This window comes from Vigna umbellata, chromosome 2 (genome assembly GCF_029865625.1).
Source record: "Vigna umbellata cultivar VRB3 chromosome 2, Vumbellata_1.0, whole genome shotgun sequence".
NCBI lineage: Eukaryota > Viridiplantae > Streptophyta > Magnoliopsida > Fabales > Fabaceae > Vigna > Vigna umbellata.
Genome location: NC_142166.1, coordinates 32,946,933 through 33,018,564, shown reverse-complemented (window position 1 = coordinate 33,018,564; position 71,632 = coordinate 32,946,933). Strand labels below are relative to the sequence as shown.

Sequence of the window (71,632 nt, the reverse complement as noted above, 5' to 3'; positions counted from 1 at the left end):
AGGTAAATGAAGAGGAGAAAGAAAGTCAAGAGAAGATTCAAGAGAAGATAGTTCACCAAGACTTGAAGTGTGCAGATGAAGAATTCAAACTTGGCAAATCAGTCAAATTTAAGAACAAGTTATGGGTTGTGAAGGAGATCAAAGAGAATGAAGTTATTGAGATTGAAGCTCCATATTCTAGAGGAGTCAAGAAGGTAGACAGGAAGTTGGTAAAGACAAGTTGGTGTGATGAAAGCAAAAGAATACCAACATGAAAGCTTCAAATTTAACATTATGGTGTCAGGCTCGTGACGTTAAACAAGCGCTTGCTGAGAGGCAACCTAGTGTTTTTGAAAATTTTTATGTTTATTTTGTTTGATATGATTTAGTTTTAGGGAGGTTTTTGAAGATTTTTGGATTGATGTGCATCATGAGTTTAATTATTTTAAGTGTGAGATGTTATGCTTGAGTTGGAAAGCCTTGAAAGAGCAAAGATTTGAAAAATTAAGGGTTGAAACTGAGAGATCATACCTAAAAACACTTAGCAAAAGCAAGAAAAGAGGGGAGAAGAAGTAACGCGTCGCGTTGAACGCCCCTCAGAAGGGCGCTGAGCCCCAACGACGTTGTTAGGTTTTATGGGCTTTTTAAGCTCAGCATCATTAGGCCCATTGCACTCTTTTAACCCTAATAGGTGCGATTTCTCGTTCACTTCACATTCCTCCACTTTCCAGCCACCAAAAGCCTTAATTAGGGGTCCTTATTACTTTCCCCTTTCATCTTTTCTCCAAAAATCACCATCTCCACTACTCTTTGCTTCATTCCATTCACCAAGTTTGGGGTTTTCGTGGTTGCTAAAGCTATTGTGCAGAGAATCCCTAAGTTTTCACTTGCTCTTGTGCAAATTTTTGAAAGATTTTGAACTTCACTCAAGTAAGCATCTTGCATTTTCAATTTTTAACTCTTGATAGTTTTGATTTTTGAAGTTTATGCATGATATGTGTTAGATCTGTTGAATAAATTGTTGCTTGATGGATTATTGATGATTATTGCACTGAGGAAAGTGTGTGTGTGGTGCATTTGGCCAGCTAGGGCCGTGAGCATTTTTCTGGTATGGCACTGAGGGCCACTAAGGGGTGCTTAGCGTCGGTGCAGCTGTTTTATGGTGTGTGTTTGTGTATTCTGGTGATTATGGTCATGTGCAGGTACCGCTGAGGGCCCTCTGATCTGCCCTCAGCGTTGGAGAAAAAGGTTTTTTATGTTTATAGGTGTTTAGATGCTAGGATGGTTATGTTTGACTAGTGAGGATGTGTTGAAATGCATAAATATTATGGACTACTCATTACCAAAGTGTATTGTGTTTGATTGTGGTGCAGGTATGGCCTCCCCATTTGGAAAGCGCATCAAGCACACTTCTGATAAAGGACAAAAGAGAAAGGAACAGTTCTACTCCAACAAGTTCCTATCACCTATGCATGAAAGGAACTTTCAAACTGTACAAAATAGGAGGTTTTTGATGGAGATGAAGGTGGGACTGATACCCACCATGGCTCCTGAGTTTGAAAGAGAGCTGGGGAGGAGACAATGGGAGAATGTAGCCTCTTACCCTTAACCGGCCAACATAGCCGTGGTGAAGGAATTTTATACCAAGGTAAGGAACTTTGGTGGGGCTACTCATGAGATGTGCTCCAGCTATGTGAGAGGGAAGAGAATCCCCTATGATGTGGACACCATCAACAGTTTCCTTAGGTCTGAATGGACTGGAGAGAAATGTCAATTTGCTCTTGCTATGGAGGAGGACATAAACTAAGTTGATGTTGAGCAAAAATTATGCATGCCAGGTGGTAGGTTTCAGAGGAACAGAAGTGATGCACCTATCCACATCAGGAGGGCCTATTTGACTCCTCTGGCTAAGTATTGGATGACATGTACACATGCCAACATCCAACCTTGTTCTCATGTGTCTGATATCACTACAAACAGGGTAGTATTCCTCTTTTGTGTTCTCAGAGGGCTGAATATTAATTTGGAGCAAGTCATAGCTAATGAAATAAAGCATCGTGCCCACTCTGTCAGCAATAAAGCACCTTTAGGGTACCTTTCTCTTATCACCCATTTGTGCGAGTTAGCAGGGGTGAATGTCTCACATCCTCCATTTGAAAGACCTTGGAAGGAAATTGATGTGTCATATTATACCCAGTACTACATGCTGGATGAAGCTGGAATACCTATGCCAGCACTTGAGCCTCCAAGGGTTCACAGGAGAGTGCCATAGCCGGATCAGTAGGGGCAAGCTTAGGGTGCTGCTCAGGATGTTGCACCATTCCAGATGAGAGACATGTACATTTCTCTAATGGAGTCTAGGATGGAGGCGCTGTATAGAGGCAAACAGGCTATAATGATGAATCTGACTTCCGCCTTTCCTGAGAGGAAGTTCATGACTCAGGAAGAATTCCAGGCTTATGTTGCTTGGCCTGCAAATCCAACTCAGGATGGTGAAGGAGCTAGAGCCTCTGGTACTGTGGCTATGGAGGAAGATGAAGAAGAAGATAAGGAAGAGGAAGATGAAGAGAAAGATGATGAAGATGAGGAGGATGACTCAGATGATAGTCGAGGTTGATCTGTGGAGAGCATCTACTGATGGATGCTAGATTTGTTGAGAAGCATCTACTAATGGATGCTGGATAGCATTTACTGATGAATTCTATCTTAACAGGAGTTTTCTTTTTTTACTTTAATTTGTGGAACTGTGACTTTGAAATATGTACTCAGCTTGATGATATGTTTGAATGGTTTGGCTATAATATGTGTGATGAGTAATTGCTATCTTGTTCTGCTTTATTGTGTGATTAATGTTGAGATGATGCATGGTCAAGTCTTATAATGCAGGTGGATTCTCATGATTGTTAGAAACTGATGCATGATGTTAATTGTGATTAATTTGTTGGGCAGGATGTTTATCAAATTGTGGAACTTGAGTTAACCTGTGAGAGGTTGGGCTCAAAAGTTTTTTATTGATTGAATGTTATTGCTTTAGGAAGCATGATTGATTTTGCCTATGTTTCTATGATTAAACCACTTCCTTGCTTGTTACAAATTATCAAGGTCATGTTTTCTTCTCCCTTAGAGCCAATACCAATAGGTGAATGATAACGGTTGAAAAACCGTTATTTTTATGCTTAAAATTGATACCAAAAGCAACCTTTAAGACTTAGAAACTAGCTTGAACTCATATTTTTGCTTTAGTTTTGTGAATAAGAGAGTTAAAAGTGAATTTAATGGTTTTGTGCAAGATTCCCTTGATTTTGTAGGCTAATTGAATGATTTGAAAGAAGAATTGAAGTACCCAATGATTGGAGTGCTGAAAAGTCAACCAGAAACCAGAAAAGTCAACCAGTCAACTAGAAAAGTCAACCAGTCAACCAGAATACGGAAAAAGTCAACCAGACGAGTTTGGGCCAGTTTTCTGCGATTTTATGATCTGTTTGGGCCTGGACCCGTTTTCTATTATTTTTATGTCCTATTTAAAGACCTAGATGTCTTAGGGTTTTGTATCTTTGGCTGGGAGGAAGCAAAAACACACTTTTTCACCCCTTGGGGGTAGATTGAGAGATGGTGATGGCTCTCCTCTTCTCTTTCTAGGTTTTTCTATCTCTTTTATTCTTTCATTATTGTTCATCTAGTTTCACCATGAATATGGTGAACTAAACCTTGTATTGTTGTTGGGGAATCAATGTAGTCTTGTGAAACTCTCATATATGGAATTTGATTTAATGTCTTATATTAAGATATATGCTTTCTTTCATCTTTAGCTAGGGTTTTTCCTCTTTGCTTATTGCTTGCTTTGTTTAACTCATTCATTGTCATGATTATTGATTTTGTCGATACGGGAACGTACGGGGAAGTCTAGATGTGGGGAATTTCTCCCAATAGCATATTGGTTGCCTTTAAGCTCCTGCACTTCAGAACTAATTAATAGGAATGCTAGGAATTGTATGAACTCGTAATTAAGGATAGGCCTTCTTGCAAGGTGATTTAGAGAGTGGCATTAGCATTGATGATAAGAATGATGAATTCCTAAAAGTATATGAGAGTGGATAAGATGAAATTGATAACCCCAACAACATACTCATCCATCTAATTCATTGAAGTGTTTGTTTTCCTCTTTTCCATTGATCAACATTCATGCATACATATTTAATTACTATCTTTTGCATTTAAACCCTACAATCAATTGTTTACAAGTCTCAAATAATCAACAAATCATATAACTAACTAGGCCGTGAGTCCTTTGGGAGAATGATACTTGGTCTTACCGAGTTTTATTATTTGATACGATTCGGTCACACTTGCCGATTGTTAAACAAGTTTGTGGCGCCATTTTTCGGTGTTCATAAATTTGTCATCAGTGAACCCAAGAAAGATCAATGTTTTCTCTAACCTTTGCACCCTGAGCCTAAATTTGGAAGTTGAAAAACCCTTTTTGAAATCCTTACCTTGAGTTGAGTAGAGTATGTGTATGTGGTAATGGAGAATGGTTCAAGTTTGAGGTGGTGAGAAACCAAAAAGAACTTTGTGAAATTCATGAAAGAGCATTGAGCAAAAGTAAAAATAAAAGAAGAAAGAATGAGCTCAATGAAAGTGAAGTTGGGAATAAATTGGAAATTTGGTTTCTCACATAAAAAGTAAAAGAGAGATGAATTGTTAATGTGAATGAATGAATTATGCACTCTTTTAACTCAAGGAACTTTGTTGTCCAGAAAAACCAATTTTTCTTCTTAGCTCAGCCACGTTACAAGCCTTGAAAATTCCTTGTGATGATAACTTGCTTGTGAGTGTGTTTGATTGTGGTTAAATGAAAGGCAAAGTTGATTCATGTGACATGGTGATAGTAGAGTTCAAGAGTGTTTCCTCGCTATACACTTTCGAGTGCTTGAGTGAACACTTTTTGAGTGAAACAATGTCTTTGGAGAGGATTAGTTCCATGCATTATAAGATAACATTCTTGCTTGGCCGTTGATCATTCATGAGTTGCATCTGCTATATGTGGGATAATATGAGCATCATAGTGAATTTGATTGACCAATGCATCAATATATCTTGACTGAGATTTGTATGATAAGCAGTTGTAGGTGATTACTTGTCTTGGAAGAAAGTGTTTGTGATATGCTGAATCATTGAAGTGTTGTTTAGGCTAAGTTACATTTTTGTTTTGCTTGAGGACAAGCAAAGTTTCAAGTTTGGGGTTGTGATAACGGTTGATTTCACTGTTATTTGAGAGTAAATTTCGATATCAAATGAACCTTTTTTGATCTAGACTCTTGCTTGTTCTCTTGATTTTGGTTTATTTTAGTAAATAAGAGAGTTGAGGTTACACTTGAATATTTTATCCCTAGATTCCCTTGATTTTGTAGGAAATTGGGATGAATTGGAAGAGGAGTTAAGTTGTCGAGAAGTTGGAACTTAGAAAGGACAGAAAGAGCACTGGAAGAGAAGGTTGTAGAAGGTCGCGTCACGCTTAGCCGCCCTTTTCATGACCCTCAGCGGTGGAAGCTCGCAGTCACGCCTGGGCGCCCTTTTTGGGGCGCTAAGTGCCATCTTCCCTATAACATTTCACGCTTGAGCACCCTCCATTGGACGTTGAGCGCCACTCCTTCGCAGTCACGCCTGGGCACCCTAAGTAGGGGCGCTAAGCGCCACAAACGTTGGCCCATGGCCCAATTTAGCCCTATTTAAGGATTAGCTCGACCTAGATAGGGTATCTTTTGATAGAATTAACACAAATTCAGATTTTCTTCAATTCTCTGGAGGCAGAAGTGGATGCGGAAGCTCTCCTCTTCAGTTTTTACGGTTTTTCTATCTTTTTGATTCCATTGTTCATATAGCTTCTCCATGTCGATGGGGAACTAAACATTCTTTGTTGTTGGGGGATGATGTAACCTTGTGAACTCTCATGTATTTAAATTGATTCTTATTTATTTATGCTTCTTTCATTAATTGTTAGAGTTATTCTTCTTCGCTTTATGCATTATTATGTTTAACTCATTCATGGCATGATTATTTCTTTTCGTGATATGGACACATACGGGGAAACCTAGATTTGGAGAATTGCTCCCAAAAGCAGTATTGCCTAGACATAGAGATATGAGTTTTGGTTATCTTAAGCTTCTGTGCGTATGTAATGTAGAATTAATTGCTAGGGAGACAAGACATCAGGTTTTAAGTACTTTAGAAAATGATATTAATATTAATGAAGAAGATGAATTCATATATGCATGAGAGGAAACTTGGTGAAATCTAAACCCTAACAACATATTTGTCTCATATTTTCAACATCATCCATTCACCTTTGTGTTTTTCTTTCAATCGGTCAAAATTGCATTCATAACATTTGCATTTAAAATCACTAAATTCTTCTTCAAAAGTCTTAATTAGTTGGATAATCACATAACTGTTTAGTGTCATGAGTCCTTTGGGAAACGATACTTGGTCTTACCATTTATTATTACTTTATACGATTCGGTACACTTGCCGATATCTTAACATTACATCTTCCCCAACAACAAATGAATTTAGTTCTCCATTGTCATGGAGAAACTTGGTGTACAATGATGGAAGAATGAGATAAAAACCCTATAAAGAGAAGAAGATAGCTCTTGCATGCCAAATCTGCCTTCAAAGGGTCGAAAAATGTGTTTTTGAGCTTCAGCCGTCAAAAGATATGAACCCTGAGGCGTGCAAGTCCTTAAATAGATCCAAAATTGGCCCATAAGCCCAAGTCACTGGCGCTCAGCTCCCCTACTTAGGGCAACCAGGCGCAACTGCGAAGTGACTGGCCCTCAGCGCCTTGGTTGAGGGCAACCAAGCGTCATGCGGTGTAGCTGGCTGGCGCTCAACGCCCCAGGATGGAGCGCCCAAGTGTACTTACGAGATGAGTAGCACTCAGCGCCCCAAATGGGGGCAAGCAGGCGCCCTTCAGAGACTTCCCACGCTGAGGGCCCCTAAAGGGGACAACTAGGCGTAGTTGCGTGACAACCAGCGCCTAAGGCCTAAGAAAAGGGCAACCAGGCGCCCTACGCCTTCTTCAGCCTTCTTTCCCGGTGCTTTTGTTGTCCCTCCTAGGTTCCAACTCCTTAATACTTTTGCTCCTCTTCCAAAACATATTAATAACCTACAAAATTGAGGGAATTAGTGATAAAAATCATTAAGTATAACCTCTATTCAGTTATTCACCAAATTCAACTAAAACAAGAGTTTAAACAAGTTTCAAAGTCAAAAAAGGTTGATTTAGTATAAAATTTGCATCACAAAATTGTTCTCTTGATTTTGGTTTATTTTAGTAAATAAGAGAGTTGAGGTTACACTTGAATATTTTATCCCTAGATTCCCTTGATTTTGTAGGAAATTGGGATGAATTGGAAGAGGAGTTAAGTTGTCGAGAAGTTGGAACTTAGAAAGGACAGAAAGAGCACTGGAAGAGAAGGTTGTAGAAGGTCGCGTCACGCTTAGCCGCCCTTTTCATGACCCTCAGCGGTGGAAGCTCGCAGTCACGCCTGGGCGCCCTTTTTGGGGCGCTAAGTGCCATCTTCCCTATAACATTTCACGCTTGAGCACCCTCCATTGGACGTTGAGCGCCACTCCTTCGCAGTCACGCCTGGGCACCCTAAGTAGGGGCGCTAAGCGCCACAAACGTTGGCCCATGGCCCAATTTAGCCCTATTTAAGGATTAGCTCGACCTAGATAGGGTATCTTTTGATAGAATTAACACAAATTCAGATTTTCTTCAATTCTCTGGAGGCAGAAGTGGATGCGGAAGCTCTCCTCTTCAGTTTTTACGGTTTTTCTATCTTTTTGATTCCATTGTTCATATAGCTTCTCCATGTCGATGGGGAACTAAACATTCTTTGTTGTTGGGGGATGATGTAACCTTGTGAACTCTCATGTATTTAAATTGATTCTTATTTATTTATGCTTCTTTCATTAATTGTTAGAGTTATTCTTCTTCGCTTTATGCATTATTATGTTTAACTCATTCATGGCATGATTATTTCTTTTCGTGATATGGACACATACGGGGAAACCTAGATTTGGAGAATTGCTCCCAAAAGCAGTATTGCCTAGACATAGAGATATGAGTTTTGGTTATCTTAAGCTTCTGTGCGTATGTAATGTAGAATTAATTGCTAGGGAGACAAGACATCAGGTTTTAAGTACTTTAGAAAATGATATTAATATTAATGAAGAAGATGAATTCATATATGCATGAGAGGAAACTTGGTGAAATCTAAACCCTAACAACATATTTGTCTCATATTTTCAACATCATCCATTCACCTTTGTGTTTTTCTTTCAATCGGTCAAAATTGCATTCATAACATTTGCATTTAAAATCACTAAATTCTTCTTCAAAAGTCTTAATTAGTTGGATAATCACATAACTGTTTAGTGTCATGAGTCCTTTGGGAAACGATACTTGGTCTTACCATTTATTATTACTTTATACGATTCGGTACACTTGCCGATATCTTAACATTACATCTTCCCCAACAACAAATGAATTTAGTTCTCCATTGTCATGGAGAAACTTGGTGTACAATGATGGAAGAATGAGATAAAAACCCTATAAAGAGAAGAAGATAGCTCTTGCATGCCAAATCTGCCTTCAAAGGGTCGAAAAATGTGTTTTTGAGCTTCAGCCGTCAAAAGATATGAACCCTGAGGCGTGCAAGTCCTTAAATAGATCCAAAATTGGCCCATAAGCCCAAGTCACTGGCGCTCAGCTCCCCTACTTAGGGCAACCAGGCGCAACTGCGAAGTGACTGGCCCTCAGCGCCTTGGTTGAGGGCAACCAAGCGTCATGCGGTGTAGCTGGCTGGCGCTCAACGCCCCAGGATGGAGCGCCCAAGTGTACTTACGAGATGAGTAGCACTCAGCGCCCCAAATGGGGGCAAGCAGGCGCCCTTCAGAGACTTCCCACGCTGAGGGCCCCTAAAGGGGACAACTAGGCGTAGTTGCGTGACAACCAGCGCCTAAGGCCTAAGAAAAGGGCAACCAGGCGCCCTACGCCTTCTTCAGCCTTCTTTCCCGGTGCTTTTGTTGTCCCTCCTAGGTTCCAACTCCTTAATACTTTTGCTCCTCTTCCAAAACATATTAATAACCTACAAAATTGAGGGAATTAGTGATAAAAATCATTAAGTATAACCTCTATTCAGTTATTCACCAAATTCAACTAAAACAAGAGTTTAAACAAGTTTCAAAGTCAAAAAAGGTTGATTTAGTATAAAATTTGCATCACAAAATTGTTCTCTTGATTTTGGTTTATTTTAGTAAATAAGAGAGTTGAGGTTACACTTGAATATTTTATCCCTAGATTCCCTTGATTTTGTAGGAAATTGGGATGAATTGGAAGAGGAGTTAAGTTGTCGAGAAGTTGGAACTTAGAAAGGACAGAAAGAGCACTGGAAGAGAAGGTTGTAGAAGGTCGCGTCACGCTTAGCCGCCCTTTTCATGACCCTCAGCGGTGGAAGCTCGCAGTCACGCCTGGGCGCCCTTTTTGGGGCGCTAAGTGCCATCTTCCCTATAACATTTCACGCTTGAGCACCCTCCATTGGACGTTGAGCGCCACTCCTTCGCAGTCACGCCTGGGCACCCTAAGTAGGGGCGCTAAGCGCCACAAACGTTGGCCCATGGCCCAATTTAGCCCTATTTAAGGATTAGCTCGACCTAGATAGGGTATCTTTTGATAGAATTAACACAAATTCAGATTTTCTTCAATTCTCTGGAGGCAGAAGTGGATGCGGAAGCTCTCCTCTTCAGTTTTTACGGTTTTTCTATCTTTTTGATTCCATTGTTCATATAGCTTCTCCATGTCGATGGGGAACTAAACATTCTTTGTTGTTGGGGGATGATGTAACCTTGTGAACTCTCATGTATTTAAATTGATTCTTATTTATTTATGCTTCTTTCATTAATTGTTAGAGTTATTCTTCTTCGCTTTATGCATTATTATGTTTAACTCATTCATGGCATGATTATTTCTTTTCGTGATATGGACACATACGGGGAAACCTAGATTTGGAGAATTGCTCCCAAAAGCAGTATTGCCTAGACATAGAGATATGAGTTTTGGTTATCTTAAGCTTCTGTGCGTATGTAATGTAGAATTAATTGCTAGGGAGACAAGACATCAGGTTTTAAGTACTTTAGAAAATGATATTAATATTAATGAAGAAGATGAATTCATATATGCATGAGAGGAAACTTGGTGAAATCTAAACCCTAACAACATATTTGTCTCATATTTTCAACATCATCCATTCACCTTTGTGTTTTTCTTTCAATCGGTCAAAATTGCATTCATAACATTTGCATTTAAAATCACTAAATTCTTCTTCAAAAGTCTTAATTAGTTGGATAATCACATAACTGTTTAGTGTCATGAGTCCTTTGGGAAACGATACTTGGTCTTACCATTTATTATTACTTTATACGATTCGGTACACTTGCCGATATCTTAACATTACATCTTCCCCAACAACAAATGAATTTAGTTCTCCATTGTCATGGAGAAACTTGGTGTACAATGATGGAAGAATGAGATAAAAACCCTATAAAGAGAAGAAGATAGCTCTTGCATGCCAAATCTGCCTTCAAAGGGTCGAAAAATGTGTTTTTGAGCTTCAGCCGTCAAAAGATATGAACCCTGAGGCGTGCAAGTCCTTAAATAGATCCAAAATTGGCCCATAAGCCCAAGTCACTGGCGCTCAGCTCCCCTACTTAGGGCAACCAGGCGCAACTGCGAAGTGACTGGCCCTCAGCGCCTTGGTTGAGGGCAACCAAGCGTCATGCGGTGTAGCTGGCTGGCGCTCAACGCCCCAGGATGGAGCGCCCAAGTGTACTTACGAGATGAGTAGCACTCAGCGCCCCAAATGGGGGCAAGCAGGCGCCCTTCAGAGACTTCCCACGCTGAGGGCCCCTAAAGGGGACAACTAGGCGTAGTTGCGTGACAACCAGCGCCTAAGGCCTAAGAAAAGGGCAACCAGGCGCCCTACGCCTTCTTCAGCCTTCTTTCCCGGTGCTTTTGTTGTCCCTCCTAGGTTCCAACTCCTTAATACTTTTGCTCCTCTTCCAAAACATATTAATAACCTACAAAATTGAGGGAATTAGTGATAAAAATCATTAAGTATAACCTCTATTCAGTTATTCACCAAATTCAACTAAAACAAGAGTTTAAACAAGTTTCAAAGTCAAAAAAGGTTGATTTAGTATAAAATTTGCATCACAAAATTGTTCTCTTGATTTTGGTTTATTTTAGTAAATAAGAGAGTTGAGGTTACACTTGAATATTTTATCCCTAGATTCCCTTGATTTTGTAGGAAATTGGGATGAATTGGAAGAGGAGTTAAGTTGTCGAGAAGTTGGAACTTAGAAAGGACAGAAAGAGCACTGGAAGAGAAGGTTGTAGAAGGTCGCGTCACGCTTAGCCGCCCTTTTCATGACCCTCAGCGGTGGAAGCTCGCAGTCACGCCTGGGCGCCCTTTTTGGGGCGCTAAGTGCCATCTTCCCTATAACATTTCACGCTTGAGCACCCTCCATTGGACGTTGAGCGCCACTCCTTCGCAGTCACGCCTGGGCACCCTAAGTAGGGGCGCTAAGCGCCACAAACGTTGGCCCATGGCCCAATTTAGCCCTATTTAAGGATTAGCTCGACCTAGATAGGGTATCTTTTGATAGAATTAACACAAATTCAGATTTTCTTCAATTCTCTGGAGGCAGAAGTGGATGCGGAAGCTCTCCTCTTCAGTTTTTACGGTTTTTCTATCTTTTTGATTCCATTGTTCATATAGCTTCTCCATGTCGATGGGGAACTAAACATTCTTTGTTGTTGGGGGATGATGTAACCTTGTGAACTCTCATGTATTTAAATTGATTCTTATTTATTTATGCTTCTTTCATTAATTGTTAGAGTTATTCTTCTTCGCTTTATGCATTATTATGTTTAACTCATTCATGGCATGATTATTTCTTTTCGTGATATGGACACATACGGGGAAACCTAGATTTGGAGAATTGCTCCCAAAAGCAGTATTGCCTAGACATAGAGATATGAGTTTTGGTTATCTTAAGCTTCTGTGCGTATGTAATGTAGAATTAATTGCTAGGGAGACAAGACATCAGGTTTTAAGTACTTTAGAAAATGATATTAATATTAATGAAGAAGATGAATTCATATATGCATGAGAGGAAACTTGGTGAAATCTAAACCCTAACAACATATTTGTCTCATATTTTCAACATCATCCATTCACCTTTGTGTTTTTCTTTCAATCGGTCAAAATTGCATTCATAACATTTGCATTTAAAATCACTAAATTCTTCTTCAAAAGTCTTAATTAGTTGGATAATCACATAACTGTTTAGTGTCATGAGTCCTTTGGGAAACGATACTTGGTCTTACCATTTATTATTACTTTATACGATTCGGTACACTTGCCGATATCTTAACATTACATCTTCCCCAACAACAAATGAATTTAGTTCTCCATTGTCATGGAGAAACTTGGTGTACAATGATGGAAGAATGAGATAAAAACCCTATAAAGAGAAGAAGATAGCTCTTGCATGCCAAATCTGCCTTCAAAGGGTCGAAAAATGTGTTTTTGAGCTTCAGCCGTCAAAAGATATGAACCCTGAGGCGTGCAAGTCCTTAAATAGATCCAAAATTGGCCCATAAGCCCAAGTCACTGGCGCTCAGCTCCCCTACTTAGGGCAACCAGGCGCAACTGCGAAGTGACTGGCCCTCAGCGCCTTGGTTGAGGGCAACCAAGCGTCATGCGGTGTAGCTGGCTGGCGCTCAACGCCCCAGGATGGAGCGCCCAAGTGTACTTACGAGATGAGTAGCACTCAGCGCCCCAAATGGGGGCAAGCAGGCGCCCTTCAGAGACTTCCCACGCTGAGGGCCCCTAAAGGGGACAACTAGGCGTAGTTGCGTGACAACCAGCGCCTAAGGCCTAAGAAAAGGGCAACCAGGCGCCCTACGCCTTCTTCAGCCTTCTTTCCCGGTGCTTTTGTTGTCCCTCCTAGGTTCCAACTCCTTAATACTTTTGCTCCTCTTCCAAAACATATTAATAACCTACAAAATTGAGGGAATTAGTGATAAAAATCATTAAGTATAACCTCTATTCAGTTATTCACCAAATTCAACTAAAACAAGAGTTTAAACAAGTTTCAAAGTCAAAAAAGGTTGATTTAGTATAAAATTTGCATCACAAAATTGTTCTCTTGATTTTGGTTTATTTTAGTAAATAAGAGAGTTGAGGTTACACTTGAATATTTTATCCCTAGATTCCCTTGATTTTGTAGGAAATTGGGATGAATTGGAAGAGGAGTTAAGTTGTCGAGAAGTTGGAACTTAGAAAGGACAGAAAGAGCACTGGAAGAGAAGGTTGTAGAAGGTCGCGTCACGCTTAGCCGCCCTTTTCATGACCCTCAGCGGTGGAAGCTCGCAGTCACGCCTGGGCGCCCTTTTTGGGGCGCTAAGTGCCATCTTCCCTATAACATTTCACGCTTGAGCACCCTCCATTGGACGTTGAGCGCCACTCCTTCGCAGTCACGCCTGGGCACCCTAAGTAGGGGCGCTAAGCGCCACAAACGTTGGCCCATGGCCCAATTTAGCCCTATTTAAGGATTAGCTCGACCTAGATAGGGTATCTTTTGATAGAATTAACACAAATTCAGATTTTCTTCAATTCTCTGGAGGCAGAAGTGGATGCGGAAGCTCTCCTCTTCAGTTTTTACGGTTTTTCTATCTTTTTGATTCCATTGTTCATATAGCTTCTCCATGTCGATGGGGAACTAAACATTCTTTGTTGTTGGGGGATGATGTAACCTTGTGAACTCTCATGTATTTAAATTGATTCTTATTTATTTATGCTTCTTTCATTAATTGTTAGAGTTATTCTTCTTCGCTTTATGCATTATTATGTTTAACTCATTCATGGCATGATTATTTCTTTTCGTGATATGGACACATACGGGGAAACCTAGATTTGGAGAATTGCTCCCAAAAGCAGTATTGCCTAGACATAGAGATATGAGTTTTGGTTATCTTAAGCTTCTGTGCGTATGTAATGTAGAATTAATTGCTAGGGAGACAAGACATCAGGTTTTAAGTACTTTAGAAAATGATATTAATATTAATGAAGAAGATGAATTCATATATGCATGAGAGGAAACTTGGTGAAATCTAAACCCTAACAACATATTTGTCTCATATTTTCAACATCATCCATTCACCTTTGTGTTTTTCTTTCAATCGGTCAAAATTGCATTCATAACATTTGCATTTAAAATCACTAAATTCTTCTTCAAAAGTCTTAATTAGTTGGATAATCACATAACTGTTTAGTGTCATGAGTCCTTTGGGAAACGATACTTGGTCTTACCATTTATTATTACTTTATACGATTCGGTACACTTGCCGATATCTTAACATTACATCTTCCCCAACAACAAATGAATTTAGTTCTCCATTGTCATGGAGAAACTTGGTGTACAATGATGGAAGAATGAGATAAAAACCCTATAAAGAGAAGAAGATAGCTCTTGCATGCCAAATCTGCCTTCAAAGGGTCGAAAAATGTGTTTTTGAGCTTCAGCCGTCAAAAGATATGAACCCTGAGGCGTGCAAGTCCTTAAATAGATCCAAAATTGGCCCATAAGCCCAAGTCACTGGCGCTCAGCTCCCCTACTTAGGGCAACCAGGCGCAACTGCGAAGTGACTGGCCCTCAGCGCCTTGGTTGAGGGCAACCAAGCGTCATGCGGTGTAGCTGGCTGGCGCTCAACGCCCCAGGATGGAGCGCCCAAGTGTACTTACGAGATGAGTAGCACTCAGCGCCCCAAATGGGGGCAAGCAGGCGCCCTTCAGAGACTTCCCACGCTGAGGGCCCCTAAAGGGGACAACTAGGCGTAGTTGCGTGACAACCAGCGCCTAAGGCCTAAGAAAAGGGCAACCAGGCGCCCTACGCCTTCTTCAGCCTTCTTTCCCGGTGCTTTTGTTGTCCCTCCTAGGTTCCAACTCCTTAATACTTTTGCTCCTCTTCCAAAACATATTAATAACCTACAAAATTGAGGGAATTAGTGATAAAAATCATTAAGTATAACCTCTATTCAGTTATTCACCAAATTCAACTAAAACAAGAGTTTAAACAAGTTTCAAAGTCAAAAAAGGTTGATTTAGTATAAAATTTGCATCACAAAATTGTTCTCTTGATTTTGGTTTATTTTAGTAAATAAGAGAGTTGAGGTTACACTTGAATATTTTATCCCTAGATTCCCTTGATTTTGTAGGAAATTGGGATGAATTGGAAGAGGAGTTAAGTTGTCGAGAAGTTGGAACTTAGAAAGGACAGAAAGAGCACTGGAAGAGAAGGTTGTAGAAGGTCGCGTCACGCTTAGCCGCCCTTTTCATGACCCTCAGCGGTGGAAGCTCGCAGTCACGCCTGGGCGCCCTTTTTGGGGCGCTAAGTGCCATCTTCCCTATAACATTTCACGCTTGAGCACCCTCCATTGGACGTTGAGCGCCACTCCTTCGCAGTCACGCCTGGGCACCCTAAGTAGGGGCGCTAAGCGCCACAAACGTTGGCCCATGGCCCAATTTAGCCCTATTTAAGGATTAGCTCGACCTAGATAGGGTATCTTTTGATAGAATTAACACAAATTCAGATTTTCTTCAATTCTCTGGAGGCAGAAGTGGATGCGGAAGCTCTCCTCTTCAGTTTTTACGGTTTTTCTATCTTTTTGATTCCATTGTTCATATAGCTTCTCCATGTCGATGGGGAACTAAACATTCTTTGTTGTTGGGGGATGATGTAACCTTGTGAACTCTCATGTATTTAAATTGATTCTTATTTATTTATGCTTCTTTCATTAATTGTTAGAGTTATTCTTCTTCGCTTTATGCATTATTATGTTTAACTCATTCATGGCATGATTATTTCTTTTCGTGATATGGACACATACGGGGAAACCTAGATTTGGAGAATTGCTCCCAAAAGCAGTATTGCCTAGACATAGAGATATGAGTTTTGGTTATCTTAAGCTTCTGTGCGTATGTAATGTAGAATTAATTGCTAGGGAGACAAGACATCAGGTTTTAAGTACTTTAGAAAATGATATTAATATTAATGAAGAAGATGAATTCATATATGCATGAGAGGAAACTTGGTGAAATCTAAACCCTAACAACATATTTGTCTCATATTTTCAACATCATCCATTCACCTTTGTGTTTTTCTTTCAATCGGTCAAAATTGCATTCATAACATTTGCATTTAAAATCACTAAATTCTTCTTCAAAAGTCTTAATTAGTTGGATAATCACATAACTGTTTAGTGTCATGAGTCCTTTGGGAAACGATACTTGGTCTTACCATTTATTATTACTTTATACGATTCGGTACACTTGCCGATATCTTAACATTACATCTTCCCCAACAACAAATGAATTTAGTTCTCCATTGTCATGGAGAAACTTGGTGTACAATGATGGAAGAATGAGATAAAAACCCTATAAAGAGAAGAAGATAGCTCTTGCATGCCAAATCTGCCTTCAAAGGGTCGAAAAATGTGTTTTTGAGCTTCAGCCGTCAAAAGATATGAACCCTGAGGCGTGCAAGTCCTTAAATAGATCCAAAATTGGCCCATAAGCCCAAGTCACTGGCGCTCAGCTCCCCTACTTAGGGCAACCAGGCGCAACTGCGAAGTGACTGGCCCTCAGCGCCTTGGTTGAGGGCAACCAAGCGTCATGCGGTGTAGCTGGCTGGCGCTCAACGCCCCAGGATGGAGCGCCCAAGTGTACTTACGAGATGAGTAGCACTCAGCGCCCCAAATGGGGGCAAGCAGGCGCCCTTCAGAGACTTCCCACGCTGAGGGCCCCTAAAGGGGACAACTAGGCGTAGTTGCGTGACAACCAGCGCCTAAGGCCTAAGAAAAGGGCAACCAGGCGCCCTACGCCTTCTTCAGCCTTCTTTCCCGGTGCTTTTGTTGTCCCTCCTAGGTTCCAACTCCTTAATACTTTTGCTCCTCTTCCAAAACATATTAATAACCTACAAAATTGAGGGAATTAGTGATAAAAATCATTAAGTATAACCTCTATTCAGTTATTCACCAAATTCAACTAAAACAAGAGTTTAAACAAGTTTCAAAGTCAAAAAAGGTTGATTTAGTATAAAATTTGCATCACAAAATTGTTCTCTTGATTTTGGTTTATTTTAGTAAATAAGAGAGTTGAGGTTACACTTGAATATTTTATCCCTAGATTCCCTTGATTTTGTAGGAAATTGGGATGAATTGGAAGAGGAGTTAAGTTGTCGAGAAGTTGGAACTTAGAAAGGACAGAAAGAGCACTGGAAGAGAAGGTTGTAGAAGGTCGCGTCACGCTTAGCCGCCCTTTTCATGACCCTCAGCGGTGGAAGCTCGCAGTCACGCCTGGGCGCCCTTTTTGGGGCGCTAAGTGCCATCTTCCCTATAACATTTCACGCTTGAGCACCCTCCATTGGACGTTGAGCGCCACTCCTTCGCAGTCACGCCTGGGCACCCTAAGTAGGGGCGCTAAGCGCCACAAACGTTGGCCCATGGCCCAATTTAGCCCTATTTAAGGATTAGCTCGACCTAGATAGGGTATCTTTTGATAGAATTAACACAAATTCAGATTTTCTTCAATTCTCTGGAGGCAGAAGTGGATGCGGAAGCTCTCCTCTTCAGTTTTTACGGTTTTTCTATCTTTTTGATTCCATTGTTCATATAGCTTCTCCATGTCGATGGGGAACTAAACATTCTTTGTTGTTGGGGGATGATGTAACCTTGTGAACTCTCATGTATTTAAATTGATTCTTATTTATTTATGCTTCTTTCATTAATTGTTAGAGTTATTCTTCTTCGCTTTATGCATTATTATGTTTAACTCATTCATGGCATGATTATTTCTTTTCGTGATATGGACACATACGGGGAAACCTAGATTTGGAGAATTGCTCCCAAAAGCAGTATTGCCTAGACATAGAGATATGAGTTTTGGTTATCTTAAGCTTCTGTGCGTATGTAATGTAGAATTAATTGCTAGGGAGACAAGACATCAGGTTTTAAGTACTTTAGAAAATGATATTAATATTAATGAAGAAGATGAATTCATATATGCATGAGAGGAAACTTGGTGAAATCTAAACCCTAACAACATATTTGTCTCATATTTTCAACATCATCCATTCACCTTTGTGTTTTTCTTTCAATCGGTCAAAATTGCATTCATAACATTTGCATTTAAAATCACTAAATTCTTCTTCAAAAGTCTTAATTAGTTGGATAATCACATAACTGTTTAGTGTCATGAGTCCTTTGGGAAACGATACTTGGTCTTACCATTTATTATTACTTTATACGATTCGGTACACTTGCCGATATCTTAACATTACATCTTCCCCAACAACAAATGAATTTAGTTCTCCATTGTCATGGAGAAACTTGGTGTACAATGATGGAAGAATGAGATAAAAACCCTATAAAGAGAAGAAGATAGCTCTTGCATGCCAAATCTGCCTTCAAAGGGTCGAAAAATGTGTTTTTGAGCTTCAGCCGTCAAAAGATATGAACCCTGAGGCGTGCAAGTCCTTAAATAGATCCAAAATTGGCCCATAAGCCCAAGTCACTGGCGCTCAGCTCCCCTACTTAGGGCAACCAGGCGCAACTGCGAAGTGACTGGCCCTCAGCGCCTTGGTTGAGGGCAACCAAGCGTCATGCGGTGTAGCTGGCTGGCGCTCAACGCCCCAGGATGGAGCGCCCAAGTGTACTTACGAGATGAGTAGCACTCAGCGCCCCAAATGGGGGCAAGCAGGCGCCCTTCAGAGACTTCCCACGCTGAGGGCCCCTAAAGGGGACAACTAGGCGTAGTTGCGTGACAACCAGCGCCTAAGGCCTAAGAAAAGGGCAACCAGGCGCCCTACGCCTTCTTCAGCCTTCTTTCCCGGTGCTTTTGTTGTCCCTCCTAGGTTCCAACTCCTTAATACTTTTGCTCCTCTTCCAAAACATATTAATAACCTACAAAATTGAGGGAATTAGTGATAAAAATCATTAAGTATAACCTCTATTCAGTTATTCACCAAATTCAACTAAAACAAGAGTTTAAACAAGTTTCAAAGTCAAAAAAGGTTGATTTAGTATAAAATTTGCATCACAAAATTGTTCTCTTGATTTTGGTTTATTTTAGTAAATAAGAGAGTTGAGGTTACACTTGAATATTTTATCCCTAGATTCCCTTGATTTTGTAGGAAATTGGGATGAATTGGAAGAGGAGTTAAGTTGTCGAGAAGTTGGAACTTAGAAAGGACAGAAAGAGCACTGGAAGAGAAGGTTGTAGAAGGTCGCGTCACGCTTAGCCGCCCTTTTCATGACCCTCAGCGGTGGAAGCTCGCAGTCACGCCTGGGCGCCCTTTTTGGGGCGCTAAGTGCCATCTTCCCTATAACATTTCACGCTTGAGCACCCTCCATTGGACGTTGAGCGCCACTCCTTCGCAGTCACGCCTGGGCACCCTAAGTAGGGGCGCTAAGCGCCACAAACGTTGGCCCATGGCCCAATTTAGCCCTATTTAAGGATTAGCTCGACCTAGATAGGGTATCTTTTGATAGAATTAACACAAATTCAGATTTTCTTCAATTCTCTGGAGGCAGAAGTGGATGCGGAAGCTCTCCTCTTCAGTTTTTACGGTTTTTCTATCTTTTTGATTCCATTGTTCATATAGCTTCTCCATGTCGATGGGGAACTAAACATTCTTTGTTGTTGGGGGATGATGTAACCTTGTGAACTCTCATGTATTTAAATTGATTCTTATTTATTTATGCTTCTTTCATTAATTGTTAGAGTTATTCTTCTTCGCTTTATGCATTATTATGTTTAACTCATTCATGGCATGATTATTTCTTTTCGTGATATGGACACATACGGGGAAACCTAGATTTGGAGAATTGCTCCCAAAAGCAGTATTGCCTAGACATAGAGATATGAGTTTTGGTTATCTTAAGCTTCTGTGCGTATGTAATGTAGAATTAATTGCTAGGGAGACAAGACATCAGGTTTTAAGTACTTTAGAAAATGATATTAATATTAATGAAGAAGATGAATTCATATATGCATGAGAGGAAACTTGGTGAAATCTAAACCCTAACAACATATTTGTCTCATATTTTCAACATCATCCATTCACCTTTGTGTTTTTCTTTCAATCGGTCAAAATTGCATTCATAACATTTGCATTTAAAATCACTAAATTCTTCTTCAAAAGTCTTAATTAGTTGGATAATCACATAACTGTTTAGTGTCATGAGTCCTTTGGGAAACGATACTTGGTCTTACCATTTATTATTACTTTATACGATTCGGTACACTTGCCGATATCTTAACATTACATCTTCCCCAACAACAAATGAATTTAGTTCTCCATTGTCATGGAGAAACTTGGTGTACAATGATGGAAGAATGAGATAAAAACCCTATAAAGAGAAGAAGATAGCTCTTGCATGCCAAATCTGCCTTCAAAGGGTCGAAAAATGTGTTTTTGAGCTTCAGCCGTCAAAAGATATGAACCCTGAGGCGTGCAAGTCCTTAAATAGATCCAAAATTGGCCCATAAGCCCAAGTCACTGGCGCTCAGCTCCCCTACTTAGGGCAACCAGGCGCAACTGCGAAGTGACTGGCCCTCAGCGCCTTGGTTGAGGGCAACCAAGCGTCATGCGGTGTAGCTGGCTGGCGCTCAACGCCCCAGGATGGAGCGCCCAAGTGTACTTACGAGATGAGTAGCACTCAGCGCCCCAAATGGGGGCAAGCAGGCGCCCTTCAGAGACTTCCCACGCTGAGGGCCCCTAAAGGGGACAACTAGGCGTAGTTGCGTGACAACCAGCGCCTAAGGCCTAAGAAAAGGGCAACCAGGCGCCCTACGCCTTCTTCAGCCTTCTTTCCCGGTGCTTTTGTTGTCCCTCCTAGGTTCCAACTCCTTAATACTTTTGCTCCTCTTCCAAAACATATTAATAACCTACAAAATTGAGGGAATTAGTGATAAAAATCATTAAGTATAACCTCTATTCAGTTATTCACCAAATTCAACTAAAACAAGAGTTTAAACAAGTTTCAAAGTCAAAAAAGGTTGATTTAGTATAAAATTTGCATCACAAAATTGTTCTCTTGATTTTGGTTTATTTTAGTAAATAAGAGAGTTGAGGTTACACTTGAATATTTTATCCCTAGATTCCCTTGATTTTGTAGGAAATTGGGATGAATTGGAAGAGGAGTTAAGTTGTCGAGAAGTTGGAACTTAGAAAGGACAGAAAGAGCACTGGAAGAGAAGGTTGTAGAAGGTCGCGTCACGCTTAGCCGCCCTTTTCATGACCCTCAGCGGTGGAAGCTCGCAGTCACGCCTGGGCGCCCTTTTTGGGGCGCTAAGTGCCATCTTCCCTATAACATTTCACGCTTGAGCACCCTCCATTGGACGTTGAGCGCCACTCCTTCGCAGTCACGCCTGGGCACCCTAAGTAGGGGCGCTAAGCGCCACAAACGTTGGCCCATGGCCCAATTTAGCCCTATTTAAGGATTAGCTCGACCTAGATAGGGTATCTTTTGATAGAATTAACACAAATTCAGATTTTCTTCAATTCTCTGGAGGCAGAAGTGGATGCGGAAGCTCTCCTCTTCAGTTTTTACGGTTTTTCTATCTTTTTGATTCCATTGTTCATATAGCTTCTCCATGTCGATGGGGAACTAAACATTCTTTGTTGTTGGGGGATGATGTAACCTTGTGAACTCTCATGTATTTAAATTGATTCTTATTTATTTATGCTTCTTTCATTAATTGTTAGAGTTATTCTTCTTCGCTTTATGCATTATTATGTTTAACTCATTCATGGCATGATTATTTCTTTTCGTGATATGGACACATACGGGGAAACCTAGATTTGGAGAATTGCTCCCAAAAGCAGTATTGCCTAGACATAGAGATATGAGTTTTGGTTATCTTAAGCTTCTGTGCGTATGTAATGTAGAATTAATTGCTAGGGAGACAAGACATCAGGTTTTAAGTACTTTAGAAAATGATATTAATATTAATGAAGAAGATGAATTCATATATGCATGAGAGGAAACTTGGTGAAATCTAAACCCTAACAACATATTTGTCTCATATTTTCAACATCATCCATTCACCTTTGTGTTTTTCTTTCAATCGGTCAAAATTGCATTCATAACATTTGCATTTAAAATCACTAAATTCTTCTTCAAAAGTCTTAATTAGTTGGATAATCACATAACTGTTTAGTGTCATGAGTCCTTTGGGAAACGATACTTGGTCTTACCATTTATTATTACTTTATACGATTCGGTACACTTGCCGATATCTTAACATTACATCTTCCCCAACAACAAATGAATTTAGTTCTCCATTGTCATGGAGAAACTTGGTGTACAATGATGGAAGAATGAGATAAAAACCCTATAAAGAGAAGAAGATAGCTCTTGCATGCCAAATCTGCCTTCAAAGGGTCGAAAAATGTGTTTTTGAGCTTCAGCCGTCAAAAGATATGAACCCTGAGGCGTGCAAGTCCTTAAATAGATCCAAAATTGGCCCATAAGCCCAAGTCACTGGCGCTCAGCTCCCCTACTTAGGGCAACCAGGCGCAACTGCGAAGTGACTGGCCCTCAGCGCCTTGGTTGAGGGCAACCAAGCGTCATGCGGTGTAGCTGGCTGGCGCTCAACGCCCCAGGATGGAGCGCCCAAGTGTACTTACGAGATGAGTAGCACTCAGCGCCCCAAATGGGGGCAAGCAGGCGCCCTTCAGAGACTTCCCACGCTGAGGGCCCCTAAAGGGGACAACTAGGCGTAGTTGCGTGACAACCAGCGCCTAAGGCCTAAGAAAAGGGCAACCAGGCGCCCTACGCCTTCTTCAGCCTTCTTTCCCGGTGCTTTTGTTGTCCCTCCTAGGTTCCAACTCCTTAATACTTTTGCTCCTCTTCCAAAACATATTAATAACCTACAAAATTGAGGGAATTAGTGATAAAAATCATTAAGTATAACCTCTATTCAGTTATTCACCAAATTCAACTAAAACAAGAGTTTAAACAAGTTTCAAAGTCAAAAAAGGTTGATTTAGTATAAAATTTGCATCACAAAATTGTTCTCTTGATTTTGGTTTATTTTAGTAAATAAGAGAGTTGAGGTTACACTTGAATATTTTATCCCTAGATTCCCTTGATTTTGTAGGAAATTGGGATGAATTGGAAGAGGAGTTAAGTTGTCGAGAAGTTGGAACTTAGAAAGGACAGAAAGAGCACTGGAAGAGAAGGTTGTAGAAGGTCGCGTCACGCTTAGCCGCCCTTTTCATGACCCTCAGCGGTGGAAGCTCGCAGTCACGCCTGGGCGCCCTTTTTGGGGCGCTAAGTGCCATCTTCCCTATAACATTTCACGCTTGAGCACCCTCCATTGGACGTTGAGCGCCACTCCTTCGCAGTCACGCCTGGGCACCCTAAGTAGGGGCGCTAAGCGCCACAAACGTTGGCCCATGGCCCAATTTAGCCCTATTTAAGGATTAGCTCGACCTAGATAGGGTATCTTTTGATAGAATTAACACAAATTCAGATTTTCTTCAATTCTCTGGAGGCAGAAGTGGATGCGGAAGCTCTCCTCTTCAGTTTTTACGGTTTTTCTATCTTTTTGATTCCATTGTTCATATAGCTTCTCCATGTCGATGGGGAACTAAACATTCTTTGTTGTTGGGGGATGATGTAACCTTGTGAACTCTCATGTATTTAAATTGATTCTTATTTATTTATGCTTCTTTCATTAATTGTTAGAGTTATTCTTCTTCGCTTTATGCATTATTATGTTTAACTCATTCATGGCATGATTATTTCTTTTCGTGATATGGACACATACGGGGAAACCTAGATTTGGAGAATTGCTCCCAAAAGCAGTATTGCCTAGACATAGAGATATGAGTTTTGGTTATCTTAAGCTTCTGTGCGTATGTAATGTAGAATTAATTGCTAGGGAGACAAGACATCAGGTTTTAAGTACTTTAGAAAATGATATTAATATTAATGAAGAAGATGAATTCATATATGCATGAGAGGAAACTTGGTGAAATCTAAACCCTAACAACATATTTGTCTCATATTTTCAACATCATCCATTCACCTTTGTGTTTTTCTTTCAATCGGTCAAAATTGCATTCATAACATTTGCATTTAAAATCACTAAATTCTTCTTCAAAAGTCTTAATTAGTTGGATAATCACATAACTGTTTAGTGTCATGAGTCCTTTGGGAAACGATACTTGGTCTTACCATTTATTATTACTTTATACGATTCGGTACACTTGCCGATATCTTAACATTACATCTTCCCCAACAACAAATGAATTTAGTTCTCCATTGTCATGGAGAAACTTGGTGTACAATGATGGAAGAATGAGATAAAAACCCTATAAAGAGAAGAAGATAGCTCTTGCATGCCAAATCTGCCTTCAAAGGGTCGAAAAATGTGTTTTTGAGCTTCAGCCGTCAAAAGATATGAACCCTGAGGCGTGCAAGTCCTTAAATAGATCCAAAATTGGCCCATAAGCCCAAGTCACTGGCGCTCAGCTCCCCTACTTAGGGCAACCAGGCGCAACTGCGAAGTGACTGGCCCTCAGCGCCTTGGTTGAGGGCAACCAAGCGTCATGCGGTGTAGCTGGCTGGCGCTCAACGCCCCAGGATGGAGCGCCCAAGTGTACTTACGAGATGAGTAGCACTCAGCGCCCCAAATGGGGGCAAGCAGGCGCCCTTCAGAGACTTCCCACGCTGAGGGCCCCTAAAGGGGACAACTAGGCGTAGTTGCGTGACAACCAGCGCCTAAGGCCTAAGAAAAGGGCAACCAGGCGCCCTACGCCTTCTTCAGCCTTCTTTCCCGGTGCTTTTGTTGTCCCTCCTAGGTTCCAACTCCTTAATACTTTTGCTCCTCTTCCAAAACATATTAATAACCTACAAAATTGAGGGAATTAGTGATAAAAATCATTAAGTATAACCTCTATTCAGTTATTCACCAAATTCAACTAAAACAAGAGTTTAAACAAGTTTCAAAGTCAAAAAAGGTTGATTTAGTATAAAATTTGCATCACAAAATTGTTCTCTTGATTTTGGTTTATTTTAGTAAATAAGAGAGTTGAGGTTACACTTGAATATTTTATCCCTAGATTCCCTTGATTTTGTAGGAAATTGGGATGAATTGGAAGAGGAGTTAAGTTGTCGAGAAGTTGGAACTTAGAAAGGACAGAAAGAGCACTGGAAGAGAAGGTTGTAGAAGGTCGCGTCACGCTTAGCCGCCCTTTTCATGACCCTCAGCGGTGGAAGCTCGCAGTCACGCCTGGGCGCCCTTTTTGGGGCGCTAAGTGCCATCTTCCCTATAACATTTCACGCTTGAGCACCCTCCATTGGACGTTGAGCGCCACTCCTTCGCAGTCACGCCTGGGCACCCTAAGTAGGGGCGCTAAGCGCCACAAACGTTGGCCCATGGCCCAATTTAGCCCTATTTAAGGATTAGCTCGACCTAGATAGGGTATCTTTTGATAGAATTAACACAAATTCAGATTTTCTTCAATTCTCTGGAGGCAGAAGTGGATGCGGAAGCTCTCCTCTTCAGTTTTTACGGTTTTTCTATCTTTTTGATTCCATTGTTCATATAGCTTCTCCATGTCGATGGGGAACTAAACATTCTTTGTTGTTGGGGGATGATGTAACCTTGTGAACTCTCATGTATTTAAATTGATTCTTATTTATTTATGCTTCTTTCATTAATTGTTAGAGTTATTCTTCTTCGCTTTATGCATTATTATGTTTAACTCATTCATGGCATGATTATTTCTTTTCGTGATATGGACACATACGGGGAAACCTAGATTTGGAGAATTGCTCCCAAAAGCAGTATTGCCTAGACATAGAGATATGAGTTTTGGTTATCTTAAGCTTCTGTGCGTATGTAATGTAGAATTAATTGCTAGGGAGACAAGACATCAGGTTTTAAGTACTTTAGAAAATGATATTAATATTAATGAAGAAGATGAATTCATATATGCATGAGAGGAAACTTGGTGAAATCTAAACCCTAACAACATATTTGTCTCATATTTTCAACATCATCCATTCACCTTTGTGTTTTTCTTTCAATCGGTCAAAATTGCATTCATAACATTTGCATTTAAAATCACTAAATTCTTCTTCAAAAGTCTTAATTAGTTGGATAATCACATAACTGTTTAGTGTCATGAGTCCTTTGGGAAACGATACTTGGTCTTACCATTTATTATTACTTTATACGATTCGGTACACTTGCCGATATCTTAACATTACATCTTCCCCAACAACAAATGAATTTAGTTCTCCATTGTCATGGAGAAACTTGGTGTACAATGATGGAAGAATGAGATAAAAACCCTATAAAGAGAAGAAGATAGCTCTTGCATGCCAAATCTGCCTTCAAAGGGTCGAAAAATGTGTTTTTGAGCTTCAGCCGTCAAAAGATATGAACCCTGAGGCGTGCAAGTCCTTAAATAGATCCAAAATTGGCCCATAAGCCCAAGTCACTGGCGCTCAGCTCCCCTACTTAGGGCAACCAGGCGCAACTGCGAAGTGACTGGCCCTCAGCGCCTTGGTTGAGGGCAACCAAGCGTCATGCGGTGTAGCTGGCTGGCGCTCAACGCCCCAGGATGGAGCGCCCAAGTGTACTTACGAGATGAGTAGCACTCAGCGCCCCAAATGGGGGCAAGCAGGCGCCCTTCAGAGACTTCCCACGCTGAGGGCCCCTAAAGGGGACAACTAGGCGTAGTTGCGTGACAACCAGCGCCTAAGGCCTAAGAAAAGGGCAACCAGGCGCCCTACGCCTTCTTCAGCCTTCTTTCCCGGTGCTTTTGTTGTCCCTCCTAGGTTCCAACTCCTTAATACTTTTGCTCCTCTTCCAAAACATATTAATAACCTACAAAATTGAGGGAATTAGTGATAAAAATCATTAAGTATAACCTCTATTCAGTTATTCACCAAATTCAACTAAAACAAGAGTTTAAACAAGTTTCAAAGTCAAAAAAGGTTGATTTAGTATAAAATTTGCATCACAAAATTGTTCTCTTGATTTTGGTTTATTTTAGTAAATAAGAGAGTTGAGGTTACACTTGAATATTTTATCCCTAGATTCCCTTGATTTTGTAGGAAATTGGGATGAATTGGAAGAGGAGTTAAGTTGTCGAGAAGTTGGAACTTAGAAAGGACAGAAAGAGCACTGGAAGAGAAGGTTGTAGAAGGTCGCGTCACGCTTAGCCGCCCTTTTCATGACCCTCAGCGGTGGAAGCTCGCAGTCACGCCTGGGCGCCCTTTTTGGGGCGCTAAGTGCCATCTTCCCTATAACATTTCACGCTTGAGCACCCTCCATTGGACGTTGAGCGCCACTCCTTCGCAGTCACGCCTGGGCACCCTAAGTAGGGGCGCTAAGCGCCACAAACGTTGGCCCATGGCCCAATTTAGCCCTATTTAAGGATTAGCTCGACCTAGATAGGGTATCTTTTGATAGAATTAACACAAATTCAGATTTTCTTCAATTCTCTGGAGGCAGAAGTGGATGCGGAAGCTCTCCTCTTCAGTTTTTACGGTTTTTCTATCTTTTTGATTCCATTGTTCATATAGCTTCTCCATGTCGATGGGGAACTAAACATTCTTTGTTGTTGGGGGATGATGTAACCTTGTGAACTCTCATGTATTTAAATTGATTCTTATTTATTTATGCTTCTTTCATTAATTGTTAGAGTTATTCTTCTTCGCTTTATGCATTATTATGTTTAACTCATTCATGGCATGATTATTTCTTTTCGTGATATGGACACATACGGGGAAACCTAGATTTGGAGAATTGCTCCCAAAAGCAGTATTGCCTAGACATAGAGATATGAGTTTTGGTTATCTTAAGCTTCTGTGCGTATGTAATGTAGAATTAATTGCTAGGGAGACAAGACATCAGGTTTTAAGTACTTTAGAAAATGATATTAATATTAATGAAGAAGATGAATTCATATATGCATGAGAGGAAACTTGGTGAAATCTAAACCCTAACAACATATTTGTCTCATATTTTCAACATCATCCATTCACCTTTGTGTTTTTCTTTCAATCGGTCAAAATTGCATTCATAACATTTGCATTTAAAATCACTAAATTCTTCTTCAAAAGTCTTAATTAGTTGGATAATCACATAACTGTTTAGTGTCATGAGTCCTTTGGGAAACGATACTTGGTCTTACCATTTATTATTACTTTATACGATTCGGTACACTTGCCGATATCTTAACATTACATCTTCCCCAACAACAAATGAATTTAGTTCTCCATTGTCATGGAGAAACTTGGTGTACAATGATGGAAGAATGAGATAAAAACCCTATAAAGAGAAGAAGATAGCTCTTGCATGCCAAATCTGCCTTCAAAGGGTCGAAAAATGTGTTTTTGAGCTTCAGCCGTCAAAAGATATGAACCCTGAGGCGTGCAAGTCCTTAAATAGATCCAAAATTGGCCCATAAGCCCAAGTCACTGGCGCTCAGCTCCCCTACTTAGGGCAACCAGGCGCAACTGCGAAGTGACTGGCCCTCAGCGCCTTGGTTGAGGGCAACCAAGCGTCATGCGGTGTAGCTGGCTGGCGCTCAACGCCCCAGGATGGAGCGCCCAAGTGTACTTACGAGATGAGTAGCACTCAGCGCCCCAAATGGGGGCAAGCAGGCGCCCTTCAGAGACTTCCCACGCTGAGGGCCCCTAAAGGGGACAACTAGGCGTAGTTGCGTGACAACCAGCGCCTAAGGCCTAAGAAAAGGGCAACCAGGCGCCCTACGCCTTCTTCAGCCTTCTTTCCCGGTGCTTTTGTTGTCCCTCCTAGGTTCCAACTCCTTAATACTTTTGCTCCTCTTCCAAAACATATTAATAACCTACAAAATTGAGGGAATTAGTGATAAAAATCATTAAGTATAACCTCTATTCAGTTATTCACCAAATTCAACTAAAACAAGAGTTTAAACAAGTTTCAAAGTCAAAAAAGGTTGATTTAGTATAAAATTTGCATCACAAAATTGTTCTCTTGATTTTGGTTTATTTTAGTAAATAAGAGAGTTGAGGTTACACTTGAATATTTTATCCCTAGATTCCCTTGATTTTGTAGGAAATTGGGATGAATTGGAAGAGGAGTTAAGTTGTCGAGAAGTTGGAACTTAGAAAGGACAGAAAGAGCACTGGAAGAGAAGGTTGTAGAAGGTCGCGTCACGCTTAGCCGCCCTTTTCATGACCCTCAGCGGTGGAAGCTCGCAGTCACGCCTGGGCGCCCTTTTTGGGGCGCTAAGTGCCATCTTCCCTATAACATTTCACGCTTGAGCACCCTCCATTGGACGTTGAGCGCCACTCCTTCGCAGTCACGCCTGGGCACCCTAAGTAGGGGCGCTAAGCGCCACAAACGTTGGCCCATGGCCCAATTTAGCCCTATTTAAGGATTAGCTCGACCTAGATAGGGTATCTTTTGATAGAATTAACACAAATTCAGATTTTCTTCAATTCTCTGGAGGCAGAAGTGGATGCGGAAGCTCTCCTCTTCAGTTTTTACGGTTTTTCTATCTTTTTGATTCCATTGTTCATATAGCTTCTCCATGTCGATGGGGAACTAAACATTCTTTGTTGTTGGGGGATGATGTAACCTTGTGAACTCTCATGTATTTAAATTGATTCTTATTTATTTATGCTTCTTTCATTAATTGTTAGAGTTATTCTTCTTCGCTTTATGCATTATTATGTTTAACTCATTCATGGCATGATTATTTCTTTTCGTGATATGGACACATACGGGGAAACCTAGATTTGGAGAATTGCTCCCAAAAGCAGTATTGCCTAGACATAGAGATATGAGTTTTGGTTATCTTAAGCTTCTGTGCGTATGTAATGTAGAATTAATTGCTAGGGAGACAAGACATCAGGTTTTAAGTACTTTAGAAAATGATATTAATATTAATGAAGAAGATGAATTCATATATGCATGAGAGGAAACTTGGTGAAATCTAAACCCTAACAACATATTTGTCTCATATTTTCAACATCATCCATTCACCTTTGTGTTTTTCTTTCAATCGGTCAAAATTGCATTCATAACATTTGCATTTAAAATCACTAAATTCTTCTTCAAAAGTCTTAATTAGTTGGATAATCACATAACTGTTTAGTGTCATGAGTCCTTTGGGAAACGATACTTGGTCTTACCATTTATTATTACTTTATACGATTCGGTACACTTGCCGATATCTTAACATTACATCTTCCCCAACAACAAATGAATTTAGTTCTCCATTGTCATGGAGAAACTTGGTGTACAATGATGGAAGAATGAGATAAAAACCCTATAAAGAGAAGAAGATAGCTCTTGCATGCCAAATCTGCCTTCAAAGGGTCGAAAAATGTGTTTTTGAGCTTCAGCCGTCAAAAGATATGAACCCTGAGGCGTGCAAGTCCTTAAATAGATCCAAAATTGGCCCATAAGCCCAAGTCACTGGCGCTCAGCTCCCCTACTTAGGGCAACCAGGCGCAACTGCGAAGTGACTGGCCCTCAGCGCCTTGGTTGAGGGCAACCAAGCGTCATGCGGTGTAGCTGGCTGGCGCTCAACGCCCCAGGATGGAGCGCCCAAGTGTACTTACGAGATGAGTAGCACTCAGCGCCCCAAATGGGGGCAAGCAGGCGCCCTTCAGAGACTTCCCACGCTGAGGGCCCCTAAAGGGGACAACTAGGCGTAGTTGCGTGACAACCAGCGCCTAAGGCCTAAGAAAAGGGCAACCAGGCGCCCTACGCCTTCTTCAGCCTTCTTTCCCGGTGCTTTTGTTGTCCCTCCTAGGTTCCAACTCCTTAATACTTTTGCTCCTCTTCCAAAACATATTAATAACCTACAAAATTGAGGGAATTAGTGATAAAAATCATTAAGTATAACCTCTATTCAGTTATTCACCAAATTCAACTAAAACAAGAGTTTAAACAAGTTTCAAAGTCAAAAAAGGTTGATTTAGTATAAAATTTGCATCACAAATAACGGTAAATTCAACCGTTATCAAGTGTGAGTCAGAGTTTTCTTCCAAATCACTAATGGTCTTTTGAAGTACAAAATCATGTTGTACTTCCCTTACTATCTCTTGAAAATCTTGCCACAAAGGTCTAGAAATGCTCTTTAATTCTAATTTTGTAGTTTCTGGTTCCTCCAATTTTTGTGACAATTCATCAGTCACCTTGTTAGTGACATCAGATTTGTATTCAATCTTAGCCCAAAATCTTGGCTAACCAGTTTTGTTGATTTGTATCCAATCTTTCTTCTTAATCAAGGAGTAAATTTCTTGATTGAATAATTCTCAACTTAATGGTATAGGTGCCAATTGTACTTACGGAGCAAAATGTACCCTATGAAGATGATCTTTATGGACTTCCTCAATTCTCTATACATCAAGTAGGTTTCCTTCGGTCCTCTTCTCGATGCTCGTCCTCCATGGATGAACAATGATGTGTTTTCCAAAAACACCCAAATGCCCAAATTAATAAAGTGTATCAGATAGTAGTTGATGCGTAAAAATGAACATAAACTATTTACCTCGATAGATATACTATTTATAAATTATGAATTTGTGAACTCTAACCATATGAAATTGGGTGAATCATGATTCATTTACTTTATGAGTTAATTATCTGATTCAAAATATATTAATTTAAATTATAATACATCATTAAAGTATATAAGTCTAAATTAAAATCCAATAGAATTTGATTAGCTTGTAACTAAACAACATAATATCGTGATTAATAAGACAAAGTGTTAATGTTGACAAAAACATAATAAAACTCATCAATATCTATACAATATATCGATTATAGTATAAATATGTTTTTTTTAAAAAACAAAAAATATTAAAGTCATATATATATATATATAATATAGAGACTATTTAAAAAGTTGGATAGTAACTGTATTACCATTTTAAAAGTAGTATAACCATATAAATATAATATATTGATTTATGTGTCATCGTAGATATTAAATATATATATATATATATATATATATATATATATATATATATATATATATATATATATATATATATAAGTAAGAAGTATTTTACATTATTAATAAATATATTATTTACTTGACTGACAAAGCAATGCATACAAAACAATGCATCTCCACTTGTGCAAATTAGTTCCAGTGTATATTAGCTATTTGTTAAAATATGACTGAAAATAATTAACATAAAATTATGAAGAAAATTAAGAATTTTTGTCAAAAATAATTTTAAGGCGTAATTTTTTTATTTGATTAAATTATAATTTTTTGTTGCAAAAGAAAACATCATATCACAAAAAGAAAACTACTAATATAAACTCCTATCATAGTATTCATCACTCTTTTATGCAATAAGTTTCATAATTACTATCCTAATTCTAAAGATAATAAATTACTAGAAGTTATATATATATATATATATATATATATATATATATAATTTTGTATGTATCAAATAAATTACTAGCTAATTTTCTCAAACATTTTTAATTTAATTATTTAACTTGTAAGTCTTGAGGTAGTTTATAAGTTAATTTTACAAAACAAATCAATTACATCTAAACCAGTCAACATGTAACCACTTTATTAAATGTTTAAATATTACACATTTTTTTACTTAATCTCCATTTTATTCTTAAATAAATAAATCATAATAAAATAAAGTAAGAGATCCATGCTATCTAACAGAACAAACAAGAAGACAAAAAATGTATTAGTAAAAGAAGATTAACCAAAAAGTATAAGATAACATTACTTTTTATAAAAAGACATAAAAGTTATAATTGTAAAATAAATAATTTAAAATACACCGACTTGTAATTTAGACTTTCGTCTTCTTTCAGTTAGCATGTGACCATTACATATTGCATGTAATTTCACAATCTTTGGACTGTTTTTTTTCCTCAAATTTTGAATTTTATTATCTTTTATACATGACATATTTTTAAATTTTATCACATGAACCCTTTTCATGTTTTTAGATTTCAAACATTCATACATATTAACTAATTTGAAATTGTATAAAAATATATCACTATGAAAATTTTTCCTGTTTTAATACTTGAACAGTATGAGATAAATCAATATCAACTTCAAGATCAAAAATATTTTATATTATAATATAAACGAGTTGAGTCTTAGGGAAATATTGCCAATGGAAAAAACAAAATTAGAAAAAGAAATTGTAATTAATTTTTAGCAATAAGTGTCATGTATTCTCATTGAAATAATAGAAAATAAAGTTTGATTGTAAATTATTTGGTCAAAGAGAAGAAAAATGTAATATTTATAATGGCTCAATCAATTTTACATTACATTAATGAAAACACATACTATGTATTTAATTTTTTTATTATAAATAATTAATTTAGTTTTAGAAAATAATTAAATTTAAATAAATAATTACATAAAAGAATAAAATAAAAATTTTAATTTAAAAAGGTTTAAATTGTTTACTTAAAGATAAAAAGAATAAGATAATTATTTTAATTTTAAAAACAATTACTTAAGAAAGTAAAATTAAAAAAAAAACTGTGTACACCAGATAAGTATATTAACCAGACTTCTTTTTACATAATCTTATTTCAGTTTAAAAGTATTAGAATGAAAATAAATATTCTCATGTGTTTTTTGAAATATATTTCCAGATATATGTATTACCAGAAAAAAGAAGTACATTAATAAATAAGGAGTGAATTTCCTATCTTATATTTCAAGAACATTGTCTATGACAATAACTTATTTTAATTGCTTTTACTTTTAATTAGTTAAGTTTTATATATTTTAAGAAATCAGTAAAATACTTATCCAACAATTGAAAGTATTATTTCAAAATATAATACTGAGAAAGCAAAATTATACCTAATTTTATTTTGCTGAAATGTAACTAGTTAATTGTAGTGTGCCCGGAAGTCTGTAGTAATTTCTTAACAACTTAGTACATGAATTACTCTCAAACATAATGTTTTTTTGGAGAGTTGACATGATATTCTGACGGACTTTAAGTATTTATTAAAATCAACAAACTAAATAAATATAATAAATAAATATAAGTTAAGTATATTTTTAATTTTTAAATTAATAAAAAATTAAAATTTATTTTATTTTAAATTTTAATATAATTTAAGTTTTAAATTTTAAAAATGAATGAATATAAATCTTTTAATTTAACTGCTTAAAAAAATTATATATTAATATTTAAACTGTTTATATTATTTAGCATAATTTATGCCAATAAAAAATACAATTTAATACATTAAAAAATTTAACGTTTTTAAATTAAGAAAACTATATCTATCATTAAATTTTAAAAAAAGATATATCAAAATTTAAAATAAAAAATAATTCTAATTTCATGTATAAATTAAAAAAATTAAAAACATATTTAATTCATAAATAAATAATAAAAATTTCTTGAAAAAATAGTTAACAACTGTTCTAGAATAAAAACAGTTTTTCTTACAATTATTTATAATTTAAATTTAAATTTAATTTTGCAAGAGCTTAAAGTTGGTGAGTTGTGACATCGAAAGGTAGTATAAAAAGAGGAGAGTGGCGTGTCTTAGGTGGTAAGACTTAAAGTCTCTCACACAAAGCACTTTGTTTATTTATTTATTTATTTGTTTTCAATTTTTACGGGGTCTTCCTTTCTTTGCTGGTTTCCCTTTATCTGACTCAGAGCCGCATAGAGAAAGAGAGAGTGTTGGCAATGTCGAAGTCTCAGGCGGGCAGTGGCGGGGGCGCACCGAAGACTGCGTGGGTGCTGCCGTACCGAACAGAGAACCTGAGGGAGGTGTACACACTGGGGCGGAAGCTGGGTCAGGGGCAATTCGGCACGACCTTTCTCTGCACGCACAACGCCACTGGTCGCACCTTCGCCTGCAAGTCAATCCCCAAGCGGAAGCTTCTGTGCAAGGAGGACTACGACGACGTTTGGAGGGAGATTCAGATAATGCACCATCTCTCCGAACACCCTAACGTGGTGAGGATCCACGGCACCTACGAGGACACCTCCTCCGTCCACCTCGTCATGGAGCTCTGCGAGGGAGGCGAGCTCTTCGACAGGATCGTTCAGAAGGGCCACTACAGTGAGCGCCAGGCCGCCAACCTCATCAAGACCATTCTTGAGGTTGTCGAGGCTTGTCACTCCCTTGGAGTCATGCACAGGGACCTCAAGCCCGAGAACTTTCTCTTCGACACTGTTGAGGAAGATGCCAAGCTTAAAACCACCGATTTTGGCCTCTCTGTCTTTTATAAGCCAGGTTTGCTTCCGATCTATTTCATTCATCATTCTCCTGTCGTCCTCACTGCGATCTGACTATAGTTCTGAATGCGATCGATTCGAGGTTAGTTATTGCTGGTGGGGTCCTGTTTAAGGATGAATGTGAATGCGTTCATTTTGATCAGGTACTGAAATCGTTTTGCGCGTTAACAGTAGCTCCGCTTCTAACCTCAATCAGCACTTTAACAAAAATTCTTGCTTCTGGTTTTCATTATTTTTTCTTATCTTTCCCTTGATTGATGCTTAGTCATTGTTTGTTTAATTTGGATAGATCGATCTATTTCCGCCGGCTTGTTGCTGCTTCGAAGCAGAAATACAGAATCATATTTTAGAATGCTTCATAGTAGCTGATTCTGGCTTGGTGTTTTCTTAGTGCTTTTATATGAAAAATATGCTATGAAGTCGAGCCTCTTGGCCTAGTGGTTGCTGAGATTTTCATTTAATGGTTTTATAAGCCTATTTTTTGTTACTCCTTTTCTGTAAAAGCAGCAGTTGTTGGTTTGAGCAGCAATTAATGAAGTTTCACTAATTTTACAAATCTGATTCCAAGTGGATGAGTTGACAAATTCACGTCATCTTAGATACAGATATAGTTTAATACCAAAATACAAAATGTGATGAATTCTATTTTTGTCTCGTAGATTGAATTGAAATCACGATCTTCATGTTTCGGGACATATATAAAAAAGTGATTTTTATTTTTATGGTTTTTATTGGGTTCAACGGAGATGAAGCCAGAAAGGCAATAGGGTGTATATAACGAACCAGCAATCCATAAATGGTTTAGTTATTAGTTGATACATATGACTGATGTATGATTTAATACGGTATCTATAACACAATCACTACCAGATAATCTGGAATCCCTTCCATATTGTGGATGGTTAACACAATGATGTACTTTTCAGGTGAGACCTTCTGTGACGTTGTTGGAAGCCCGTACTATGTTGCCCCAGAGGTGCTGCGTAAGCATTATGGACCTGAATCAGATGTTTGGAGTGCTGGTGTTATTTTGTACATCTTATTAAGTGGGGTGCCACCATTTTGGGCTGGTAGTTACATGTCACCTTCACCTTAAATTATCAATTGTTTTCATCGTTACTGATACTTCTCTGCCATTTTTGTCATTTTCAGAAACTGAGCAGGGGATTTTCCGACAGATTTTACTAGGAAGACTTGATTTCCAGTCCGAGCCATGGCCCAGCATTTCAGACAGTGCCAAGGATCTTATTCGAAAAATGCTTGATCGGAATCCAAAAACAAGGCTTACAGCTCACAAAGTACTCTGTGAGTCTATTCAACATCTTTTATATTGAGGAAGCAACCAGCATGATTTTTATGAATATTTGCACAATTTTGGGAAAGGAGTTCAAACTTGTAACACTTGTTGTGTGGTTTCTGTGTCAGGTCACCCATGGATTGTTGATGACAACCTTGCACCAGATAAACCTCTTGATTCTGCTGTTTTATCACGCCTAAAGCAGTTCTCTGCAATGAACAAACTTAAAAAGATGGCTTTACGTGTAAGGCTGTAAACCATTTTAGTTGGGCGTAATGATTTCTGTGTGCTGAGTGCTGACCATTTAAAAACAATTTAATCTCTTATGAATACCCTGTTTTGTCTTCTTTTAGAATGGATTGTTAATTATATCAATTTTTGGTAGAAATTAGGTTAATTATAATTTCTTTTAACTTTTAATTTTAAAAAATCACTCGTTTAAGTTTTTAATTTACTACTTAAAATTCATAATATCATGACTCCTTGATCGTGGGAATGGATATTTTCATTTGCAATGTGAAGTATAATGAGATCTTGGCAGTGGACCATTTTATCATTGTTATGATTGAAGATGAATTTTACTAACGTATATTTCTAAATTGATTATATCAGTACTATGAGATTATAATATTATGAATAGTTAAAGATAGTGTAATACTTTTGGAGTTACTATAGTGTAATTTGATCATTTTCTACACGTGTAGATATATTTAGTAAGAGTGGTATTTTAATAAGAGTGAAAGAAATAAGTAAAGAGAAAAATACAATTTAATGTTATGTGATTACTTAGAAAAATGCTATGATTATTTTTATAATAAATAATTCTCATATGTTTTTTAATTTTGATAGTTTATAATATAACAATCAATAGTTATTTTTCGTTTTGTAATTTGAACTTCATTTTTTTATTCTTTTTGGTTCTGGGCTTTTGGTACAATAAGAGATATCTTATGCAAAGTAATGTAGTGCAGCCAGTGTCATAATAAGAACTTATTATTGTCTGTACATTATTTATCTTAATTTTTTTTTTGCACTTTATATTGTATGAGTTGTTATTATTTTATTTTTCGGTACAACATTGGTATAATAAATCTCTTTAATTTATACTTCTTTTTTATTTAGTCGGCTTGTTCGTCGAATGGAAAGAAGAATTCGATAGAAAAACATTTATAATATAAACATTTATAAACACTGGTATGAGTGTGTTTTTGCCTGCAGGAATGCCACCTGTTTCGATAGGCATTAGATTCTCTCAAAGAATCACTGGACATCTGTTTGAACCAAAAGTTTTTGAATCTTTATCCCCATAGGGAACATTACAAATTTTGAATTTGAAGAATTTTTTACAGTGAATAATATGATAAATGGCTTTTTATATGTCCACGTTGTACTGTTGTTAAAAACACATTAAATAAAGATTAACTCTTGCTCAGGCTCTTAACCAACCTTATAACCAAAGCAAGAACAAGGGCTTATACATACATTAGAACCAGGAACCGATATACTGGGTGGAGGCCATTGTCTTTTATCAGCAGCTGTCATCAGTTAGATGAATTTCATTGATATGAAGTCTGATTTTTTCTTTTATTTTCTGTTAGTTTTGGTTCTCTGTTATGAACTCCATTATCCTATACGTGTGTTCGATATAACCAAAGACATTCTCAACTTGACAGTTGTATTGTTTTTCATGCATTAACCTTAAAATTGGAAGATGTGGCTTGCAGGGTTTCAGTTCTGAAGGAACGTGACCTTGTTTTACATTTGGCATGATTATTATCCAAAACTGTTTCTTTACGTCCGTTTTTTTCTGATCTTTTTTTATCAATGTCAATATTTTATGTTGTGCTTTAGTTGAATTGTCATAAATAAACACAAATGAATTGCTGTCACTTTCTTCCCAGCCTTGGGCCATAGTTGTGTTGCTTAGTTTGAGTATTAAATCTTTTTCAAGTTTTTCAGCTTTGACTTAATGGCTTGATTTTCTAATTCTATCAGAAACTCTTCTTGAATGGGGAGTTGAAATCCATTTCCTAGTATTCCATGTCAAATCCTAATACCGTGATATTTACAATTTTGTATGCTTTAAAGGTTATTGCGGAGAGGCTCTCTGAGGAAGAAATTGGTGGTCTGAAGGAGTTATTTAAGATGATCGATGCAGATAATAGTGGAACTATAACATTTGATGAGCTAAAAGAAGGGTTAAAGCGGGTGGGATCTGATCTAATGGAGTCTGAAATCAAGGATCTAATGGATGCAGTAAGTCCATTTGCTTTTGTTATCTGTGCTGTTTTGCCTTGAATGTTTAACTGTTGAACGAGATGTATGATCTTGCACGTTACAGGCAGATATTGATAACAGTGGGACACTTGACTATGGTGAATTCATTGCTGCTACGGTTCACTTGAATAAGTTGGAGAGGGAGGAAAATCTGGTGTCAGCTTTCTCCTATTTTGACAAAGATGGAAGTGGTTACATAACCATTGATGAGATACAACAGGCTTGTAAGGATTTCGGTTTGGAGGATGTCCATATTGATGAAATTGTCAAAGAAATTGATCAAGACAACGTAAGTATACGTTTTTTTTTCCTGCTATCTAGCGGTTGTTTGTAGTTGTCATAAGTTTCTTCAACACTACCTGTTCTTTGGGTTAATGGAAGATATGTTGTGCAGGATGGACAGATAGATTATGGGGAATTTGCTGCCATGATGAGAAAGGGCAATGGAGGAATCGGCAGGCGAACCATGAGGAGCACCCTCAACTTCAGAGATGCTCTGGGAATTATAGGACATGGGTCTGATGATTAAATAATTGTACCTTAAAATAATTATTTGGTGATGAAATTTTGAACAAGAAAAACTTTGGTGAGTATGGACAACTTGAGTAGCCTGACCAAAACTTGCATTTATGAATAGACCCATGGTTAAAAAATAACCTTCGGTACATGTATAGTTTTAGAAAAGGAAAAGAATTGGACGGCTTTATATTTTCACTTTAACTTTTTACACACGCAGCATGACGAGATAAGTGTGGTTAAATGAGAATCAATTAAGAATTTATGCTTTAGAACCTTAAAACAAGAGAGAGAACAATGACAAGGAAATGTCTATCTAGCTGGTCTGTTACTCCACTGACAAGTGAATCTCGCAAGAGTTACTCTTTCATTGAGCTAATTTGTATAAACTGTAACGGGACAAATAGATTATACGATTGATATAATGAAAACAACGAGTGTCATTTCAAAAGGAACTGAATCGGAATAGACCAGCTCAGAAGGCCAATAAAGAACAAACATCGCTCCACATGACTATATATCCATCCATCAATAAATGAAGATTTAAGTAATAATGATTGTCAAGATTCAAATATATACATACATTATAAGATTCAAAATGAAAAAGGTAGAGAACAACTTCGAGCATACATGGTCCTCATCGTTTAAAAATAAGGAGATGCCCCTTTGTAACAACAAGAACTGGTACAGAAAATTCAAAGTATTGAAGTAATTGCATGAGATGGAGGAAACTTAATCAGAAGAGCGAGACAACATTTAACTTGAACCGTATATTATGGTGCAATTTGGTCCTTCACATTTTACTGGAAGCAGGAAGAAATTTGGTATGTCTTCCCTGGACAAAAATTTTGCCAGTTTTTTTCTTCTTAAACTCTACGCTTATAACAGCAACAACCTTCCCAACACGCAGTGCTCTGGCCTCGATCTCAATCTCCTCCTTACACAACAATGTAAAAGTATTATTACCGCAGTAATATTTTTGCATTACCCATTATCAGAAACCACAATAACAACTCCTTAAATTCCACTCCTCCAATTACATGTTTGAAACAATCAGACTGATATTGCATTAATTCAAAGAATAGTTCATGTCAACCAATCAAGTTCTCCAACACACCACACCCCCACCTACCTCAAATAGAAAAGGCAGAGATAAAGATTTTTACTTTTCTGCTGATGATTTGCAAAATAGTTCCCTAATAATCAGAGAAGTTAAGGTGGCCAAGTCTAGAACTTGAGCAACATGTTTGGTCAAAACTACACATTTCAGCAACCTTCACCAAGAATATCCCTTTTACCATCTCGGAAATTCAAAACCCATATCCCTTTTACCCCCTTGACCACGAATACACACTAAACTAATGTTCTTCTAACGCCACTGTTACACAATTCAATACAGCGAGACAGAAAGTCCAAGGAAGAAACACCAAAGATGACCCCTTGCATTTTGAAGAGCAATTAAAGGAACAAAAATCAGCACCCAAACCAAGCCTGACACCGTACTATGATTCATTTATCAAGTAAATGGATCATTATAACAAATCACAAATCAATAATCAAAGGAGATAGATAGTTTGATGAGATACATCGACATAGGCAGCATCCAAGTAGGAAACATTAATCTCAACGGAAACCCCCGTATTGGGACCTGAATACCCAACTGTGGGAATCACGGCGGAACCCACCATATCCACCAGCGCAGCGGCGGCACCACCGTGCAACGTATTGCCAGCGTTCTGCACAAACAAAATCCAATAAGAGAATTAAAACGAGAAAATAAAAATATAAAAAAGAAAGACGAAAGAAGAAAAAGGTGTGAGCGAGTGCACGTACGAGTAAACGTTGAGGTATCTTCATGGAACAGAGAATGCGACCAGGTTCGATGAGATCAACCTTAAGCGAATTCATTATTAGGGGTTCCAGAAACCTTGGTGGCAACCCATCAACCTCAGATGATGTTCCCACTCCTTTCTCCAAGTACCTCTTCACTGCTTCCAACTCCATTTTCACTCTCTCCCAATCCAATTCCAAACTTCTCCTTAATTTATTTTCTTTCTTTTATATGTTCCCAAAATTTCACTTTTTTCTTCTTGCCCAAAGTTGACTTTCAATCCTCCGTTTTAATTATCATAATACATGGAAATCATATACTTATGTACATTTCACAGTCTCTCTAATAACATAGTAATGGTTTCATGTATTCGTAGGTAAAGTTTGCTACGATGAATTCACCTATAAATTTTTGTAATTTACTTACCAACTTTTGCTGTAAGTAATGATTACACATAAAAAAAAATTTAAAGATTTGAAAAAATGTTTGAAATGTGAATTATTACTGTATAATTAAAAAAAAGCCGTGGATATTATATATTCCTATATTTATAATTATTTTACTTTAGTAGTCTTCTTTAATTATTTATAATTATGATAATATATTATAATATAATAAACTAGATTGTGAAACCCTGATAAATTAATATATACAAATCCATTCTCTGATCACATTTTTAAATGCACTGTGCCACGTCAAATTCCACTCTTTTCCTCTCTGCATGCACTAATGCCATCTGTCACGTTGGAAGCTTCCAAAAGCTGTAGTGGAAATCAGGTGGCAGTATGTGAGTGCACCATTGTTTGACGAGGAAGAGAAACACAATTTCTCTGAAAACACTTCTCTTCCTTCCATGCAATCTTCTTCTTCCTCAAGAAATTCTGGCCTTCCATCTTCTCTGTATTCTCCCTGAACTCTTTCATATTCTCTCTAAGATAACTCACCTTCATCTCCTCCAATCTCATTTCAGACACCGTAGGAAACCTCTCTGCACCGTGAGCATTCTTCTGAACCAAACAGAACTGAGAACTGAACTGGTAAGTTCTCGTCTCTGCACCTTTATCTATTTAGTTCATGCGAACCAATTTCTGGTTGCATGCATGAGTTATAGGTCTGAACCTTATGTCATTTTGGTTTATTAGATTTAGTGAGAATCTTGGAGTGACTCGTTGGGTAGAAAGCCGTGAGAGCACTAGAGAAACCATAAGCATTTGGAGTTCACTGCTAGACAGGTAAGGGAAGCTTTAGTAATTTAATTTAATACTGGTTTGATGTTCATGACAGTAATGAAGTGTACTGGATGTCTGAAATGCATGAAATATTTGATGTTTGAGTATGTATGAAAGATCCTGTGGCACTGGTTGTATATGAATGATAATGTGTGAAAATGTATGTTGATGCTGATATGTCTGCACTTGAAAATGGATAATTCGGGTTGATGAGATGATGAATATTGTTGGATTTTATGCAGAATGTGTAATATATGATTTGGAATATGATTGGAGTCTGGATTTATGAGATGACAATATGAATTCTGTAATGTATGAGATTTATGGTGAAGATGAAATTTTAAAGTTCTAATCATATGAAAACTGTGAAATTATCTGTTTGAAAAATCTGGAAATTCTTATCTTCTCTGATTGATCTTGTACGCTCGTTATCGAACGGTCTTATACCGTTCGGTTTCCCTGGAACATCACTTAGCATGAGGATTCTTTCATTTGGAAAGGACTCTGATTAAGAACGAGCGTTATTGGTGTCAAGAGTTAGGCGTGAGCGTTCGGCTTAGCCTAGCGTGTCCAATTATTGAAAATAAATTGAAGTATAGTTAGGACGTTCGGTTTTGTTTACCAGCGTTCGTCATAAGCATCGCTTAGTATTAGACTGAGCGTTCGTCCAAAGGAACTCTCGGTCTTAGATTGAGCGTTCGTCCTAGTTAGCGTTCGGTCTGATACCGAAAGTCCGTTCAGATGAGCGTTCGTTCTATTTGGTGCTCGGTCATTGACCTAGCGTTCGTCCTAAGGAGGGTTCAGTTTCTACTGAACGCTCGTCCTTATCATTGCTCGTGAGCGAACTTCACAGCATTCGTTCAATTTATTAGTTAACGTTCGGTCTTTGACTGGCAGTGTTCGTTTCCGAATTTACTAATGCTCTGATTATTTCTTTGAAATCATTTAAACTGTGATGGTCCTTTTCATTTAATCTCAAGTCTTTATACTTAGAATTTTCCTAAGTATTACTTGGATCTTTTAGAATCAATTTCAATTAAATTAGTCAATTGTCTCAACGTCTGTGAATGAATAATGGTGCGTTTCTTTTGTTCAGAAACGTGATAGCAGTGTACTGTAATACAATCATCTGAATCTATTAAATGATAAACTTCGTTTAAATTAAGAGAGTGGAACATAGAATGAAAATGTGAATAAGAGAACTGGTTAACATGTACGAATGGTATTTGAATGAATTTTATGGGATTGGATTGTGAATGAGCGTTCCAAGGAGGAACGTCTCCATGGTGTGAATATGAGAAGTAGTGTAGTATGACCATGGTAAAGCTGCTGATGGCTGTTTATCCTGATATTCCGTGAGTGCTCATCCTCATGTAGAGGGGAGTAGGTCATGCGTGGGAATGGCAGGAGGCCCTAGTCCTATTGAGTACTTTGGACTGATAGGGTTAACCTCGGGTGGCAGCTGATGGATGTTTCCAGTTACCACACCACCCGGGTGCAAGAACGCCTGTAGATACATGGCTTCATACAGTCCGGACAGTCTTTAATTATGAGAATTGGATAAGCTACTGTATGCGAGAAATATATCTAATGTTGTATGAAATGTATGATTGATTTACTATGTTAAAATATGTTGATTGTATAAATTAAATTACCTAAGCTTACCCTTGCGTTTTCCTTGTGTTGTCTACTGTTTCTGTATGTCCGTATTGTCAATGCAATGATCATCCGTTGTGGATGTGAGCAGATGGTGAGGCACCTCTGGAAACAATGCTGGAAGAAGAAAATTTGGAGGATGCCAACTTGGTAGAAGTTGAGGTTAAAGCTGAGCAGTAGAGCGCTCGTCCTGTGGCAGTTGTTAATCTTTCTGTATAGTATTTTGGGACGTTAGTTGTATAGTTTTGCAGAACGTTTGTCCAGGGACTCGTTTTATTTTTGGTAGATTCTGAACGCTGTAAATTTTAGTACGTTCGGTTTTTATTTTGAGCAGCTGTTGTAAATATTAAGACTGCACTGTAATTTCAGTAAATGTGATTAGTTCTGATTAATGGTAATTACTATTTATTGGGATGTTACATTTATTGGTATCAGAGCAGTTTTGTTCTTTTAAGGACATGTAGGGTTATGAGTACACTAGACTTTCGTTGTGTGCTTATTGTGTGTTGATGAGTTATTATTTTTTTTAACTCTTGAACATAACTAACTTACGTTTTCTCTGATCCAGAAAACGAATGGCGCCTAGACTTCCTCCCCCACCTCAGCCAAACGAGGCTGACACTTCTAGCAACACCAGAATGTTGGAGACAGTCATTGATAGGCTGCAACAACAGAACACAACCTTAATTGAGCAAAATGCTGCTTTAATGAGGCAAAACCAGGAAGCACTGAATAGTTTGGAGGCCTCACGTATCAGCTCTGAAGCAACTCAGAGGCAGTTGATGGACCTGCTGACCTCTACTAGAGGCACACCAGGAGCCTCTTCTTCTACTGCTGCACCTAATGCCGAATGGAGTTTGGAAAGCTTCTTGCAGCACCACCCTGCAAAGTTCAATGGAAAAGGCCTTCCTGATGAAGCGGATCAGTGGCTTAGAGATATGGAGCGGATCTATGATGCCAAAAGATGTCCAAATGAAAACCGTTTGGCATTTACAGAATATTTGTTGACAGGAGAAGCTAGCCATTGGTGGTCAAGTGTGAAGATGCTGTTGACCGAAGCCCAAAGTCCAATTTCTTGGGAGGTTTTCAGGACTAAATTCTATGAAGAATATTTCCCAGACAGTGTGCGTTTTGCTAAGGAGGTGGAGTTCCTTCAATTGGTGCAAGGCAGTATGTCCGTCTCAGAATACACCAACAAATTCAAACATCTTGTCCGTTTCAATACCATGGCTACCAGCGAAGAATGGCAATGCAGGAAGTTTGAGAACGGGTTGAGAAGTGATATGAAAGTATTAATATCCTGCCTGGGTATCAGATCCTTCCCTGCTATGGTTGAGAGAGCAAAGGTGCTTGAGAAGAACATTGCTGAGGCCGAAAAACATAAGAAACAACAAGTGAGTAGGGGTCCGGTTTTGTCCAGAGGTGCATCAAATGTGAGAGGGTCCCCATATACTCGTCCCACTCAATCCTCTGGCGGATCACAAGCTTTGGTCACTGTTGGCCAATCTGGACAGCCGAGAAGCTTAACCTGTTATCAGTGTGGGGGACCACACTATCGGTGGGCTTGTCCACAGTTGCCAGGAGGAAAATATTGTACTCGTTGCAGACAGAATGGCCACTTGGAGAACGAGTGCAATATGGGAGGACGTGCGGCAATGAGGCCGCCGAACACTGGGAGAACCCAACAAGGGAGAGGTGGACGTGCGCAAGCCACAGGAAGGGTGTACGCAATCACTGGTGCTGAAGCTGCTCGTTCAGGTACACTCATCACCAGCACTTGCATGTTGTATGGAAAGCCTTGCTGTGTACTGTATGACTCGGGGGCAACTCATTCCTTCATCTCGAAGGCGTGTGTTGAGAAACTAGGAATAGTGGAGAGTGAATTACAGTTTGACCTGGTGGTGTCAACCCCAGCGGCTGGTGGGATCAAGACGTCTACCGTTTGTGTAAGATGTCCTATAGAAGTTGAGGGGCGTAGATATAAGGTCAATCTCATTTGCTTACCTCTGCAAGATTTAGAAGTAATTTTGGGGATGGATTGGTTGGCTACCAATCGGATCCTCATTGACTGTGGGAAGAAGGAGTTAGTCTTTCCAGATGAAGAAGAGGAAGAACTGTCAATCACTCTTGGGCAGTTTAAGGAGGATATCATGGAGGGGGCAAGCTGTTTCCTTATCATGACGTATGAAAGCAGTGAGATGGAGCGTTCATCCAATGTTGATAACAGTGGAGAACGAACAGTAGTGGAGGAATTTCCAGATGTTTTTCCGGATGAAGTACCTGGTCTACCTCCCATCCGTGAGGTAGAATTCACAATTGATTTGGTAACCACTGCTGCACCCATCTCGGTTCAACCTTACAGAATGGCACCAGCTGAGTTGGTGGAGCTTAAGAAGCAAATTGAAGAGTTAATGGATAAGAAGTTCATCAGGCCAAGTGCTTCACCATGGGGAGCGCCTGTATTGTTGGTCAAGAAGAAGGATGGCAGCTCACGGCTATGCATTGATTATAGACAACTTAATAAGCTGACCATCAAGAACAAGTATCCTCTTCCAAGGATTGATGACCTGCTGGACCAGTTGCATGGTGCGTGTGTATTTTCTAAAATTGATTTACGTTCGGGCTATCATCAAATTAGAGTGAAAGAAGAGGACATTCAGAAGACTGCATTTCGGTCTCGTTATGGCCATTATGAGTACGTGGTGATGCCCTTTGGAGTGACAAACGCACCTGCAATCTTCATGGACTATATGAACAGAATCTTCAGGCCGTACCTTGATAAGTTTGTCGTGGTGTTTATTGATGACATCCTCATATATTCCAAGAACTTTGAAGAACATGAAGACCACTTGAGGATCGTCTTGAGCGTGTTGAGGGAGAAAGAGTTGTATGCCAAACGTTCAAAGTGTGAATTTTGGATGAAGGAGATCCAATTCTTGGGGCATGTTGTTTCTGCTGGTGGTATTGCAGTAGATCCAGCCAAGGTGAAAGCAGTACTGGATTGGGAGAGTCCCCGTTCGGTCACAGAGGTTAGAAGCTTTGTGGGACTCGCGGGCTATTATAGGAGATTCATTGAGGGATTTTCTAAGATAGTAGCCCCTCTGACTTACCTCACCAGGAAGGACCAGCCGTTTGCTTGGACAGATAGATGTGAGGAGAGCTTCCAGGAATTGAAGAGGAAATTAACGAGTGCTCCTGTGTTGGTCATTCCAGACACAGCCAAACCTTTTGAAGTGTATTGTGATGCATCGTATCAAGGTTTGGGCTGTGTACTGATGCAGGAAAAGAGGGCAGTGGCTTACGCTTCCAGGCAGTTGAAAATTCATGAGAAGAATTACCCCACACACGATTTGGAGCTGGCAGCAGTGGTGTTTGCTTTGAAAATATGGAGACATTATCTATACGGTGCAACATTTCAAGTGTTTAGTGATCACAAGAGTCTCAAGTACCTCTTTGATCAAAAGGAATTGAATATGAGGCAAAGGAGGTGGCTTGAATTCTTGAAGGATTATGAATTCGAACTGCTGTATCATCCTGGAAAAGCCAATGTGGTTGCTGATGCATTGAGTAGGAAGGCAGTAAGGGTCTCGGCAATGATGGTAAAGGAGCTGAACTTGGTGGAGAGTTTTAGAGATCTAAGGTTACAGTTTGACTTAGGAGCGAACGTTATCAGATGCTGTAACCTTAGAATTTCCAGTGATGTGTTTGATCAAATTAGGAGGAAGCAACGTGAGGATGAAGAACTGGTGAAGATCTTGAGCGTGCTTGGTTCGGATCAAGCCAAAGAATTCAATGTTGGAACGGATGGCCTATTGCGTTACATGGATAGGACGTGCATTCCAAATGACAGTGAGCTGAAGCGGATTATAATGGAGGAGGGACATCACAGCCGTCTTAGCATGCATCCTGGCATGACTAAGATGTATCAAGACCTTCGTTTATCCTTCTGGTGGCCTGGTATGAAGAGTGACATTGCACGTTTTGTGTCCTCTTGCTTAACCTGTCAAAGAGCCAAGGCTGAACATCAAAGACCAGGGGGATTGCTGCAGCCATTGGAAATTCCAGAATGGAAGTGGGACAGCATCTCCATGGATTTTGTGACTCATCTGCCACGTACAGTCCGAAACCATGATTCAATTTGGGTGATTGTGGATAGATTGACTAAGAGCGCCCATTTCCTGGCTGTTAATTTAAAGATGTCCATGACAAACTTGGCCAAATTATACGTTAAAGAGATTGTTAGATTACATGGAGTTCCTTCAAGCATTATATCAGATCGAGACACGAGATTCACATCTCGTTTTTGGCAGTCATTGCAAGGAGAATTGGGAAGCAAACTGCAAATGAGTTCTGCTTATCACCCTCAGACGGATGGCCAATCTGAACGAACCATCCAGACTCTTGAAGACTTGTTGAGGACGTGTGTTATAGATCATATGGGAGTATGGGATGAAGTTCTGCCGCTTGTTGAATTCACATACAATAACAGCTTTCAAGCAAGCATAGGAATGGCACCGTTTGAAGCTCTTTATGGAAGAAAGTGTAGAACTCCTTTGTGTTGGTTCCAAGAAGGTGAGACTGCAGTAACCGGACCTGAATTAATCCAACAAACAACTGAGAAGGTGAAATTAATCCAAGAACGATTGAAGACGTCTCAAAGCAGGCAGAAATCGTATGCTGATAAGAGAAGAAGACCCTTAGAGTTTGCTGCTGGAGATCACGTGTTCCTCAGGCTGAATCCAATCACTGGAGTGGGGAGAGTTCTTCGTCCAAAGAAGCTATCACCTAAGTACGTTGGACCTTATCAAATTCTGAAGAAGATTGGATCAGTTGCGTATGAACTGGCTTTACCACCTCAACTGTCCAACCTTCATCCAGTCTTTCATGTTTCACAACTCCGGAAATATATAGCTGATCCATCACATGTACTGGAGTTAGAAGACATCCAAATTCGCCCAGACAGGACACTGGAGATGCAACCTGTTTGTGTGGAAGACAGCCGCACCAGACTCTACAAAGGCAAAGATGTTCGTCTCGTAAAAGTGGTGTGGAATGCAAAGACTGGTGACTCAACATGGGAGGTTGAAGAGGCTGTGAGAGAATTATACCCGCACCTATTTCCTGGTAAGCCTTAGGATTTTCGAGGACGAAAATTTTTTTAGTTAGGGGGAATGTGAAACCCTGATAAATTAATATATACAAATCCATTCTCTGATCACATTTTTAAATGCACTGTGCCCCGTCAAATTCCACTCTTTTCCTCTCTGCATGCACTAATGCCATCTGTCACGTTGGAAGCTTCCAAAAGCTGTAGTGGAAATCAGGTGGCAGTATGTGAGTGCACCATTGTTTGACGAGGAAGAGAAACACAATTTCTCTGAAAACACTTCTCTTCCTTCCATGCAATCTTCTTCTTCCTCAAGAAATTCTGGCCTTCCATCTTCTCTGTATTCTCCCTGAACTCTTTCATATTCTCTCTAAGATAACTCACCTTCATCTCCTCCAATCTCATTTCAGACACCGTAGGAAACCTCTCTGCACCGTGAGCATTCTTCTGAACCAAACAGAACTGAGAACTGAACTGGTAAGTTCTCGTCTCTGCACCTTTATCTATTTAGTTCATGCGAACCAATTTCTGGTTGCATGCATGAGTTATAGGTCTGAACCTTATGTCATTTTGGTTTATTAGATTTAGTGAGAATCTTGGAGTGACTCGTTGGGTAGAAAGCCGTGAGAGCACTAGAGAAACCATAAGCATTTGGAGTTCACTGCTAGACAGGTAAGGGAAGCTTTAGTAATTTAATTTAATACTAGTTTGATGTTCATGACAGTAATGAAGTGTACTGGATGTCTGAAATGCATGAAATATTTGATGTTTGAGTATGTATGAAAGATCCTGTGGCACTGGTTGTATATGAATGATAATGTGTGAAAATGTATGTTGATGCTGATATGTCTGCACTTGAAAATGGATAATTCGGGTTGATGAGATGATGAATATTGTTGGATTTTATGCAGAATGTGTAATATATGATTTGGAATATGATTGGAGTCTGGATTTATGAGATGACAATATGAATTCTGTAATGTATGAGATTTATGGTGAAGATGAAATTTTAAAGTTCTAATCATATGAAAACTGTGAAATTATCTGTTTGAAAAATCTGGAAATTCTTATCTTCTCTGATTGATCTTGTACGCTCGTTATCGAACGGTCTTATACCGTTCGGTTTCCCTGGAACATCACTTAGCATGAGGATTCTTTCATTTGGAAAGGACTCTGATTAAGAACGAGCGTTATTGGTGTCAAGAGTTAGGCGTGAGCGTTCGGCTTAGCCTAGCGTGTCCAATTATTGAAAATAAATTGAAGTATAGTTAGGACGTTCGGTTTTGTTTACCAGCGTTCGTCATAAGCATCGCTTAGTATTAGACTGAGCGTTCGTCCAAAGGAACTCTCGGTCTTAGATTGAGCGTTCGTCCTAGTTAGCGTTCGGTCTGATACCGAAAGTCCGTTCAGATGAGCGTTCGTTCTATTTGGTGCTCGGTCATTGACCTAGCGTTCGTCCTAAGGAGGGTTCAGTTTCTACTGAACGCTCGTCCTTATCATTGCTCGTGAGCGAACTTCACAGCATTCGTTCAATTTATTAGTTAACGTTCGGTCTTTGACTGGCAGTGTTCGTTTCCGAATTTACTAATGCTCTGATTATTTCTTTGAAATCATTTAAACTGTGATGGTCCTTTTCATTTAATCTCAAGTCTTTATACTTAGAATTTTCCTAAGTATTACTTGGATCTTTTAGAATCAATTTCAATTAAATTAGTCAATTGTCTCAACGTCTGTGAATGAATAATGGTGCGTTTCTTTTGTTCAGAAACGTGATAGCAGTGTACTGTAATACAATCATCTGAATCTATTAAATGATAAACTTCGTTTAAATTAAGAGAGTGGAACATAGAATGAAAATGTGAATAAGAGAACTGGTTAACATGTACGAATGGTATTTGAATGAATTTTATGGGATTGGATTGTGAATGAGCGTTCCAAGGAGGAACGTCTCCATGGTGTGAATATGAGAAGTAGTGTAGTATGACCATGGTAAAGCTGCTGATGGCTGTTTATCCTGATATTCCGTGAGTGCTCATCCTCATGTAGAGGGGAGTAGGTCATGCGTGGGAATGGCAGGAGGCCCTAGTCCTATTGAGTACTTTGGACTGATAGGGTTAACCTCGGGTGGCAGCTGATGGATGTTTCCAGTTACCACACCACCCGGGTGCAAGAACGCCTGTAGATACATGGCTTCATACAGTCTGGACAGTCTTTAATTATGAGAATTGGATAAGCTACTGTATGCGAGAAATATATCTAATGTTGTATGAAATGTATGATTGATTTACTATGTTAAAATATGTTGATTGTATAAATTAAATTACCTAAGCTTACCCTTGCGTTTTCCTTGTGTTGTCTACTGTTTCTGTATGTCCGTATTGTCAATGCAATGATCATCCGTTGTGGATGTGAGCAGATGGTGAGGCACCTCTGGAAACAATGCTGGAAGAAGAAAATTTGGAGGATGCCAACTTGGTAGAAGTTGAGGTTAAAGCTGAGCAGTAGAGCGCTCGTCCTGTGGCAGTTGTTAATCTTTCTGTATAGTATTTTGGGACGTTAGTTGTATAGTTTTGCAGAACGTTTGTCCAGGGACTCGTTTTATTTTTGGTAGATTCTGAACGCTGTAAATTTTAGTACGTTCGGTTTTTATTTTGAGCAGCTGTTGTAAATATTAAGACTGCACTGTAATTTCAGTAAATGTGATTAGTTCTGATTAATGGTAATTACTATTTATTGGGATATTACATAGATCATTATTATACATTGGATGAGAATCATTATTCTTATTCGTATTAGAAGTAACTAGGAAAAAGTATTATTTGCATTAAATCAATTTTTTTTCCATTGTTTTAAATATACTAATTGAATATCACTATTTTATCTTAAAAAAATAGCCATATGAATAAAAATAATCTCACAATTTTCCTACCCAATATAAATAATCAACACACAAATAAATTAGCTTATCTAGAATAATAGCATTATGAAAATAATCATTACTCAATAAAATAATAAAAATGATAGCAATTAAATTTTAACTTAATAAACAAAAATAGTATAATAAAAACACTGTGAAGATTTAACTCAATATGATCTTGTTTAAGAGGTTTCTAGATGACTGTCGTAGTTAAATGATTCAAAAATTACATGCAGTAGACAATACATGTAGTAAGTGAAGATAAGATGATTAGTCTTGTATCGTCTAGTATATATCATGTACAATTTGGTTGAATCTTCTAATGGGCTATCATCTAGTGGCTACTAAGCTTCTATGTTAGAAGCATTGTTCATGCACTGTCTTCAGATTTGAGTTTGTGTCTCATGTTTGAGGGCCAACAGAGGGTTTAAACTTATTTTTTTCTCTTTTTATGTTTTTATGTTTTTATCTTTTTAGTTTTATTTATCTTTTTATTTTTTAATTTTTATATGTTTATCTTTTTATTTTTATTTTTATTTTTATTTTTATTTTTTATTTTTTCATCTTTTTATTTTTTAACCTTTTTATTTTTTTCATTCTATCTTTCTATCTTTCTATTTTTTTTATCTTTTTATCTTTCTATCTGCTCAATTTTTTTTCTTTTTAATTTTTTATCTATTTGTGCTAATTAAGTGCTCTAGTGTAGTGTTCTTTAGTGTTTGCAGGATAAAATTCAAAAATCTGTACTAGGAGCACAAGATCATCAAGAGAAGAAGCACAACATCTACTGATGGATGTTAGGTGATTGAGTATCTACTGAAGGATACTATGCTATCAGACACTTACTAATGAGTGTTGGTGAAAAGGATTTGCATCTACTGATGGATGCTAGGTGATTGAGTATCTACTGAAGGATATTATGTTACTAGACACTTACTGATGGGTTTTGGTGATAAAGATATGCGTCTACTAAAGGATGCTGAAGGATTTTGGGTCAGGCTCGTGACGTTAAACAAGCGCTACCTGGGAGACACCCCAGTTTTCTAAACTTGTCTTTTTATTTTTGTGAACTTTAATTTGCTTCTGTTTCTAGAATAGGTTATGATGTACTTGGCTTAAAATTTAATCTGTGATGCAATGGTTTGATGGTGATGTTATGTTTGTGATGAGTGTTGCTTTATGATGCTAATTATATTGATTAATGTTGAGATGATGCATGATGCTAATAACACAGGTGGTTGCTCATAATATTGTAAAAACATATGCATGATGATTTCAATTGTGATTAATATGTTGGGCAGGATGTTTATCAAATTGTGGAACTTATGTTAACCTGTGAGAGACTAGGCTCCAGAATTTTTGATTAATTGAGTGCTATTACTTTGGAAGCATGATTGATTTTGCCTAATTTTCTATGATTCAACCACTTGCTAGCTTTTTACAAATGATCAAGGCCATGTTTTTCTTCTCCCTTAGAGCCAATGTTTATAGGTGAACCTAATAAAGATCAATGTTTCTCTAACCTCTGCACCTTGAGCCTAAATTTGAAAAATGGAAAAAACCCTTTTTGAAATCCTTACCTTGAGTTAAGAAGAGTATGTGTTTGTGGTAATGGAGAATGGTTCAAGTTTGGAGTGGTGAGAAACCGGAAAGAACTTTGTGAAATTTATCAAAGAGCATTGAACAAAAGCAAAAAGCAAAAGAAAAGGAAAAGAGAAGAAAAGAAAAAAAAGAAAAGGTTTAGCTCAATGAAAGGAAAGTTGGGAGTAAGTTGAAGATTTGGTTTCTCACATAAAAGGAGAAAGAGAGATTATTGTTAATGTGAATAAATGAATTGTGCACTCTCTTAACTCAAGGATTTTGTTGTCTAGAAAAACCAATTTTCTTCTTTGTCCAGCCTCAATACAAGCCTTAAAAAGTCCTTGTGATGATAACTTGCTTGTGAGTGTGTTTGATATGTGGTTAAATGGAAGACAAAGTTGATTCATGTGACATTGTGATGGTAGAGTGTAAGAGTGATACCTCACTATACACCTTTGAGTTTGAGTGAAACACTTTTGAGTGCTTGAGTGAAACACTGTCTTTGGTGAGGAATTGTTCCATGCATTTTATGATAACATTCTTGCTTGTTTGTTGATTATTCATGAGGTTTGCATCTATTGTGTATTTCTTGGTTAAGTGAGCACCATAGTTGAAGCTTGATTGGCTAAAGCATCATTATATCTTGACTAATCTCATGATAAAGAAACAGAAGCAAGATAGCTAATTAACCAAAGTACATTCTTGATTAATTCTTGTAAAGTTTTTACTATTAATCAAAGTACATTCTCAATTATTGACAAAAACTCATTCAATCATATGAAAGTTTCTAACTTTAATCTAGATTCTCAACTAAAATTAAAAATCATTTGACTCATATGATTGATATGTTATGAAGATTTGACACCATGCTAAATTGCAATAATGTAAAAATCATTACTTATACTTGATTAAAAAGCAAAAGACGTGGATAAAAATAAATCACAACAAGAATCAAAAGAAGAAACAAATTTATTCATCTAACCTCATAATCCAGTTAAGAAATTACTAACTCAATTAACCCGAGAGGCTTAACACTTCCCTAGTGTGTTTTCCTAAGTTTCTTTATATAAAATTTGGATTGGACTTGTTTTAGGTTTTTCTACTATTGTAATCTTCTTTATGATAATGTAATTTCCTCTAATTATCTTCTAAATAATCCAATATCTTCAAAATATATTTGATTTTTGTGGAGATCCAAAAATATTTGAGAAGATATATGCTAGATTAAAAAAGATTCGGTAAATATTATCTTTGATATTTATTGATATAGTTAAATAAGGTAATTATTTAACAATATCAAATAAAATATCTTAAGATATATTTTTTTCAAATTATTTTAATCATAAACACTCAATTATCAAAGCCCTTTTAGTAGAAAAATATAGAGAAAACGGTAAGATCCAATTTTTGTTGCATCTTACATTTTCTTGGCTTAGCTAAATTTCTTCACTTTTTCATCCAACGCTTGGATTAATTCCTCGTGATCTTGATTATTTTTCATTCTTGGATTTATCATTAAGGTGTCATGAAACTTTAATCAATTTATTTTCACATCTCAATGAGCTCAACTTAGCTGCAGCTGCACTAACATACATCAAAATATCCATAAAATATTTATGCAACTAAAAAGTTATTTTTAACATGTTTTTGTATCTCATGCTAAATAAACTCAATTATAACAAATCCTAATTAAAATATCTTACTAAAGTACAAAAAACAATTAAGAATCTAATATTAAAAGCTGAATGAGGGTATAAATATGTACTCATCAACCACTCATAAACTTTCGTTAAGCGGAAAGGGTGTCATTGACTGCTATAGGACATCAGCATTGTCTGTTTTCCAATGTCAATCAATGTCTTTTTTATCTTCCGACATTAAATTAATGTCTCCTAATATAATGCTGGTGTTTTTACATATGTTAAAGATCGAAAATAACAAGTGAAAGTTGTTTTTTTACCTGTGAATGTTTTAAATTGTAAATGTGTGATAATATAAATAATAATGTGATAGACATGCGTTAAACCTTGATTTATATATGATTTATTATGTTAATTCACATTTATACTTTTATCTCATATTTCTATTATGATTATATGTAATAAAAAACAATCAAATAACTTTTACACGTAGAGACAAAAATTCTAAAGCAAAACTATGAATTATATATATTTTATCTTCTTTTGGATATAGATATGAGAATCTAATATTTTTTATCATATATATATATTGTGTATAAATAAATCATATCCAATAAACTAATATATATAATATTAAACTGCAATATTATGGAAGAAAACAAATTACTAGTGAAAGACAAATAACGTTTAATAAAGTACATTACAACTTAGAGTTAACTTTACCTGTAAAAGACCACCTTTAAATATTCATTTAGAATAATAATCATTCAAGAAATAATGGTGAATGTAAGTAATATTTCTTTTATGATGGTTTAGTTTTTCAAACTAAAACTAAATAATATTTTGTTTATATTTTTAATAAAAGTAGTTTGTTCCATACAGTGAATCATGCAAAAGAGAAAATAGCTTAAGATTATCATATTCAATTTTTGTGAACAATGTAAATCATTTTCAGTATAAATTGAACTAATAGTGAGTTTTAAACAGTATTAATGCTTGTTTAAGATTGCATAGCTGGATTTGGTCACTTCTTGAATTCAATAATTATGCTAATAAATTTAGTTTTGCCTATAGTAAAGGCCTCTATATGTTTGACAAAACTATTAGTACTATAAATAGGTGCTTTAGCTTAATTATTAGTGTGAAGTGTCATTAGTCCAATCGTGTTTGTTAGCTGTCATTTTGTATATAAAGTATATATATACAAAGTTAACTATATATATATATATATATATATATATATATATATATATATATATATATATATATATATTCACAATTTAATCTCATCCAAAACTCTTTTTCAGAATATATAAAATCAACTGTTACCATCGAAATCGTACTTAATATACAGTACAAAGTTCTCCTAATATAATCAACGACAGTAAATAATATGAAACTACTTTAAATATATAAATTAAAAAACTCATTTGGATCGAGAAGCTTCTTATAAAAGATATATGCACAGTCAAATTTTGGCTAGAGTATATTTTAAAGTGTCTTTCAATTTTCAATGGATATTGTGACCCTATGGTAAACCAATAATTAATAAATATGTGTACTTACAAAGTTTCATCTTATGAATAATATAATAGATAATATATTTACTATTCAAATCTTGTTACTTTTTTAGTTGTTAAGGGCTATTTTTGTTGCCCATTTTTTTCACTTTATATTTTTGTGTTCAGTAGTTTAAAAAGTCAAAATAGATCTCAATGAAATATTTACAGCTATAAAAAATAAAATACCTCTATATTTATAAATTTGATTATAATATATAAAATACCTTTATGAATTCCAAAATAAATAAAAAGGTTATACCATAGTGTGTTAACAAGGAAGGTAAGTCACTCAAACAATTTTAGTAAATAACTAGGTTGGATTGAATAGATTTGCAGTTCAATTTCCTAACATAGTATAAAGAATATTTTGTTAAAAAAAGAAAAACTCACTTTCATGATTTTTTTTTATGTTTAAAACAATTGCATGAAATGATGATGACAAAATGGTGATGAGATAAAAAATAGAAAAAAAGAGTGTGATGTTTCCAAAGCAAGAGAAAACAAAAGAATGGTGTGTCTTAAATGTGGTAAAAGATGAAGCATGAGTTTTTTGAAGTAAGAACAAATGTAGTATGTAGTGTAGAGGCAATTTGTATAACTTGCTTCCATATTCACTACACCTATGTTGAGTAGGTTTGATTCATTGCACCTCAACCTAACCCATGTGAGTTATATAATCCATGTATATATAGGACCTTGTACACTTCGTATTAGGTTAACTATGAGTTGTAACATTTGCGTTATCTCAAGTGAGAAGTTTGCCATGAGAGAGAAACTTACGTATTGTAATTTCTGATTTAGTAAACTTTCTCCCTCAATAATATTTCATTCAAATCACGTTTTAATTCTTGTGTATGCTTGTTCTTTATGTATCCTCCCGTTTACCTTTTATCGTTTCCGGCGCTTGCACCGTACTCAGTTTTCTGTGTGTTTGTGTTGTAGTTGATTTTGAGTGAATTTGTGAGCTATTCCACGACATATTGGTGGCTGGTCTAAGTATGGTACAGTAGAGAAGACCGAAGGATCAAACCAAAAGAACGAATTTTCTTTTCGGAAAGACCTCTCATTCTTTAAACACAGGAATTGTGACAAAAACTAGTGAAACTCTTTTTCACTACTAAAGTAGGCAATTATTTGTGACAGTCAAATTTAAACTGAACATCCTCCTCTAGTTTCAATGTCGTAATCTTATAATTGCAACCGAAATTAAATAATTATTGAGTTGCAAAGCTAAGTTCAACGATTTCACCAGTTACTCTACAAATATATTCTTTAGCTTTCATTAATCACCGCTCAGCTGAATCAATTCTCTAGCTACTTGGGCCAGCTTCATCATGATTCTTACAGCCAAACCCACTATCGTGAGGGCATTTATCAGAGTGATGTTCTTCTTCATCGCTGTCATCTTCATCAAAGGGCCTCTCTTTATGGAAGATACAGCATTTCTTGGAACTCTTCTTCTGCATAAACTCATTGTCTACGGTGCCCTCTTTCCAACTGACCTTTTTCTTCTTGCGATTCAGGGGGAGGAAAAGTACTTCTTCAGGTTGCTGTTGGTGCTGAGATGAAGAGGTTGATGGCTCAGAGTTTTGAATTGTTATGATGGTGGTGGCAGTGATGGAAGAGGAAGACATCGCTACTGGTCTGGTGGGGTTCGTGCGTCTGTCCATGACTGTTCTCTTAGCTCAAGAGATTGGAGAGACAAAAATACTAATTTTGTGGTTGTTATGTTCCTGTTTATTCTCCTTCAACCTGCATTCAACTTAGAATATGAAATAATGTCAATGCTTAATAATCAAATTTAGTTTGACAAACTTATATGTTTCTCAAGTTTTTTTGTATGATTTTAGCGTAATGTACCAGTAGCTGTCCCATGTCACAAAGTGCTACAACAGGATATAAAAAGGGTCAGTGTCCCTGTCGGTGTCCCCAATAAAGTGGGGAATGAAAAAGTAAAACACAATCCAAAGAGAAACCCAATTCAATCTAAAAATGAATATTCCGTTGAATCAGTGATCCATCGACTGCATGTTCGTTTCCCTTCCCCTCTGATGTGCCGCAAATAGCTTGTTTGCACATTCTAATATTAAGAAAATAAGTGACAGTATGATTAGCTATTGATAAGTTTAGTGGTTTGATCCAAGCCTCACTTTTTAATTTTGTTAGAGCAAAATTTTACATCTACTACCTGATTTTGCTCTTCAGAAGAAGAATACCAACACTGAAAAGTGGCATAATCTATTCCTAATGTTGAAAACAATCAGCATTAAATATGATTAGAAGCAATTCCCCCCACCTGTACAAAAGGACCAAAACCTTATACATCTTAGGCAATATTTAAGGATCGCATGCTCCTATAAGGATCGGATACCCATATTCCACCACCATACAATCCTGTTATATGAAACCTTCCAAAACCAAAACAAACCTAGTACAACAATTAAATGAATTCCAACAACTTTGGCCAAATCCAAAAAAACATTTTATAAGTATGTTCATAACAAAAGGTTTCAAGATCCCGACAAATCCAATGTCAAATAATCATTAAAAAGCTCAAAACCCAAAAACATAATGTGACCAGCCACTCTTTCGAAACTCCAAATAACAAAACTTTCGAAATTCCAACAACCCTTGAATTGGTTATTGCTAAGCAAGTTACGAAAGGCATATCAGACATAACTTGATAGGTTTCTGATACCACATTGGGTCAAGAACACACCATGTTTTCACATCTTCTAACCTTTCATTTCATTTTTTAACTGGACTTTTGACAAACTTGACAAAACGCGTAGTATAAATTCTAAAGCTTTTAATATTACGAATTTACAATATTAAGAACTGTTAGACTTGTATATGTCCATTGGACAAATGGATTTAGTTTTAAAATGAGTGGATAATGGTGCAGTTTAGAATTTTGGTATATATAAATAAAACCTAAAGGGGTTATCATATTAAACAAGACTTATAAAGTATAGAGAGTATCAGAAAACTTGTGGAAGGATAAATACAACTAAAATTTAGTTTCAGCAGCCTGAAAAAACAAAAAACAACTGAATTTTAGTGTATGTTAATAATTGTGTGTTCTCCTTATAAACTAACAAACAGTAAATAAGTTTCGATATTTAACTAAGGAGAAAATAAACAAAATTTAGGAGGAAGGAATGGCCTTGAACCTGGACTAATTTGGTAATTAACAAGATCCGGCAAAAACCTCCTCAGCAAAGCACCTACATGTGACAACTGAAATAACCATTCTCAGGATCAGAAAGAGTAAAGGACAACCCAATGATGTATGAAATTAGTTTATTCATGGCTAATGTATTTGTTAAAATCTGACTAGTCACCTTTATTATAATTATCATTTCAATTACTCTTTTTTTCAACCAGAAGACCAGAAACTAAATTAGACCAACAACATGTCAATCTTTACATATAAGTAATCAAACTCGCCAGTTATAACTCGGACGACTTTACATGCTCACTCAGTGCTTCCGAATTAACTCGGAAGCAATCTCGATGAGCATGCTTCTGATTTGGCGAGTTCATGAAGATTTTTTTTAATGTAAAACGACTTATTTTTAGGCTCACCAGATTAGGGTTTTCTGATTTAGGCGCACATACGAAGCTTATCTTCTTCCTTCATCTCCTGCGATTCACCCAGCACTTTGCTCTAAGTCGCTCGCGATTTCCGTCAGCCGTCGACCACACTGTTTCGCACTCGCAGTGGGTTGCACTATTTCGCCCTCTCCTCTTTCGTCGTACTGTTTCGCACCATCTTCCTTTGGTTGTGTAAGTGAAAATAATTGCTGAAGTTGGTTGCTCTTTAATTTCTCAGACCTTTCGCTTTTTAATTTCTCGGCCACTCTCCTCTGTTTATAATTTCGAATTGTTTTCAATTGCTGCATTATTTTCTCTTTAATTTTTTATTTGCAGTAAAAATGTTAGAGCATTATTTTTAAGAATAATTTGTATAAAATTATATAATTTTTTTGGAACTTATTTAAATTAAAAAATATTATTCATTTAATTTTTTATTTATCTAAAGTAAACTTTTACGAGTTTATAACACTCACAAATTTATATAAACTCATAAATTTAACAACTTTTGCATGGAAAAAACAAATAATTTTATAAAATACTAACCAAATCAATAATTACATGTGTATGTATCAAATTAAACAGAGAATGCATAAGAGACTATTTTATTCGTATTAGAATCAATTCAATAACTTTTTATATGTAAGGACCAAATTAAAAGTTTACCCTAGTAGAGACTAATTGAGATATATTTTCCAGTACATATTTAAAATAAACAATATAAAATATAAAATAATACCATACTATTCTATAACTTATTAAAATTTAAAAAGTTTTGTAGAAATGGCATGTAACATTTACTAACCAAAAATCAGTCTCGTCCGATTCTAGTTCTATCTCTTTTCCAGAACCGTACTATCAGCCTGTGATTCCTAAAGCCCCTCCCAACAGAGGTTCTTGTTTACATGTCGCTTTTATGTCAATGTTATGATGAAAAAAATAGTTGGTGTGTTTTGCCATTCATATATCAGGAGAAAGGATTACCCTTTTTTGGCTGATTTAACTGTCAATAAATTTTCTTTGCAATCGATTTTGCCCTGTTAATATATCTTTTTCCTTACTCGCATCGAATTTGTCATAATCAACAGAAACTAATAACAAAAGTGAAACAACAAAATCAATAACATCCATTTATTTATTTAGGAGTATTTTTTGAATAATTTTCTGGGCATTTTCGCACATTTGTAAGCATCACATCTGGTGGAACAGACACCATAATCAACATATTGTATAATGTAAACAATTCGTTCAAACCTTGTTGGAAAGAATTAAAGATCTGTGCCGTATGTCCACCGTCCTACGTACTAACAGAATTAACCACTTTGTTTTGTCTCTGCACTAAATCAAACACAAGAAAGAAACAAGAATTAAAAGAATATGAAAAGGAAGGAAAATCAACAAAAACATACAGATCAGAATCTTACAAAATAATGAGAAGATCCGTACCTGATGTAGTTTGATTTAAGACGCGATCAAAGCCTCGTTCAGGATACAAGAATTTGAGACGCGAACAGGGAAAGACAGCCTACTGAGCGGCAATTGTTTTTACCATTTTAGACCATGTTCATACCCAATCCCTCTTAATTGCAACAAAATGATGAGATGTCAATTAACAAGAAATATGATAATTAAAAAAAAATAATAATACTTTCACAACATTTCTTTTCCAATATTTATCATTATTTACGTGTTATTTTGTGATTTATTCAAAATTACTTTATAATTAATAATAATAATAATACCAACATGAATCAATTACATGATACCACGTAAATGTTAAAATATTATAAAAAAATATTGTTAAAATATCATTATTTTTAAAAAATATTAAAATTGATTTATCTTTTCGACTTATTTTTTTTCAAATAAAAAATTATAAAATCAACAATTTATCTTAGGAATCTATAATGAAAAAAGATAACCCACTACCTAAACTTCGCGAGTGTCTGGGCTAGATGTTTGGAATGGGCTTGGCCTTTTGTGAACTAGAACCTTGAACAATGAAATATGGGTGTTGCTCCCTCCACCACCACTCTATACTTCTTCCACCTCCCCACATTATTTTAAATACAATTATATCCTTAAGTTAAAAAGATTTTTACTTTTATCCTATTTTAAATAATTTGAAATCCTAATTTTACTTTCCCAGCACCCATCCACGGAACTCTCTTCCCCTTTCCCCATTTTCGTTTCACCTCCCCACCTCCCGCACTTCCATTCCTTTTTCATCCCAGTTTTTTATTTTGGTTTAAAAGCTTCCATTGTCGCCGTGGTGTGAAGGAGCGTCGCCGCCGTGGTGTGGAGGAACATCGAGGAGCGTCCAGAGCATCAACCAGCGTAAGGAAGTATACATCAACGGAGGTGACATCTTCAACTGATGTCAACATCCGTTTAAGGTAAAACGGATGTCGACATCCGTTTTTCCTTAAACGGATGTTGACATCCGTTGAAGGATGTTGACATCCGTTGAAGGATGTCACCTCCGTTTACGTTTTTTATTTTAGGGTTTTATTTCAAGGTGTATTCGAATACGAGGAAGCACGACACACACTGCACCACTCCACGCACTGCTTCACGAGAGCGACACTGCACCACGAGAGGGAGTCTGCTTGATAATTCTTTCCACCACCACCAACCTTTGCAACTTGTAGTATCTCACAACGACGAAAGAAAGAGAGGGAGAAATATAATGTTAAAATGAAAGAAAAGTATTTTACTCATGTACGTGACTAGAATAAGTTATTAGTGAAATAGGTTGTGAATGGGTAAAATTAAAAAATAATAACCCTAAAAATAAAATTTTACTGAGGGACAAAATAGTAAAGGGGAGGTGGAGGGAGAAAGATGTGGTGGTGGAGGGAGCAACAACCATGAAATATACTTATTAGGTGGCTGTTGGGTGTTGCTCCCTCCACCACCACACCTTTCTTCCTGTACCTCCCCTTTACTATTTTGCTCCTAAGTAAAATTTTACTTTTAGGGTTGTTATTTTTTAATTTTACCCATTCACAACCTATTCCACTAATAACCTATTCTAGTCCCCCGTACATGAGTAAAATACTTTTCTTTCATTTTAATATTATATTTCTTCTTTTCTTTCTTTTGTTGCTGTGAGATACTACAAGTTGCAAAGGTTGGTGGTGGTGGAAAGAATTATCAAGCAGTCTCCCTCTCGTGGTGCAGTGTCGCTCTCGTGGTGCAGTGCGTGTGTTGCTTCCTCTAGGTGCGTATTCGAATAAACCTTCAAATAAAACCCTAAAATAAAAAACGTAACTTTTAAACGGAGGTGACATCCTTCAACGGATGTCAACATCCGTTTAAGGTAAAACGGATGTCGACATCCGTTTTTCCTTAAATGGATGTCGACATCTGTTTTTCCTTAAACGGATGTCGACATCTGTTGAAGGATGTCACCTCTGTTTAAAGGTTACGTTTTTTATTTTAGGGTTTGTTTTATTAGTTTATTTTTTATTTTGAAAATATTTTAATAATTTAATTTAAATGTTTTGATTTATTATTTTTGAATATATTTTTAATGTATTTTAATAATGTAAGAAAAATGAAGAAGAAAGAAAGGGAGGAGGAGAAGTGAAACGAAGAAGACAAATGAGATTGCAGAGTAAAACAGAAGACAAATTGTTAAACGAAAATGAGAGATGGAAAGATTGGGTGCACGGAGTAAAGTATGAAAACTAGGTTTAAAATAAATTAAAATAGTAAAAGTAAAAAATTTTAATCTGAGGATATAATTGAAATTAAAGAAAATTGGAGAGGTAGAGAGAAAAAGGTGTGGTGATGGAGGGAGCAATACAACTTGACATTTTTTTTAACTTTTTCGTCTGATGTTGCACTCCCTATTTTCTTTTTCTTTGTCTGCGTTGAAATTAGTCAAGATCCTCAATAAATTTTAAAATTCATTTGAAATCTGTTAAAAACTTTAACAAATTTCAAAATTTATTAAATAAAAAGACGTTTAAAGGATTTCAAAATCACTTTTAATGAATTTTCAAATTTGTTAACAGGTTTCGAAATTTATTAACCATTTGTTTTTCAAATCTTTTTTCAAATTTTGTAAATAATTTTTATTTATTTTAATTTAATAAAATATATTTTAAAATATTAAAATGTTAATATATATTAAATTAAATATTTATTAATTTTTAAATTTAAAATAAAATTTTGAAAACTACAATAAACAGATTTGGAATTTCGCTAACACGTATTAACGGATTTCAAAATCCATTTTACATATTTTTTTTTTAATTTTTATTTAAAATTTAAAAAATATTTAGTTTAAATAATGTTTTAATATAATTTAATATATCTTAATATTTTAATATTTTTACATATATTTTATTCAACTAAAATAAATAAATAAAATTTGAAAAATTAAAACAAAGTATAAAAAAAAATTAAACAAGTAATAATGATGTTAACGGAAACCCATTTAAGATGTTTATTTAAATTTTCTTTTTAATTTAATTTTTAATAAATATTTAGTATAATTTAGTATTTTAATATAATTTAATATATTTTTATATTTTAAAATATATTATATGTAACACCTCATTTTAATAGTAAAAAACTACCAAAATGTGATGTTAAATAGCAAATAACTTATCAGAAACTTTTCAAAACTATTGAGAAAGGAGATCCTACACTTGGAGAATAAATTATATCTATGTTGCTGCTTCACCCTCTTCTTCATGATGAGACGACTAGAGAAAAACTCTTCCCTAAGCTCACACCATTTAAGATGATCATTGCAAAAAAGAAACATACACAGACAAAAACAAGGGTAAACTAGTATGAAAATAAGCATCGCATAATATTTAAATTGTCATATATATATATATATATATATATATATATATATATATATCACTACTCAACCCAAGAGATTTACACTATGTAGGATCACACAACAACCATAAACCTGACTCATCGAATATACTATGAATGTCAAGCTATAACATGTTCTGTTCTTTGTGTGGTGGAACAACTAACCCCCTTTAGCTACCACACAAGGTTAGTCCGTTAAAATACCCTTTGCCAGATGAAAAAAACCCCCAAGCTAGGACCATGGTGGGTTTCGCACTTGTGTGATGGAATAGCTGACCCACTCAAAGCTGTCACACAAGATTAGTCCGTTAAAACGTCTTTTGCCAGATGAAGAAAGACCCTCAGGCTAGGACCATGGTGGGTTCTGCACTTGTGTGGTGGAACAGCTGACCCACTCAAAGTTGTCACACAAGGTTAGTCCTTTAGCTTGCCCTTTGCCAACTGAAGAAAGGTCCACAGGCTAGGACCTCCTACTCCTCTCACGACATGACTCATCACTCTCTACTTAAGCATGGATGATCATTAGAGTGTCAAGATAACCCATCAGAATCGAGCTTCTTACATTCATACTTGCAATACTTGGAAGCCATTACTGAGAAGTTCCTCCTTGGAATTCTCTTCCATCCCTTTGAAACCATTGAGATAATAACTTCACATTCACATAGTACACCCTTTTTTACTTAGAAACTAGCTTGTAATCATAGTTTTGATGAATAAGAGAGTTGAAGGTGAATTTAATGCTTTTATGCTAGATTTCCTTGTTTTTAACCGGAATTGAGATGATTTGGAAGAAGAGTTGAAGTAGTGATGATGGATTGGGAAGTGTACCAAATCGCACAAGTAATATAAAATGGTAAGACCAAGTATCGTATCCCTGAAGACTCTCGGCACTAGACAATTGTGTGATAACTCGATTAATTAAGACTTAAATAAAAAGAGATCATTGGTTTAAAATGCAAAGACAGAAAATTAAATATGAATGCAATTGATCAATAGCAGAGAACACAACGATGAACGAAGGTTGTTTATAAAATGAGATTATTATGTTGTTAGGGTTTGATTTCATCAGGTTTACTCTCATGTATATAAGAATTCTTCTTTTTACATTAATGTTAACGTCACTCACTAAATTACTTAGAACCCGATCCCTTGGTGCAATAAGCCTGCCTTAATTCCTAGTTCGTGCAATTCCTAGCGTTCCTAGAAAATTAAGTCTGAAGATCAAGAGCTTAAGACGACCAAGTACTTATACCCTCATTCCTAAGAAATATTACCCTTGGGAGAATTCAACAAGAACCTGAATTGTAAGGAACCTCCCGGCACTCATGCAATTCATAAATCATGCTACTAAATGAGTTAAATGGAGCAAGCATTGAAACAGATGAATTCCCTAACAATTAATGAAAAAAAGCATATATAATTAAGAATCAATTCAAATACATGAGAGTTCACAAGGTTACATCATTCCTCAACAACAAATAGAGTTTAGTTCCCCATAGACATGGAGAAACTAGATGAATAATGGAAAAACATGAGATAGTGAAACCCTAAAAGTAGAAGAGGAAGCTCCCGCCTCCAGATCCGCCTATAGAGAGTAGAAAAGTGTGTTGTTGTGTTGCTCCAGCCAGAGATGCAAAACCTAGAGCACCTGGGTCCTTTAAATAAAGTCGAAAAAGAGTAGAAACAGGGCCCGGTCCAAAAGAATCGAAACAGAGCAAAAACTGGGCCTAATCCACGACGCACGATGCTCGGGCGCCCCATTTAGGGTGCCCGAGCGGTGGACGATCCTCATGTAGGGCTTTAGCCTTCAATTGGACGCCCAGGCTTCAGGGTCCGCCGCTCAAGCAGCCTAGGAGGGCACCTGGGCGATGGACGTCGTTTTCCCGAGGCTCAAGCCTCCGAATAGGGCGTTGATAACAGTTGAAAAACTGTTATTTTCATGCTTAAAATTGATACTAAAAGCAACCTTTAACACTTAGAAACTAGCTTGAAATCATGCTTTTGGTTATATTTTCAGAAATAAGAGAGCTGGACAGGTTTATGCTTGATTTCATTGTTTTTATGCAGGTTTTAAGGTGAATTTGGTGAAAGAAGTGAAGAAGGATAGAGATGGAATCAGAAAAGACATCAAAAAGTGCAAAAAGAGAAGCCGCAAGCCGCTCAGCGGCAGTTTACCGTTGAGCGGCACTCAGGCAGTCACGTTGGCTCCGCTGAGGGGTGAAAAGGCCGCTGAGGGGAGAAAAACAACTCACGCACTTACCGCTGAGCGGTAGTTTACCGTTGAGCGGTACTATTTTTGGGCTTGGGCCTAATTTTTTGTATTTTTAGAATAGTATATAAGCTTTAGGACGTCCTAGGGTTTGTATCTTTGGCAGAGACGAAACAAACACTCTCTTTTCCATCCCTTGAAGGAAGATCTTGGATGCTCAGGCTACCTCCTCCTCTTTCTAGGGTTCTATCTTTCATTCTTTCATTATTATTCATCTAGTTTCACCATGAATATGGTGAACTAAACCTTGTATTGTTGTTGGGGAATCAATGTAGTCTTGTGAAACTCTCATATATGGAATTTGATTTAATGTCTTATATTAAGATATATGCTTTCTTTCATCTTTAGCTAGGGTTTTTCCTCTTTGCTTATTGCTTGCTTTGTTTAACTCATTCATTTCCATGATTATTGATTTTGTCGATACGGGAACGTATAGGGAAGTCTAGATCCGGGGAATTTCTCCCAATAGCATATTGGTTGCCTTTAAGCTCCTGCACTTTAAGAACTAATTACTAGGAATGCTAGGAATTGTATGAACTCGTAATTAAGGATAGGCCTTCTTGCAAGGTGATTTAGAGAGTGGCATTACCATTGATGATAAGAATGATGAATTCCTAAAAATATATGAGAGTGGATAAGATGAAATTGATAACCCCAACAACATACTCATCCATCTAATTCATTGAAGTGTTTGTATTCTGTTTTTCTCCATTGATCAAATTCATGCATACATATTTAATTACTGTCTCTTGCATTAAAACCTACAATCAATTTGTTCTTAAGTCTTAAATAATCAACAAATCACATAGCTAAACTAGGCCGTGAGTCCTTTGGGAAAATGATACTTGGTCTTACCTTGTTTTATTACTTGATACGATTCGGTCACACTTGCCGATTGTTCAAGTTTGTGGCGCCGTTTTTCGGTGTTCATAAATTTGTCATCAGGCGCCCAAGCTTCGTGCGATTCCTCCTTTTGGTGCTTTTCCAGGCCTTTTTGAGCTCTAACTCCTTAGCACTTCATCTCTGCTTTCCGCATTCTTTCATTACCTATCAAAACAAGGGAAATTAGTCATAAAATCATCAAATTCAACCTCAACTCTCTTATTCACACAACTTAATGAAAAAGCATGATTCCAAGCAAGTTTCTAAGTAGAAAATGGTGTATTTACTATGACAAATAACAGTATTTTCAATCGTTAACAAGTAGTAAGGCGTTGGAACTCAGGAAGAACTGGAAAAGCATTAGAAAGGAGGATCGCAGCAACGCTGAGCACCACTTTAGCGGCCCTCAGCATCAGAGTACACTATCTCACGCTTGGCTGCCCTTTTTTTGGAGCCCTCAGCGTAGGATGTCCCTGGCCCGTGCTTGGGTGCCCTTTTTAGGGGTGCCGAGCGCCACTTCCTTGAGTCGCACCACGCCTGTTTGCATTATGAGCTGATGATGACAAATTTATGAACACCGAAAAGCGGCGCCACAAACTTGTTTAACAATCGGCAAGTGTGACCGAATCGTATCAAGTAATAAAACAAGGTAAGACCAAGTATCGTTTTCCCAAAGGACTCACGGCCTAGTTAGCTATATGATTTGTTGATTATTTAAGACTTGTTAACAATTGATTGTAAGGTTTAAATGCAAAAGACAGTAATTAAACATGTATGCATGAATTTGATCAATGGAAAAGAGGAAAACAAACACTTTAATGAATTAAATGGATGAGTATGTTGTTGGGGTTATCAATTTCATCTTATTCACTCTCATATACTTTAGGAATTCATCATTCTTTTCATCAATTGCTAGTGCCACTCTCTAAATCACCTTGCAAGAAGGCCTATCCTTAATTACGAGTTCATACAATTCCTAGCATTCCTAGTAATTAGTTCTGAAGTGGAGGAGCTTAAAGGCAACCAATATGCTATTGGGAGAAATTCCCCAGATCTAGATTTCTCCGTACGTTCCCATATCGACAAAATCAATAATCATAGCAATGAATGAGTTAAACAAAGCAAGCATTAAGCAAAGAGGAAAATCCCTAACTAAAGATGAAAGAAAGCATGTATCTTAATATAAGATGTTAAAACAAATTCCATATATGAGAGTTTCAAAAGACTACATTGATTCCCCAACAACAATACAAGGTTTAGTTCACCATATTCATGGTGAAACTAGATGAACAATAATGAAAGAATGAAAGAGATAGAAAAACCCTAGAAAGAGAAGAGGAGAGCCGTCACCATCTCCCAATCTACCCCCAAGGGGTGAAAAGTGTGTTTCTGCTTCCTCCCAGCCAAAGATACAAACCCTAAGACATCTAGGTCTTTAAATAGGACATAAAAATAATAGAAAACGGGTCCAGTCCCAAACAGATCATAAAATCGTAGAAAACTGGCCCAAAACTCGTCTGGTTGACTTTTTCCGTATTCTGGTTGACTTTTCAGCATTTTGGTTGACTGGTTGACTTTTCTGGTTAACAAAAATTAAAAGTTCTTAAATCACTGGGTTGCCTCCCAACAAGCGCTCTTTTAACGTCACTAGCTTGACCCAATAAAGATCAAGTTCCTTCTTCTTTTTCTTCTTCTTTCTACTGAACTTCTTCAAAAATTTGATCAAACCAGGAACCTGTTGCAATGTCTGAATCATAGGAACTTTAATCTCCAATTTCTTGAAGATTTCCATAAAGCGCTCAAATTTCTTCTTCCTATGATACTTCTTTGGATGAGGAAGAGGTTTTTCATATGATTCTTTCTTTTTTTCTCTCATCCTCTTTTTCTTTTCTCTCACTTTCTTTTTTCTCTTTTTCTTTTCTCTTATTCTCTTTTTTTCTTTTCTTTTTCTACTCACTTTCTCAATTTTCACACAAATTTTCTCTTCTTCTTTCTCTTCTCTCTCTTTTCTCTCTTCTTTTTCCAACTCAACTTTTTCAACATTTACACTCACTAGCACTTTACACTCTTTCCTGGGGTTAACCTCAGTATTAGCCCCAAAATTCTTGTCAGGCCTTTCTTCCAACTGCTTAGTAATCTGACCCATTTGAATCTCCAAGTTCTTAATAGCAGTTTCAGTGCTCTTTTGAGAAGATTCAATTTTCTGTATGAATTGCTGAAGAGTTTCTTCCATCCTTATTGATCTTTCATTAAGTATAGAAATTTGTTGCCATAAGGTTGGTTGTTGCTGTTGCTTGTTAAATTGCCCAATTTGTCCAGCTTGCCCACTTTGTCCTTGACCAATGCCTGGGTGTGGTGTCCACCCTTGATTGAAGTTCCCTTGACAGTATGGAAATTGATTGGCCATGAAGTTAACATCCTCTAAAGCTTCCACTGGAAAGGCGCATTGACCATTTATATGGTCACCACCACATAATTCACACATCTGTGGTTGAACCTGTGCAACAGTCTTTAACTATTTTGGCAGTTGTGCAAGTATCTTTGTGAGATTCTCCAATTGTTGAGTTAGTATCTTGTTCTGAGCTAGCAAGGCATCATTGGATTGCAACTGTAGAACTCCTTTTTGTTGAATAGGAGCTCCTCTTTCACTGTTCAACTCATTGTCATTGGATTGCAACTGTAGAACTCCTTTTTGTTGAATAGGAGCTCCTCTTTCACTGTTCAACTTATTGTCATTAGTAGCCATGTTTTCAATTATTTCAGTTGCTTCCTCTGGAGTCTTCCATTTAATATTGCCTCCAGCTGAGGCATCTAGCATCAGCTTAGTTTGTGAACCAAGACCTCCAAGGAAGATTAGGACTACATCTACTTCGTCAAATCCATGTGTGGGAGTCTTTCTTAATAGGCTTTTGTACCTGTCCCATGCATGACCTAGTGATTCCTCCATGCCTTGCCTGAAAGAAGAGATCTCTTGCTTTCCTTTGTTTACCTTGGATTGTGGGAAGTATTTGTT

The 71,632-nt window shown here is 37.1% G+C and overlaps 4 protein-coding genes across 12 annotated transcripts; 2 read left to right on the top strand and 2 right to left on the bottom strand.

The window, feature by feature from the left end:
* Window positions 1-34,732: 34,732 nt before the first annotated feature.
* On the top strand, window positions 34,733-39,704 carry CDPK9 (calmodulin-like domain protein kinase 9). The gene is made up of 7 exons (XM_047305890.2): window positions 34,733-35,414; window positions 36,343-36,486; window positions 36,569-36,721; window positions 36,842-36,957; window positions 38,802-38,969; window positions 39,055-39,279; window positions 39,385-39,704. The coding sequence occupies exons 1-7, from the start codon at window positions 34,862-34,864 to the stop codon at window positions 39,517-39,519; spliced, it is 1,494 nt and encodes a 497-aa protein (XP_047161846.2). The 5' UTR covers window positions 34,733-34,861; the 3' UTR covers window positions 39,520-39,704.
* A 289-nt stretch (window positions 39,705-39,993) lies between these two features.
* Window positions 39,994-41,612, bottom strand: LOC124831808 (uncharacterized). Of its 3 annotated transcripts, none has more exons than XM_088106588.1 (3): window positions 41,340-41,612; window positions 41,192-41,242; window positions 39,994-40,443 (listed from the first exon to the last, which is right to left on the bottom strand). In XM_088106588.1, the coding sequence occupies exons 1-3, from the start codon at window positions 41,508-41,510 to the stop codon at window positions 40,300-40,302; spliced, it is 366 nt and encodes a 121-aa protein (XP_087962714.1). In that variant the 5' UTR covers window positions 41,511-41,612; the 3' UTR covers window positions 39,994-40,299. The 3 variants fall into 3 exon arrangements, with proteins under 3 accessions (XP_087962714.1, XP_087962713.1, XP_047161847.2); XM_088106587.1 differs by having other exon boundaries at window positions 39,994-40,440; window positions 41,093-41,242; window positions 41,340-41,611; XM_047305891.2 differs by having other exon boundaries at window positions 41,093-41,242; window positions 41,340-41,599.
* A 3,185-nt stretch (window positions 41,613-44,797) lies between these two features.
* LOC148203831 (uncharacterized) lies at window positions 44,798-47,315 on the top strand. The gene is made up of 3 exons (XM_088107778.1): window positions 44,798-46,243; window positions 46,358-46,498; window positions 47,250-47,315. The coding sequence occupies exons 1-3, from the start codon at window positions 44,798-44,800 to the stop codon at window positions 47,313-47,315; spliced, it is 1,653 nt and encodes a 550-aa protein (XP_087963904.1).
* A 10,738-nt stretch (window positions 47,316-58,053) lies between these two features.
* On the bottom strand, window positions 58,054-62,206 carry LOC124822803 (uncharacterized). Of its 7 annotated transcripts, none has more exons than XM_088106585.1 (5): window positions 62,073-62,193; window positions 61,881-61,959; window positions 60,618-60,898; window positions 60,203-60,269; window positions 58,054-58,781 (listed from the first exon to the last, which is right to left on the bottom strand). In XM_088106585.1, the coding sequence occupies exon 5, from the start codon at window positions 58,697-58,699 to the stop codon at window positions 58,340-58,342; it is 360 nt and encodes a 119-aa protein (XP_087962711.1). In that variant the 5' UTR covers window positions 58,700-58,781; window positions 60,203-60,269; window positions 60,618-60,898; window positions 61,881-61,959; window positions 62,073-62,193; the 3' UTR covers window positions 58,054-58,339. The 7 variants fall into 7 exon arrangements, 6 of the variants coding, with proteins under 6 accessions (XP_087962711.1, XP_087962709.1, XP_087962710.1 ...); XM_088106583.1 differs by having other exon boundaries at window positions 58,054-58,791; window positions 62,073-62,192; XM_088106584.1 differs by having other exon boundaries at window positions 58,054-58,791; window positions 61,881-61,964; window positions 62,073-62,171.
* Between the last annotated feature and the right edge of the window lie 9,426 nt (window positions 62,207-71,632).

Bases quoted from the DNA above. Each gene is read 5' to 3' on its own strand.
- CDPK9 (XM_047305890.2), top strand. From the start codon at position 34,862: ATGTCGAAGTCTCAGGCGGGCAGTGGCGGGGGCGCACCGAAGACTGCG. The intron at 36,487-36,568 runs GTAGTTACATGT...TGTCATTTTCAG, and splicing joins GGTGCCACCATTTTGGGCTG to AAACTGAGCAGGGGATTTTC. The intron at 36,958-38,801 runs GTAAGGCTGTAA...TATGCTTTAAAG, and splicing joins TTAAAAAGATGGCTTTACGT to GTTATTGCGGAGAGGCTCTC.
- LOC124831808 (XM_047305891.2), bottom strand. From the start codon at position 41,510: ATGGAGTTGGAAGCAGTGAAGAGGTACTTGGAGAAAGGAGTGGGAACA. The intron at 41,243-41,339 runs GTACGTGCACTC...TTGTTTGTGCAG, and splicing joins AGATACCTCAACGTTTACTC to AACGCTGGCAATACGTTGCA. The intron at 40,444-41,092 runs GTATCTCATCAA...TTGTTGTGTAAG, and splicing joins TGGATGCTGCCTATGTCGAT to GAGGAGATTGAGATCGAGGC.
- LOC148203831 (XM_088107778.1), top strand. From the start codon at position 44,798: ATGGCGCCTAGACTTCCTCCCCCACCTCAGCCAAACGAGGCTGACACT. The intron at 46,244-46,357 runs GTAATTTTGGGG...ACTCTTGGGCAG, and splicing joins TACCTCTGCAAGATTTAGAA to TTTAAGGAGGATATCATGGA. The intron at 46,499-47,249 runs GTACCTGGTCTA...GTTCGGTCACAG, and splicing joins CAGATGTTTTTCCGGATGAA to AGGTTAGAAGCTTTGTGGGA.
- LOC124822803 (XM_088106585.1), bottom strand. From the start codon at position 58,699: ATGGACAGACGCACGAACCCCACCAGACCAGTAGCGATGTCTTCCTCT.